The 64,469-nt window shown below is 45.1% G+C and overlaps 2 protein-coding genes across 2 annotated transcripts; both read left to right on the forward strand.

The window, feature by feature from the left end:
- Positions 1-7,538: 7,538 nt before the first annotated feature.
- Positions 7,539-58,131, forward strand: baz1a (bromodomain adjacent to zinc finger domain, 1A). Its single transcript, XM_079693863.1, has 31 exons — positions 7,539-7,748; positions 8,044-8,158; positions 8,960-9,238; positions 13,201-13,323; positions 13,975-14,133; positions 15,908-16,006; positions 16,108-16,195; positions 16,530-16,643; positions 18,597-18,809; positions 20,665-20,760; positions 21,135-21,273; positions 21,672-21,803; positions 23,066-23,386; positions 23,481-23,646; positions 27,718-27,810; positions 27,894-27,964; positions 28,213-28,304; positions 33,459-33,721; positions 37,297-37,517; positions 37,683-37,813; positions 38,567-38,691; positions 38,939-39,015; positions 39,121-39,192; positions 39,748-39,830; positions 40,143-40,307; positions 40,568-40,767; positions 40,856-41,002; positions 44,317-44,555; positions 49,785-49,969; positions 55,065-55,152; positions 56,423-58,131. Exons 2-31 carry the CDS (start codon positions 8,046-8,048, stop codon positions 56,644-56,646), a joined length of 4,518 nt encoding a protein of 1,505 aa, XP_079549989.1. The 5' UTR covers positions 7,539-7,748; positions 8,044-8,045; the 3' UTR covers positions 56,647-58,131.
- A 284-nt stretch (positions 58,132-58,415) lies between these two features.
- cfl2 (cofilin 2 (muscle)) lies at positions 58,416-60,712 on the forward strand. Its single transcript, XM_079641661.1, has 2 exons — positions 58,416-58,533; positions 60,375-60,712. Exons 1-2 carry the CDS (start codon positions 58,531-58,533, stop codon positions 60,684-60,686), a joined length of 315 nt encoding a protein of 104 aa, XP_079497787.1. The 5' UTR covers positions 58,416-58,530; the 3' UTR covers positions 60,687-60,712.
- Positions 60,713-64,469: the final 3,757 nt, after the last annotated feature.

The following is a 64,469-nucleotide window of genomic DNA, read 5'->3' on the forward strand; positions in this document are numbered from 1 at the left end:
GCATGTATCATATATCTATATATCTATATATCTATAGCATGTATCATATCTCTATATATCTATAGCATGTATCATATCTCTATATATCTATAGCATGTATCATATCTCTACATATCTATAGCATGTATCATATCTCTATATATCTATATATCTATAGCATGTATCATATCTATATCTATAGCATGTATCATATCTCTACATATCTATAGCATGTATCATATCTCTATATATCTATATATCTATAGCATGTATCATATCTATATCTATAGCATGTATCATATATCTATATATCTATATATCTATAGCATGTATCATATCTCTATATATCTATATATCTATAGCATGTATCATATATCTATATATCTATATATCTATAGCATGTATCATATATCTATATATCTATATATCTATAGCATGTATCATATCTCTATATATCTATAGCATGTATCATATCTCTATATATCTATAGCATGTATCATATCTCTATATATCTATAGCATGTATCATATCTCTATATATCTATAGCATGTATCATATCTCTATATATCTATAGCATGTATCATATCTCTATATATCTATAGCATGTATCATATCTCTACATATCTATAGCATGTATCATATCTCTATATCTATAGCATGTATCATATCTCTATATATCTATAGCATGTATCATATATCTATATATCTATATATCTATAGCATGTATCATATCTCTATATATCTATAGCATGTATCATATCTCTATATATCTATAGCATGTATCATATCTCTATATATCTATAGCATGTATCATATCTCTATATATCTATAGCATGTATCATATCTCTATATATCTATAGCATGTATCATATCTCTATATATCTATAGCATGTATCATATCTCTATATATCTATAGCATGTATCATATCTCTATATATCTATAGCATGTATCATATCTCTATATATCTATAGCATGTATCATATCTCTACATATCTATAGCATGTATCATATATCTATATATCTATATATCTATAGCATGTATCATATCTCTATATATCTATATATCTATAGCATGTATCATATCTCTATATATCTATATATCTATAGCATGTATCATATCTCTATATATCTATAGCATGTATCATATCTCTATATATCTATAGCATGTATCATATCTCTATATATCTATATATCTATAGCATGTATCATATCTCTATATATCTATATATCTATAGCATGTATCATATCTCTATATATCTATATATCTATAGCATGTATCATATCTCTATATATCTATATATCTATAGCATGTATCATATCTCTATATATCTATAGCATGTATCATATCTCTATATATCTATATATCTATAGCATGTATCATATCTCTATATATCTATATATCTATAGCATGTATCATATCTCTATATATCTATAGCATGTATCATATCTCTATATATCTATAGCATGTATCATATCTCTATATATCTATAGCATGTATCATATCTCTATATATCTATAGCATGTATCATATCTCTATATATCTATAGCATGTATCATATCTCTATATATCTATAGCATGTAACATATATCTATATATCTATAGCATGTATCATATATCTATATATATATAGCATGTATCATATATCTATATATCTATAGCATGTATCATATCTCTATATATCTATAGCATGTATCATATCTCCATATATCTATAGCATGTATTATATCTCTATATATCTATAGCATGTATCATATATCTATATATCTATAGCATGTATCATATCTCTATATATCTATAGCATGTATCATATCTCCATATATCTATAGCATGTATTATATCTCTATATATCTATAGCATGTATCATATCTCTATATATCTATAGCATGTATCATATCTCTATATATCTATAGCATGTATCATATCTATATATATCTATAGCATGTATATCTCTATATATCTATAGCATGTATCATATCTCTATATATCTATAGCATGTATATCTCTATATATCTATAGCATGTATCATATCTCTATATATCTATAGCATGTATCATATCTCTATATATCTATAGCATGTATCATATCTCTATATATCTATAGCATGTATCATATCTCTATATATCTATATATCTATAGTATGTATCATATCTCTATATATCTATAGCATGTATCATATCTCTATATATCTATAGCATGTATCATATCTCTATATATCTATAGCATGTATCATATCTCTACATATCTATAGCATGTATCATATCTCTACATATCTATAGCATGTATCATATCTCTACATATCTATAGCATGTATCATATCTCTATATATCTATAGCATGTATCATATATCTACATATCTATAGCATGTATCATATCTCTATATATCTATAGCATGTATCATATCTCTATATATCTATAGCATGTATCATATCTCTACATATCTATAGCATGTATCATATCTCTATATATCTATAGCATGTATCATATCTCTACATATCTATAGCATGTATCATATCTCTATATATCTATAGCATGTATCATATCTCTATATATCTATAGCATGTATCATATCTCTATATATCTATAGCATGTATCATATCTCTATATATCTATAGCATGTATCATATCTCTATATATCTATAGCATGTATCATATCTCTACATATCTATAGCATGTATCATATCTCTACATATCTATAGCATGTATCATATCTCTACATATCTATAGCATGTATCATATCTCTATATATCTATAGCATGTATCATATATCTACATATCTATAGCATGTATCATATCTCTATATATCTATAGCATGTATCATATCTCTATATATCTATAGCATGTATCATATCTCTACATATCTATAGCATGTATCATATCTCTATATATCTATAGCATGTATCATATCTCTACATATCTATAGCATGTATCATATCTCTATATATCTATAGCATGTATCATATCTCTATATATCTATAGCATGTATCATATCTCTATATATCTATAGCATGTATCATATCTCTATATATCTATAGCATGTATCATATCTCTACATATCTATAGCATGTATCATATCTCTATATATCTATAGCATGTATCATATCTCTATATATCTATAGCATGTATCATATATCTATATATCTATAGCATGTATCATATCTCTACATATCTATAGCATGTATCATATCTCTATATATCTATCGCATGTATCATATCTCTATATATCTATAGCATGTATCATATATATATCTATAGCATGTATCATATCTCTATATATCTATAGCATGTATCATATCTCTATATATCTATAGCATGTATCATATCTATATCTATAGCATGTATCATATCTCTATATATCTATAGCATGTATCATATCTCTATATATCTATAGCATGTATCATATCTCTATATATCTATAGCATGTATCATATCTCTATATATCTATAGCATGTATCATATCTCTATATATCTATAGCATGTATCATATCTCTATATATCTATAGCATGCTCTCACGGAGACCTGGATCACTCCATCCAACACATCCACCCCAGCAGCTCTCTCCACAGCATATTCCTTCTCCCATACACCCAGACCCTCTGGCAGAGGAGGGGGCACTGGTCTCCTGCTCTCTCCCAACTGGAGCTTTTCCCTCTTCAAGCTACCTAACTTCACTCCTTCCACCTTTGAACTCCATGCCGTCACAGTAACCCATCCTATACAATTAACCATTGTTGTTCTCTTCCGTCCACCAGGCGCCTTGGAGGACTTCTTGGAGGAGTTAGATCATCTCCTCTCACACATCCCTGAAACTGGCCCTCCCGCTGTACTTCTCGGAGATTTCAACCTCCAGACAGGGAAGATATCTGAACATCTCTGTTAACCACCTTTGCTTTCTCACTGTCTCCATCCCCACCAACTCATAACACTGTCTCCATCCCTACCAACTCATAACGCTGGCAATGTCCTTGATCTCATATTCTCAAGGAACTGCTCTACTTCTAACCTCTCTGTAAACCAGCTCCACACATCCGATCACTTCTTCATTTCATTCTCTCTACCCCTTTCCAAACATATCAACCTAATCTCTTCTAACTCTGCTCCTGTCCGCCGTAACCTCCGTTCCCTCTCCCCCTCTACCTTTGCCTCATCGGTGCTCTCAGCCCTCCCTTCCTCTGACTCGTTCCAACTCCTGCCTCCAAACTCTGCTGCAGAAACTCTCCTCTCGACTCTCTCATCCTCTCTGGACTTTCTCTGTCCTCTCACATCGCGGCCGGCTCGTCAGTCCCCTCCTGCTCCCTGGCTAAATGACGCACTGCGTGCTAATAGAATCATCCTTCGGGCAGCAGAGCGGAAATGGTGGAAATCCAAACACCATGACGACCTCCTAACCTATCAGGCTCTCCTCTCCTCTTTCTCTGCTTCCATCTCTCAGGCAAGAAGCACTTTCTTTCAAGATAAGATCCAATCTTCCTATTCCAATCCCAAAAAACTATTTTCTATCTTCTCCACCCTCTTGGACCCCCCCAAAGCACCTCCCCCCTCCTCCCTTCTGTCAAGCGACTTTGTTAACCACTTTGAAAAAAAGGTTGATGATATTCGCTCTTCTTTTTCTGACTCACCTTTACTCACCGCTGGGTCACCAGACCCTCCCTTCACCCACACACTGACCTCCTTCTCCCCTCTCTCTCCAAGTGAGGTTCTTACCCTCGTTACCTCTGCCCGTCCTACCACCTGTTCTCTGGACCCTATCCCCTCAAACCTCCTTCAGACTATCGCTCCTGATATTCTACCGTTTCTCACCCATTTCATCAACACTTCTCTAACTTCTGGTCACTTTCCAAACAGTCTCAAGGAGGCAAGAGTAAACCCTCTCCTTAAGAAACCCACTCTCAACCCGTCTGATGTTATTAACTACAGACCCGTCTCTCTCCTCCCGTTCCTGTCTAAAACACTTGAACGCGCTGTCTTTAAACAACTCTCCTGTTACCTCCATCAGAACAACCTTCTGGATCCGCACCAGTCTGGTTTCAAGGCAGGTCACTCAACAGAAACTGCTCTCCTTGCTGTCTCTGAGGAACTGCACACTGCTAAAGCAGCCTCCCTCTCCTCTGTCATCATCCTTTTGGACCTGTCTGCTGCATTCGACACGGTGAACCATCGGATCCTCCTTCGCACTCTCCAAGAACTTGGAGTTTCAGGCACTGCACTTTCCCTCCTCACCTCATACCTCAAAGACCACAGCTACAGGGTAACTTGGAGAGGGTCCGAGTCCGACCCTTGTCAATTAACTACAGGGGTCCCTCAGGGCTCGGTTCTTGGTCCCCTCCTCTTCTCCCTGTACACAAACTCGCTCGGGTCTGTCATTAGCCCGCATGGTTTTTCATACCACTGCTACGCTGACGACACCCAACTAATTCTGTCCTCTCCCCGCTCAGAGACCCAGGTCGTCGCACGCATCTCTGCTTGCCTAGCAGACATCTCTCAGTGGATGTCTGCTCATCACCTCAAGCTCAACCTTGACAAGACTGAACTGCTTTTCCTTCCGGAAAAAGATTGTCCCACTCTTGACCTAACAATCAACATCGGCACCTCTGTTGTTTCCCCGACTCAGACTGCAAGGAATCTGGGTGTGACCCTAGATAACAAACTGTCCTTCACTGCAAACATCTCTGCTACAACCCGCTGCTGCAGATACACTCTTTACAACATCAGGAGGATACGTCCCCAGCTGACCCAGAAAGAGACGCAGGTTTTGGTCCAGGCTCTCGTCATCTCACGCCTAGACTACTGCAACTCCCTCCTGGCTGGTCTACCTGCATGTGCCATCCGACCTCTGCAGCTCACCCAGAATGCAGCGGCTCGTCTGGTCTTCAACCTTCCTAAATGTTCCCACACCACGCCGCTCCTCCGCTCCCTTCACTGGCTTCCAGTAACTGCTAGAATCCACTTCAAGACACTGGTACTTGCGTACCATGCTGTGAATGGATCTGGCCCTTCCTACATCCAGGACATGGTTAAACCGTACACCCCAGCACGTGCACTCCGCTCTGCATCAGCCAAACAGCTCTCTGCACCCGCACTGCGAGGGGGACCCAAGTTCCCGTCAGCAAAAACACGTGGGTTTGCTATCCTGGATCCAAAATGGTGGAATGAGCTCCCCATTGAAATCAGGACAGCAGATAGCTTACACATCTTCCGACGCAAACTGAAAACTCATCTCTTTAGACTCCACTTCCAGAGATAGAATTACTAACAAAGCACTTATATACTAATAAAGGGCTGGCTTTCTAAATGCCAGTTGAGTAGCACTTGAAATGTTTGGCTCTATGAAACCTGATGTACTTATATGATTCTGTTTTCTTAAAGGTTGTATCTTCCTGGTCGAATGCACTTATTGTAAGTCGCTTTGGATAAAAGCGTCAGCTAAATGCAATGTAATGTAATGTAATGTAATGTATCATATCTCTATATATATATCTATATATCTATAGCATGTATCATATCTCTATATATCTATAGCATGTATCATATCTATATCTATAGCATGTATCATATATCTATAGCATGTATCATATATCTATAGCATGTATCATATATCTATAGCATGTATCATATATATATCTATAGCATGTATCATATCTATATCTATAGCATGTATCTGTGCAAAAGGAGCCCGGAGCAAGTATTGAGTACATAAATGAACAAACATTGGTCAGGGCCGGCCCTGGGATAGATTGATAGATACTTTATTGATCCTGATTTGGGAAATTCATTCGTCACAGAAGAAGAAGTGTGTTCAGACTTTATAATACAATACTTAAAATACTTCAAAAAGTGGAAAAGAGAATGATCAATTAAAAATAAAATGGAAAAATATGACATCAAATATCAACAATATACAATCTTCTGGATAATTAAAACACTACAGCAGTGAGTGTAGCGTTTACAAGGTGAGTTACAGGCCGTTTCCTCGCGAAGTGAAATAACGTGATGACGCATGGCCTCGTGCTGTCACTCTGCGTCATCACGTTCCCGCTTCCTGCCGTTACTCCTCTTACGTCCCCGCTCCGTTTCGTCACTCACCGCGGGCCTCCTCACAGTTTCCAGGGCAACCATTGGCTGGTGAAGGAGCGGCGGGACGGCAGACCAACCGGCGCTGAGGAGGAACATCGAAGCCCCGCCCACCCACTCACTCCGCGCGGTGCGTTCAGGGACATGGCCAAGATCCGGAACAAACAAAGTAACTTGTTTTCTGTCAATCACAAATTAAACTATCACCTTTATAAGTATTAATATCTTACTTATTGTGAGTCGCTTTGGATGAAAGCGCTGGCCTAATGTAATGTAAGGTCTATTTATACTTTCTATTGTTTGTACTCATGTATGTGTTTGTGTTGCTACGACAACTGAACTTCTACGGTTCCATAAGTACAACATAAATAAATGAATATACAAATGTAAAGTATAATACAAATTAGTTAGTGATTTGCCGAATGTAAAAGTATTTTATTTAAAACTATTTACCCACATACAAATGTTTAATATAATACACAAAGTAACACCCGTTGTTCTTCACTGATGTGTGTATAACAGTCTATGATAACAGTCGGTAGAGTGGAGCACTGCAGTTTCCCAGCTCCAGCAGGGTCCCTGAAGCATCTGAAAGTTAGTCAACAGAGCAGCTCCGGCTCAGCGCAGATCCACCGGGACTTTCCTCCGGTTTCTATCGATTTGTTCCGCGGATCTTCCGTCCACAGCCTCATAACTCGGTAAAGTCCTCCAGGCCCAGATTCCCCGGAGGAGTACCGAGAGCCAGCGGCGGTAGAGAGGCTGAAAGTGGTCGAGGGGAGCCGGTCAAAGTGCTGCCTCTCTGGGCTCCATGTGCAGATTATCACTAACAAAAGACCCGCCAGAAGGCTCTCTTCTCCCGCCGCTTCTCTCCGTGTTTCTCCGGTCTCTCGGTCCAGAGACCCGGTTCACCTGGTTCTGGACTTTTAGGGTTGTTTATCCGCACTTTGTGTCCCGGTTCGGACTCTCTGACCCGGTTCCCTCTCTTCTCCACAGAGATGCCGCTGCTCCACAGGAAAGCTTTCATCAGACAGAAACCTCCCGAGGACCTGAGGCCCGAGGAGGAGGTGTTCCTCTGCAAGATCACTCACGAGATCTTCAGGGGATACGAGTGAGTACCTGGGTCCCCTCACCTGTCTGTCTCACCTGTCCTCTCTCACCTGTCCTCCCCTCTCACCTGTCCCCCTCTCACATGTCCCTTTTAAACAGCTCTGTTAAGCTTGCAGTAACGTCTTCTTTCAGACTGACAGGGACACGTTGTGTCCTCAGGTGCTGTACAGGTGAAAAGTGGACAGGTGTAGTGTTAGCCTGAAGTTAGCCTAGCTCAAGCTGTTAGCTGTGTTGGCTAACGTTATCATATTAGCTCAGGCCTGCTGTCACTGACACTGATGTCAATAAAGTTGACCTCACCTGCTCAGGGTCAGCAGGTGAGGTCAGCAGGTGAGGTCAGAGGTCAGCAGGTTCGAACACACTTCAACCCATTAAGTATATCTGACCCTCTTTGAGCTGAAACACACGTATTTATAAACCTGAAGGATAACAGGATTTATTATAACATATAACAACATGTCTGCTCTGATTGGTTAGCTGGCTCTGTTGTGATTGGTCAAAAGCTTAGAGATGTCCCGCCCCTTAGCCTATCACCTACAATGGGTTAAATGACGTCTCACTCCTTGGTGATTATAAACAATGTCTCACTCCTCTCTCTCACTCCTCAGTGATGTTAGACAGATATCTCACTCTCTCCTCTCACTCCTCTCACTCCTGCATGTCTCACTCTCCTCAGTGATTTCTTTGAGCCACCTTCCTGTGTAACAGCCTGATGTGGAGCTGTGTTTAAATGATGTCTCTCTCCTCAGTGATATTAAACAGTGTCTCACTCTCTCTCACTCCTCTCACTCTCTCTCCTCAGTGATTTCTTTGAGCGTACCATCCTGTGTAACAGCCTGGTGTGGAGCTGCTCTCTGACGGGGCGCTCCAGCCTCACCTACCTGGAGGCTCTGGAGAGTGAGCGCAGAGCCAGGCTGTCTCTGCAGAGCTTCTCTCAGGTGCTCCTGGTGCCTCTGCTGCACCTGGCGGCTCTGAGCCGTCGCGCCAGGCTGAGTGAGCTCTGTGAGGACGTGCACTCCTTCGTGAAGGACCGCTACTTCCCCGGGGAGACGCTGGACGTCACGGTGCGCAACGGGACCAGGTAGATACAGAGATATTTCAAAGGTGTTCTCATCATATGCTCAGCAGCTGCAGGGTAGAACGTCTTCTGACCTGAGCTCCTCCCACAATGCAACATGTATCACAACACATAGTGAGTAGAGCTGGTTCGCACGGTGCGGAACAAGGTGAAGCACAAGGCGAAAAGTAAACTAACACTGAACTAAAATGAAAAAAAGGCAGATTAATTTATGAATCCCAAATGAGTTCCCCGGGAGACCAGGTGTACCATATCATCTTTAACATGTAACTGCTCCACCTGTTAGCAGACAGTTGCTCACGCTGTCACACCTCATTCACACCAACGCAACTCCGGTTCAAGCTCCGTGCTAGAGCTTTTCAGGTTCAGAACCGGTTCTTCGGTGTAGCTCCGGCTCTTTTCACACCGCCCAGAGTCCGACTGGTGCTGCGTCATTGCGTCATCGTTTGCGTCATGACGTAACCGTTTGCGTGCCTGCTTCATAAAGCCAAACCGCGCGGAAACCCCTCACAGCTGACACCGACAACAACAACACCGACAACAACAACAAGGGCTGATTGTGTTGAAGCGCTACTCGTTTCGCTCCGTCGAAACGAAATGGGACGACTTTACTACCAACTTTACAGTCGTTACATGCTACATCCAAAACTGCTTTACAATCGTAATCATCAACTTCAACGACGGTTCCGATTCCCCCGCCTCGACGTAAGCGTGACGTATGCGGTGCTTTTGCTGTAGCCGGAAAAAATGTTGGTGCTTGAAATGAACCGGATTCCGGAGCTAAGAGGCTGCTCCGCTGCGGTGTGAACAGGAAAACCCGGTGCTTTTCAAGCTCCAGCTCCGAACCGGCCCTGAAACACCGTTGGTGTGAATGAGGTATCAGAGACTTCCTGACTCACATCACATAATAACCTGAGAGGCTCCAGCAGCATCCTCTGTGCTCCAGTCAGTCCTCTCAGTGAACACAGAGCTACAGACCAGAGGCCTGTGCTACAAAGCTGGTTCAACTTAACCTGGATATGTTTGAGTTAGCCGGTTGGCCTAATCCAAAACATACGCGCTCTCTCTAAACGGTCCTACGACGCTGGATATCAAGTGGATCGCTCAAGCCAGCCGTGCCCTATCTAGTTAGGTGCGCGTTCACATGAAAGGGGTGGTATCTGGAGCATTCGACCAATCACAAACATGGAGAAGCGTACTGACAGCGCAGCGTCATACTTCCTTGCAAGATGGCGACGCGGGCGAATGCCGGAACGCAGCGAACGCTGATCTCCTAGAAATTAAGGACGCTTTATCCAGCATTACCAAGGATATAAGTGACTTCAATAAGACCCGAAAGGATGACGGCATAACAATTAAAAAAACTGCTGGAAACGATCGGAAGCATGGAGAGGATTATGAAGGAACAAGACGAGAAGATTGTCACGCTGGAGAGAAGGATCGAGGAGCTTGAACAGCAAACCCGGAAAGAGGATGTTATCGTGACCGGATTAAAAATCATAAAATCATATTCCCAGGTAGTGAAAGGAGATTCTGCGCCTTCCGACAGAGACGGACATGATTCGGTCGAAACACAGGTAGGGATGTCCCGATCCGATTCCGATCATTTGATTTTGACAATTTGCCGATACCGATTTTTCCCGATCCGATCTTTATGCAATGCATTAAGAGAAAAAAAAGCATTCAAGTTGTCCCTTAAGGTTATTTTTTTATTTAAATTGGATATTCTATCCAACATGGATATAGCTTCTTTCTTTCACAGCAGCATTGGATCAGTTCAGTTGTGCAGCATTGGATCAAAACTAAATAAAGCTTTCAGTACTCGTTAGCTTACTGCTACAACTAGACACTGCGCCCACTCTGTTGCCAGATTTGAGAGAAATAAGCAGGTCTATGAGAACAAGCCCCAAAGAAGCAACACATACATGATGTTCTGTCATTTGAAACCAAAACTAAGGCCTCAGGATGACTTTAAGACTTGAACATGGGCATTTTTGTTTTGTAACATTGAATACAAAATATAAAAAAAAGTATTTAAAAAAATCCCGATCCCCGATTTTTTTCTCTCCCGATTCCGATCTTTTGAAAATCACGTGATCGGTTCCGATCCCCGATCGCGTGATCGGATCGGGACATCTCTAAACACAGGTGCTCGAGGCACTTAACCCTTTATAACATGTAAAATAACATTACAACGTACCCCAGTCCATCTGCCTACCCTTTAGCAAGTAGGATAGCTTCCAGAAGTTATCGTTTGGCTCAGGGGAGGGGACGCGGATCAGTGAAACTTCCTGCAGACTCGTGGGGACTCAGAGCCGCGGGAGCCGGGAGCCGCGGGTCAACAGCAGACTCAGAGATTCGCAAATCCTGACTCACTGTGCAAAACATAGCAGACTCGTGCGGACTCAGAGCCGTAACCGTATAGCAGCAGATCCAGAGATCCAGCAGACTCGTCCTCATGCACGAGTCAACAGCAGACTCAGATTCGCCAAAATCGCCAAATAACCCTTTTTTTTGTGTGATCAACATTTTTTATTAAAGCAAAAGGCACTGTGTAGCGGAGGTTAATATAACATCAGTTTAATATGCTCCTGAAATGCAACAACTTTTCGGTTTCACCGGTAGGATTTCTACTGTCTTGGTGACTCATATGACTCAAATGACTCGTATGATCCGGATCTCTTCAATGACTGACTCATAAGACTCCGAGAGATGTTGCCATCTCTAATGGCGCGCCGTGCTTGTCCCCGCGTTTTGATTACGTCATCACAACAACACGTTAGGTTACCAAACTTATAGGTGCATGTGTTGTTGTTGAAGGCCTGGCTGTTACAGTCTTTATTTACACTAGTTAGTTGTAGGCCTCCTGGCCTCGATGTTTGTTTGAAAGCACCTTGGCTTTGCTCTGAGTGCACTTTGTTCTAGTTATCCTACAGACAAAAGAAAATGCACTTGATTGGAATTAATGTACTGTATGCATTCAGAAGGGCTGAATAAATGTTTTATGGACCCATAATAGTGATTATTATTTAAGTTTTATATATATATATATATATATATATATATATATATATATTTCTATTAATCACTTTCGGCATTCGGTTTCGGCCAACTGTTTCCCATTCGGTGCACCCCTAATTTGAAGCAACACATGAAGTTGAGGAAACACTCGAGTCAAATGTAATGAAAGTCAGATGGTGTCTTAGACGGGGCAGTGATATCATAAACCTGTTCATGTACGCATTCAAACACTTGTTCTGTTACCAGCTGTATTCACCTTGCAGGTGCAGCTATGTGGCTTTGATCCTGGATCAAGTGTTTAAGTCATGGATGTTTAAAGTTTAACTTCTTCATATGTCTAATATTATAGTTGACTTTTCATTCAGGAAGTATGACGCTGCGCTGTCAGTACGCTTCTCCATGTTTGTGATTGGTCGAATGCTCCAGATACCACCCCTTTCATGTGAACGCTCCTAACTAGATAGGACACGGCTGGCTTGAGCGATCCACTTGATAACCAGCGTCGTAGGACCGTTTAGCGAGAGCGCGTATGTTTTGGATTAGACCAACCGGCTCACTCAAACATATCCAGGTTAGGTTGAACCAGCTTCGTAGTACAGGCCTCTGGAGTGATGTTCCATGTTGTTGTTTGTTTCTCTTGTGTGTTGATGTTCCATGTTGTTGTTTGTTTCTCTTGTGTGTTGATGTTCCATGTTGTTGTTTTTTTCTCTTGTGTGTTGATGTGTGTCTGTTGATGTTCCACATGGAGCTGCTGTGATGGTCCATGTTGTTGTTTGTTTCTCATGTGTTGATGTTTGTCTGTTGATGTTCCACATGGAGCATCTCAGACTTCCTCTGATCACTAAAGTGTTATCCTATTGTCTATCGTATCATAAAAATACTGGCAGTGTGTACGAGTGTGCTGCACCTTCTAATGACTCTATGAATGTGTGTGTGTGTGTCAGACATGTGTGTGAGGTGCTGCAGGTTAGCTCTCCTCACTCGAGCGCTAGCGGAGCTCCAGCAGCTAACGGTCAATCTAAAGCAGCCGGCGACGACGACTCCATCGTGATCAGCGACAGCGACGAGTATTTATATATAAAATATAACAACGTGTCTGCTCTGATTGGTTAGCTGGCTCTGTTGTGATTGGTCAACAGCTTAGAGATGTCCCTCCCCTTAGCATATCACCTAAAATGGGTTAATTTATGTCTCACTCCTTGGTGATTATAAACAATGTCTCACTCCTTGGTGATTATAAACAATGTCTCACTCCTTGGTGATTATAAACAATGTCTCACTCCTTGGTGATTATAAACAATGTCTCACTCCTTGGTGATTATAAACAATGTCTCACTCCTCTCATTCCTCAGTGATGTAAAACAGATATCTCACTCTCTCCTCTCACTCCTCTCTCCTGTATGTCTCACTCTCTCTGTACCGATTTATTTGAGCGCACCTTCCTGGTGTGGAGCTGCTCTCTGACGGGACGCTCCTCTCTTCTCAGTGATATTAAACAGGATGTCTCACTCCTCATGTCTCACTCCTCTCACTGTAGTGATTTCTTTGAGCGCAATACAAGTGTTATCATATTGTAAAAATACTGGCAGTGTCTACGAGTGTGCTGCAACTTCTAATGACTATGAATGTGTGTGCGTGTGTGTGTGCGTGTGTGTGTGTGTGCGTGTGTTCGTGTGTGTGCGTGTGTTCGTGTGTGTGCGTGTGTGTGTGTGTGTCAGACATGTGTGTGAGGTGCTGCAGGTTAGCTCTCCTCACTCGAGCGCTAACGGAGCTGCAGCAGCTAACGGTCACGCTAAAGCAGCCGGCGGCGACGACTCCATCGTGATCAGTGACAGCGACGAGGAGAGCAGCGCCTTCCAGAGTCCCAAGAGCAACGGGTCAGTGGGGTCAGGGGTCAGTGTGGTTAGGGGGTCAGTGTGGTTAGGGGGTCAGTGTGGTTAGGGGGTCAGTGTGGTTAGGGGGTCAGGGGGTCAGTGTGGTTAGGGGGTCAGTGTGGTTAGGGGGTCAGTGTGGTTAGAGGGTCAGGGGGTCAGTGTGGTTAGGGGGTCAGGGGGTCAGTGTGGTTAGGGGGTCAGAGGGTCAGTGTGGTTAGGGGTCAGTGTGGTCAGGGGGTCAGTGTGGTTAGGGGGTCAGAGGGCCAGGGGGTCAGAGGGGTTAGGGGTCAGTGTGGTTAGGGGGTCAGGGGGTCAGTGTGGTTAGAGGGTCAGGGGGTCAGTGTGGTTAGGGGGTCAGAGGGCCAGGGGGTCAGTGTGGTTAGGGGGTCAGAGGGTCAGGGGGTCAGTGTGGTTAGGGGTCAGTGTGGTTAGGGGGTCAGTGTGGTTAGGGGGTCAGTGTGGTTAGAGGGTCAGTGTGGTTAGGGGGTCAGTGTGGTTAGAGGGTCAGGGGGTCAGTGTGGTTAGGGGGTCAGTGTGGTTAGGGGTCAGTGTGGTCAGGGGGTCAGTGTGGTTAGGGGGTCAGTATGGTTAGGGGTCAGTGTGGTCAGGGGGTCAGTGTGGTCAGAGGGTCAGGGGTCAGTGTGGTTAGAGGGTCAGGGGTCAGTGTGGTTAGAGGGTCAGGGGTCAGTGTGGTTAGAGGGTCAGGGGGTCAGTGTGGTTAGGGGGCCAGTGTGGTTAGGGGTCAGTGTGGTTAGGGGGTCAGAGGGCCAGGGGTCAGTGTGGTCAGGGGGTCAGTGTGGTTAGGGGGTCAGTGTGGTTAGGGGGTCAGAGGGCCAGGGGTCAGTGTGGTCAGGGGGTCAGTGTGGTTAGGGGGTCAGTGTGGTTAGGGGGTCAGAGGGCCAGGGGTCAGTGTGGTCAGGGGGTCAGTGTGGTTAGGGGGTCAGAGGGCCAGGGGTCAGTGTGGTCAGGGGGTCAGTGTGGTTAGGGGGTCAGAGGGCCAGGGGTCAGTGTGGTTAGGGGGTCAGTGTGGTCAGTGTGGTCAGAGGGTCAGGTGGTCAGTGTGGTTAGTGTGGTCAGTTTGGTCAGTGTGGTCAGGTGGTCAGTGTGGTCAGTTTGGTCAGGGGGTCAGAGGGTCAGGGGGTCAGTGTGGTTAGGGGGCCAGTGTGGTTAGGGGGTCAGAGGGCCAGGGGTCAGTGTGGTTAGGGGGTCAGTGTGGTCAGTGTGGTCAGAGGGTCAGGTGGTCAGTTTGGTCAGTGTGGTCAGGTGGTCAGTGTGGTCAGTTTGGTCAGTCTGGTCAGGGGGTCAGAGGGTCAGGGGGTCAAAGATAGACAGGTCTACAGAAAGATTGAAAAGTTGAAATATTACAGAAAAAATATCTTGCTTTTTTTTCTGAATATTTTTAAAATAAATATGGATTATTTATTTTAAATGAATAATGAACATTTGATGCGAGGAGGAAAAGTATTTGATTTCCAAAACATTGATACAATTTAAGAAGCAGACACAAGTCCTTTTTTTAATATATGAATATGTATGAAACCCTTTCCAGTGGTGTAGTAGCCTTTAGTGTCTCCAGAGGGAGCTGCTGTGTTCCTATTAATAACACAGAAAACACCACCATCTACCTCACAGAGGGAGAGGTGCACTCTGGGTAATGTAGCCAGGGAAAGTGTGCAGTAAAGAAAGATATCTCTGTTTCTGCATCGCTCTGCTTCCTCTGTTTTTGGAAACTGTCAATGAGTGATACAGTGGTGTGTGTGTGTGTGTGTGTGTGTAGCAAGAAGAAGCCTCTGAACCCGTCAGTGTTTAAGTACATGGTGAGGATGCTGAAGGACCAACACAGCCAGTCCTTCACTGTGAAAGCCAATCAGATGAGGTGAGGAGCCGCACAGCTGTTCAGTAACGCTAACACATGCTAACGGTACCCAAAACATGAAGATCATAACGCTGTGTGTGTTTCTGTGTGCGTGTGTTCAGTCGCAGGAAGAGCAGTGTGTCCAAAGAGAAGCTGAAGCTGCTGTTTAAACAACACTGTGAGCCAAACAACGGCACCATCTCACTCAAGGTGAGACACACACACACACACACACACACACACACACACACACACACACACACACACACACACACACACACACACACACACACCACACACCACACACCACACACCACACACACACACACACACACACACTGCTACACAACAACCAACCAACCTGATGACTTCCTGTGTGTTGATGAGGACTTCCTGTGTGTTGATGAGGACTTCCTGTGTGTTGATGAGGACTTCCTGTGTGTTGATGAGGACTTCCTGTGTGTTGATGATTACTTCCTGCATGTTGATGATGACTTCCTGTGTGTTGATGATGATTTCCTGTGTGTTGATGCTTCCTCTCTAGCCCTCCTCAGTGCTGAAGTACCGGCTCGCTGAACAGAGTTTCTCTCAGTTCTTCCCTGACGACCCCCCCATGTTCCCCTTCAGCCCTAAAGCTGCACGGAGCTCACCTGCACAGGTAACACTCTGATAGATCAGAGGTAACGCTCTGACAGACTGTTCATGTATATATCACATGTTGTGTTAATGTCTATATCACATGTTGTGTTAATGTCTATATCACATGTTGTGTTCATGTCTATATCACATGTTGTGTTCATGTCTATATCACATGTTGTGTTCATGTATATATCACATGTTGTGTTCATGTCTATATCACATGTTGTGTTCATGTCTATATCACATGTTGTGTTCATGTCTATATCACATGTTGTGTTCATGTCTATCACATGTTGTGTTCATGTCTATATCACATGTTGTGTTCATGTATATATCACATGTTGTGTTCATGTCTATATCACATGTTGTATTAATGTATATATCACATGTTGTATTAATGTCTATATCACATGTTGTGTTAATGTCTATATCACATGTTGTATTAATTTCTATATCACATGTTGTGTTAATGTCTATATCAAATGTTGTGTTCATTTCTATATCACATGTTGTGTTCATGTCTATATCACATGTTGTATTCATGTCTATATCAAATGTTGTGTTCATGTCTATATCACATGTTGTATTAATGTCTATATCACATGTTGTATTAATGTCTATATCACATGTTGTGTTCATGTCTATCACATGTTGTGTTCATGTCTATATCACATGTTGTGTTCATTTCTATATCACATGTTGTGTTCATGTCTATATCACATGTTGTGTTCATGTCTATATCACATGTTGTGTTCATGTCTATATCACATGTTGTGTTCATGTCTATATCACATGTTGTGTTCATGTCTATATCACATGTTGTATTAATGTCTATATCACATGTTGTATTAATGTCTATATCACATGTTGTGTTCATGTCTATATCACATGTTGTGTTCATGTCTATATCACATGTTGTGTTCATGTCTATATCACATGTTGTGTTCATGTCTATATCACATGTTGTATTCATGTCTATATCACATGTTGTGTTCATGTATATATCACATGTTGTGTTCATGTCTATATCACATGTTGTGTTCATGTCTATATCACATGTTGTGTTCATGTATATATCACATGTTGTGTTCATGTCTATCACATGTTGTGTTCATGTCTATATCACATGTTGTGTTCATGTCTATATCACATGTTGTGTTCATGTCTATATCACATGTTGTGTTCATGTCTATATCACATGTTGTGTTCATGTCTATATCACATGTTGTGTTCATGTCTATATCACATGTTGTGTTCATGTATATATCACATGTTGTGTTCATGTCTATATCACATGTTGTGTTCATGTCTATATCACATGTTGTATTCATGTCTATATCACATGTTGTGTTCATGTCTATATCACATGTTGTGTTCATTTCTATATCACATGTTGTGTTCATGTCTATATCACATGTTGTGTTCATGTCTATATCACATGTTGTATTCATGTCTATATCACATGTTGTGTTCATGTCTATATCACATGTTGTGTTCATGTCTATATCACATGTTGTATTCATGTCTATATCACATGTTGTGTTCATGTCTATCACATGTTGTGTTCATGTCTATATCACATGTTGTGTTCATGTCTATATCACATGTTGTGTTCATGTCTATATCACATGTTGTGTTCATGTCTATATCAAATGTTGTGTTCATTTCTATATCACATGTTGTGTTCATGTCTATATCACATGTTGTGTTCATGTCTATCACATGTTGTGTTCATGTCTATATCACATGTTGTGTTCATGTCTATATCACATGTTGTGTTCATGTCTATATCAAATGTTGTGTTCATTTCTATATCACATGTTGTGTTCATGTCTATATCACATGTTGTGTTCATGTCTATATCACATGTTGTATTCATGTCTATATCACATGTTGTGTTCATGTCTATATCACATGTTGTGTTCATGTCTATATCACATGTGGTATTAATGTAAGTTTATTGTGTTTACAGACGGGCTCTGCGCTGCTGAAGGAGAAGCTGCAGCTGCTGCATCACAGGGAGGAGATGGCGTCTGCAGCTCAGGACAGAAACAGACTGCAGGAGGCCAAGAGGAGAGAGAGGGAGGATAAAGAGAGGATGAAGGAGGAGCAGAGGAGGAGGTTTGAGGAGGAGAAAGTGAAGAGGAGGGAGGAGAAGGAGCAGAGGAAGCTGGAGAAGGACCGGGTCCGTCTTTATATCATAAATATTTATTATACTGCCTATAACGGGGATCTATCATTCACCATCATCTCGTTCTGTATCTCTAACATCACTCTGACATCACTCTAATATCACTCTGGTATCACTCTTAATATCGCTCTGACATCACTCTGATATCACTCTGGTATCACTCTGGTATCACTCTAATATCACTCTGGTATCACTCTAATATCACTCTGACATCACTCTGATATCACTCTGATATCACTCTAATATCACTCTAATATCACTCTGGTATCACTCTAATATCACTCTGACATCACTCTGATATCACTCTGACATCACTCTAATATCACTCTGACATCACTCTGATATCACTCTGACATCACTCTGATATCACTCTGACATCACTCTGACATCACTCTAATATCACTCTGACATCACTCTGACATCACTCTGACATCACTCTAATATCACTCTGGTATCACTCTGATATCACTCTGACATCACTCTGACATCACTCTAATATCACTCTGACATCACTCTGGTATCACTCTAATATCACTCTGACATCACTCTGATATCACTCTGACATCACTCTAATATCACTCTGACATCACTCTAATATCACTCTGACATCACTCTGATATCACTCTGACATCACTCTGACATCACTCTAATATCACTCTGACATCACTCTGACATCACTCTGACATCACTCTGACATCACTCTAATATCACTCTGGTATCACTCTGATATCACTCTGACATCACTCTGACATCACTCTAATATCACTCTGGTATCACTCTAATATCACTCTGGTATCACTCTAATATCACTCTGACATCACTCTGACATCACTCTAATATCACTCTGGTATCACTCTAATATCACTCTGGTATCACTCTAATATCACTCTGACATCACTCTGATATCACTCTGATATCACTCTGACATCACTCTGACATCACTCTAATATCACTCTGATATCACTCTAATATCACTCTGACATCACTCTGATATCACTCTGACATCACTCTGACATCACTCTGACATCACTCTAATATCACTCTGGTATCACTCTGATATCACTCTGGTATCACTCTAATATCACTCTGACATCACTCTGACATCACTCTGGTATCACTCTAATATCACTCTGACATCACTCTGACATCACTCTGGTATCACTCTAATATCACTCTGACATCACTCTGACATCACTCTGGTATCACTCTAATATCACTCTGACATCACTCTGACATCACTCTAATATCACTCTGGTATCACTCTGACATCACTCTAATATCACTCTGATATCACTCTAATATCACTCTGGTATCACTCTAATATCACTCTGACATCACTCTGACATCACTCTAATATCACTCTGGTATCACTCTAATATCACTCTGGTATCACTCTAATATCACTCTGACATCACTCTGATATCACTCTGATATCACTCTGACATCACTCTGACATCACTCTAATATCACTCTGATATCACTCTAATATCACTCTGGTATCACTCTAATATCACTCTAATATCACTCTGGTATCACTCTAATATCACTCTGACATCACTCTAATATCACTCTGACATCACTCTGACATCACTCTGGTATCACTCTGACATCACTCTGACATCACTCTGACATCACTCTGGTATCACTCTGACATCACTCTGACATCACTCTGACATCACTCTGGTATCACTCTGATATCCCTCTGGTATCACTCTGACATCACTCTGACATCACTCTGGTATCACTCTAATATCCCTCTGACATCCCTCTGACATCACTCTGACATCACTCTAATATCACTCTGACATCACTCTGACATCACTCTGACATCACTCTGATGATCTGACAGGAGAGAGAGAAGCTGAAAGAGGAGAAGAAGAAGTATGCGGAGCGTCTGAAGCTGTGGAGCAAACCCCGAGAGGACATGGAGTGTGAGGACCTGAAGGTCAGTGAACGCACCACGGAGACCTCAGTCCAGATCTTGTTTGATATTTAAATTCATGATGTGTGTTCATGTCTGTCTGCTCTGTACTAATAAAGTTAATATTGAATGAGGGCTTGGCGATAGAACGATGTAATCGATAAACAGAGTTTTAAACAGAACATTTGGAGTGACAGGAACTGTTATAATAGTCAGAACTTTAATGATTTCAGTGTAAAGCGGTGATGGTTCTGGTGAATGTTTGTCGTGCATTAGAACCACCACTTGTGAGGTCAAGAGGAGAACCTATAAACTGTGATTATGGATGGTTCTGATTATACACAGTGATACCTACGGAACCCACACATTAGTCACGGCTCTCCCCCTGTGTTCTGCAGGATCTCCCCCTCCCGGTTCCGGTGAGAACCCGTCTGCCAGCCGGTTTGTTCGGAGACGCTCTGCTGGTTCTGGAGTTCCTGCGGGCCTTCGGAGAAATCTACGGCCTGAAGGACGAGTTCCCCGACGGAGTCTCTCTGGGTGAGGAACCTTAGTTACACCTGACAGAACCCTGAGGTTCCTCTGATCTGTTACCACAGCAGAACCCTGAGGTTCCTCTGATCTCTTACCACAGCAGAACCCTGAGGTTCCTCTGATCTGTTACCACAGCAGAACCCTGAGGTTCCTCTGATCTCTTACCACAGCAGAACCCTGAGGTTCCTCTGATCTGTTACCACAGCAGAACCCTGAGGTTCCTCTGATCTGTTACCACAGCAGAACCCTGAGGTTCCTCTGATCTGTTACCACAGCAGAGTCCTCTGAGCATGTCGTTGAATCCACAGAGTGCACGTGAGCCTCTCTGGATGGAGCGTCTAACCCTTTCTCCCTCTCTCTCTCTCCCTCCCCCCCCCCCCCTCTCTCTCGCTCTCCCCCCTCAGAGGTTCTGGAGGAGGCTCTGGTGGGCTCTGATCCAGAAGGCCCTCTGTGTGAGATGCTCTTCTTCTTCCTGTCGGCCATCTTTCAGGCTCTGGACGAGGAGCAGGAGGACCTGGCTAAAGACCAGGCAGAAGGTGTGTGTGTGTGTGTGTGTGTGTGTGTGTGTGTGTGTGTGTGTGTGTGTGTGTGTGTGTGTGTGTGTGTGTGTGTGTGTGTGTGTGTGTGTGTGTGTGTGTGTGTGTGTGTGTGTGTGTGTGTGTGTGTGTGTGTGTGTGTGTGTGTGTGTGTGTGTGTGTGTGTGTGTGTGTGTGTGTGTGTGTGTGTGTGTGTGTGTGTGTGTGTGTGTGTGTGTGTGTGTGTGTGTGTGTGTGGACCTCACAGAGACTCTCTGTGTGTATAACAGTGTGTGTGGACCTCACAGAGACTCTCTGTGTGTATAACAGTGTGTGTGGACCTCACAGAGGCTCTGTGTGTATAACTGTGTGTGTGGACCTCACAGAGGCTCTGTGTGTATAACAGTGTGTGTGTGTGTGTGGACCTCACAGAGGCTCTGTGTGTATAACAGTGTGTGTGGACCTCACAGAGGCTCTGTGTGTATAACAGTGTGTGTGGACCTCACAGAGACTCTGTGTGTATAACAGTGTGTGTGGACCTCACAGAGGCTCTGTGTGTATAACAGTGTGTGTGGACCTCACAGAGGCTCTGTGTGTATAACTGTGTGTGTGTGTGTGTGGACCTCACAGAGACTCTGTGTGTATAACAGTGTGTGTGGACCTCACAGAGACTCTGTGTGTATAACAGTGTGTGTGGACCTCACAGAGGCTCTGTGTGTATAACAGTGTGTGTGGACCTCACAGAGACTCTGTGTGTATAACAGTGTGTGTGGACCTCACAGAGACTCTGTGTGTATAACTGTGTGTGTGTGTGGACCTCACAGAGACTCTGTGTGTATAACAGTGTGTGTGGACCTCACAGAGGCTCTGTGTGTATAACAGTGTGTGTGTGTGTGTGTGTGGACCTCACAGAGACTCTGTGTATAACAGTGTGTGTGTGTGTGTGTGGACCTCACAGAGACTCTGTGTATAACAGTGTGTGTGTGTGTGTGGACCTCACAGAGACTCTGTGTATAACAGTGTGTGTGTGTGTGTGGACCTCACAGAGACTCTGTGTATAACAGTGTGTGTGGACCTCACAGAGACTCTGTGTGTATAACAGTGTGTGTGGACCTCACAGAGACTCTGTGTATAACAGTGTGTGTGTGGACCTCACAGAGGCTCTGTGTGTATAACAGTGTGTGTGTGTGGACCTCACAGAGACTCTGTGTGTATAACAGTGTGTGTGTGTGTGTGTGTGGACCTCACAGAGACAAGGGGTATAACAGTGTGTGTGTGTTTAGGCCTCACAGAGGCCCTGGACGATGACTCTGATTCGCCGCAGTCGGCTCTGAGCGCTGCCTCCTCATTGGCCGGCTGCTGGCCCCAGCTGACGCAGGGCTCCAGTCTGAAGCAGCTGGACCTGGACAGCTGCACGCTCTCTGAGATCCTGAGGCTCCACATCGTGGCGTCCGGCGGCGACGGCTCGCACGGGAACGCTAAGTTCAGATACCAGAAGCAGGGCGGCTTCACGCTGATGGACGACCCGTGTGTCGAGCTGCGATTGGCCGAGCCGGCGCTGATGAAGAGGCTGAGCAGCTGCTCCGTGTACGACCTGACGCCAGGTGAGGCAGGAGATACTCAAGTTACTCTGGCATCGTCCTGCCGGTGTGTTATTGTTGTGTTATTAGTAATCGTTGTTGTTGTTGTTGTGTCCAGGGGAGAAGCTGCGGATCCTGCAGGCTCTGGTGGGGAAGCTGCTAACGTTAGCATCCTGCAGAGATGTGATCGAGGACTGTGTCGAGGATCAGAGGTCATCGAGACAGGAGCTGAGAGAGATCAGAGCGGAGCAGCACAAGAGAGAGAGAGAGGAGGCTGCCTACAAGTACATACTATATATTTATATATATATATACTGTCATACACAACATGTACAGGGAGGAGGCTGTCTACTAGGCATGGGCGGTATCATGTTTTTCATACCGTCATACCTTGCTGACATCATACCGTGGTATACGGTATATGACGGTATCAGTCCCAATTTAAGGGGTAATTTCTCCCCCCAAATTTTTTTTTACTCACTATATCAACAGCCAGCCCCACCAAAAATATTTTCCGCCAGCCGCCACTGACGGTATGACTTAGGTCGACTTGAGCGAGGTGGCGTTCGGCGGCAAATAGATGTTTAGAACGGTATATTATATGTTCGGTGTAAAATGCAGCCCGAGCCGGTAGACGCTCGCAAAGTGCCGCGACGTGCGCGCAAGTGCAAAACAAGGGCTGCATACATGACACATTGTGCAAATGGAACATTTTGAGATCGGATACAGGACGCGTTTGTAGATGTCCGACGTTGTTTCCATAGTGAGCTAAGTTAACAATATATCATCAAACATAAACATTTTCCGGGAGTAAATACTTGACTTATTGAATAAAGTTTGCTATATTCACTAACTAGTTTGGCAATATTATTCCGTGCATGTGTTAAAAACCTTATTTCCATTTGATCCATTGGATTACTCGCGTGAATGTTTAGCACGTAAATGCTTTCGTTTTTAAAACCGTCCGACCTCGACTACAAAACCATCAACCAGTTGCATAGGATTAAAAAATGTCAACACTCACTCACCCCGTCTTAAACATTCCCAAAGAAGTGCCTCCGTCTCTCGTTGTGCTGGATGAAGTCACTGGCGACGAGTAAACCCAAAATAGTCCCAAACAGGCGTAGAGGCATTTTTCTTTTTTACTAGTTGTCCGAGATCGGGGCCGGCAAATGCTGCCGCCATCTTGCTCAGCTCAGCTCTGTGCTGAGCTCTGAGAGCGGGAAAGACGGACTGCCCTCCCCTGCCCTCTGCTGGCGCGTGCTGTGCATTACAACCAATGTCGTCCGTGTCAAAACTCCGTGTCAGTGGAATAGAATGAAACGCATCTATGATTTGGCGCACAGTCTGTGACGTCACGGTATTGAAAATCATACCGACGGGATTTCGAAATACCCTGGTATACCGTCATACCGCCCAAGCCTACTGCCTACAAGTACACACTATATACCGTATTTTCCGGACTATAAGTCGCTCCTGAGTATAAGTCGCATCAGCCAATAAATGCGTCGTGAAGAGGAAAAAAACGTATATAGGTCGCACCGGACTATAAGTCGTATTTATTCAGATATTTATTTTCAAATCCAAGCCAATAACAGACATTTACGGTAAACTGGAAAGGGAAGTTATTAACTACACAGGTCCGGTATGTTAACGCAACACATACCTTCTACCTGGAGGCTGGCTCTGCGAGTCGGGCTAGGGTGGCATGCTTCTACCCCTTGACGCGCTCCGACGGAGGACTGCTGGGACAGACGGGGCATCTCGGACGCACCCACTGAGCATTCGGCCGCTGGGCTGGTAGGGGTGGACCCTGCGCCGCACCGGACACAAGACGGCGGGCTAACAACAGACGGCTAACAAGCTAACAAGACGGCTAACAACAGATGGCTAACAAGCAGCTAACCCGGAAGAACCGTCCGCTCTCTTCTTCGTTTTTTTCGGTGGTACAGGGGCAGCATATAGTTGTCACAAGCCTAGAGCGCCCTCTGGTGGCTGTAGACGGTTCATGTCAGTCAGCATGAATTGACATTTAAAACATATATACGTCGCTCCTGACTATAAGTCGCAGGACCAGCCAAACTAGGAAAAAAAGTGCGACTTATAGTCCGGAAAATACGGTATATATATATATATATACTGTCATACACAACATGTACAGGGAGGAGGCTGCCTACAAGTACACACTATATATACTATATACCACGCCCCCTAGCTGTGATATACTGACCATATACCACGCTCCCTAGCTGTGATATACTGACCATATACCACGCCCCCTAGCTGTGATATACTGAGCATATACCACGCCCCCTAGCTGTGATATAATGACCATATACCACGCCCCCTAGCTGTGATATACTGACCATATACCACGCCCCCTAGCTGTGATCTACTGACCATATACCACGCCCCCTAGCTGTGATATACTGACCATATACCACGCTCCCTAGCTGTGATATACTGAGCATATACCACGCCCCCTAGCTGTGATATACTGACCATATACCACGCCCCCTAGCTGTGATATACTGACCATACACCACGCCCCCTAGCTGTGATATACTGAGCATATACCACGCCCCCTAGCTGTGATATACTGACCATATACCACGCCCCCTAGCTGTGATATACTGACCATATACCACGCTCCCTAGCTGTGATATACTGACCATATACCACGCCCCCTAGCTGTGATATACTGAGCATATACCACGCCCCCTAGCTGTGATATACTGAGCATATACCACGCCCCCTAGCTGTGATCTACTGACCATATACCACGCCCCCTAGCTGTGATATACTGACCATATACCACGCTCCCTAGCTGTGATATACTGACCATATACCACGCCCCCTAGCTGTGATATACTGAGCATATACCACGCCCCCTAGCTGTGATATAATGACCATATACCACGCCCCCTAGCTGTGATATACTGACCATATACCACGCCCCCTAGCTGTGATATACTGACCATATACCACGCCCCCTAGCTGTGATATACTGACCATACACCACGCCCCCTAGCTGTGATATACTGAGCATATACCACGCCCCCTAGCTGTGATATACTGACCATATACCACGCCCCCTAGCTGTGATATACTGAGCATATACCACGCCCCCTAGCTGTGATATACTGACCATACACCACGCCCCCTAGCTGTGATATACTGAGCATATACCACGCCCCCTAGCTGTGATATACTGACCATATACCACGCCCCCTAGCTGTGATATACTGACCATATACCACGCCCCCTAGCTGTGATATACTGACCATATACCACGCCCCCTAGCTGTGATATACTGAGCATATACCACGCCCCCTAGCTGTGATATACTGACTATATACCACGCCCCCTAGCTGTGATATACTGACCATATACCACGCCCCCTAGCTGTGATCTACTGACCATATACCACGCCCCCTAGCTGTGATATACTGAGCATATACCACGCCCCCTAGCTGTGATATACTGAGCATATACCACGCCCCCTAGCTGTGATATACTGACCATACACCACGCCCCCTAGCTGTGATATACTGACCATATACCACGCCCCCTAGCTGTGATATACTGACCATATACCACGCCCCCTAGCTGTGATATACTGACCATACACCACGCCCCCTAGCTGTGATATACTGACCATATACCACGCCCCCTAGCTGTGATATACTGACCATACACCACGCCCCCTAGCTGTGATATACTGAGCATATACCACGCCCCCTAGCTGTGATATACTGACCATACACCACGCCCCCTAGCTGTGATATACTGAGCATATACCACGCCCCCTAGCTGTGATATACTGACCATACACCACGCCCCCTAGCTGTGATATACTGACCATACACCACGCCCCCTAGCTGTGATATACTGACCATACACCACGCCCCCTAGCTGTGATATACTGACCATACACCACGCCCCCTAGCTGTGATATACTGACCATATACCACGCCCCCTAGCTGTGATATAATGACCATATACCACGCCCCCTAGCTGTGATATACTGACCATATACCACGCCCCCTAGCTGTGATATACTGACCATATACCACGCCCCCTAGCTGTGATATACTGACCATACACCACGCCCCCTAGCTGTGATATACTGACCATACACCACGCCCCCTAGCTGTGATATACTGACCATATACCACGCCCCCTAGCTGTGATATAATGACCACATACCACGGCCTGTCATACATAACACATACAGATCATCCAGGCAGGAGCTGAGAGAGATCAGAGTAGCACAGGAGAAGGCTGCGTACAAGTACACACTATATATGTATATAATATAATCCACAGTATTGAGAGCTTCCTGTGCTCCTCAGGGTGCGTCAGCGTAAGGAGGAGAAGCTGAGGGAGCAGGAGCAGAGGATGAAGGAGAGGGAGGACCAGCTGAAGGAGAGGGAGGGAGCCAACAGGTAAACATCAGGTGTCATTTATAAATCACAACGTGGCATTCTGCATGCTGTTGTTTGTTAACGTGTTGTTGTTGTGTCTGCAGTGAGACTCCTGATGAGAAACACCCTGAGGAAGACGAGGAGCAGATCTCTTCATCCAACAAGACGACGAAAGGTAGAAATCATCTCAAACGGCTCTCTCCTTTCTGCTGAGACTAAAAACAATATATTAAAAACAGGAAAGACAAGTTTGTACACCACATGTAATGAGAAACCTAAATGTTTCTCAGAACTTTGACTTTTTAAAATTATTTTGCTTTTTAAAAAAAAACTTTTTAAAGAATTCTCAGATTTTGTTCAGAATTTCAAGTTTTTGAATTTTTCTCAGATTTTGACTTTCATGATTCTCTCCTCTCTCTAAAGTGAACCAACAAACGACCTCTGACCTCAAGCCGGCGTCCTGCCCCCCCCCCAGCAGCCTGACAGCGGAGGAGCAGGAGGAGGAGCAGGAGAAGGTATCTTCGTTAAAGCATTCATTACATGTATTACTGAGTTTCTCTGTGTCTCCTGAGTCTCTCTGTGTCTCCTGAGTCTCTCTGTGTCTCCTGAGTCTCTCTGTGTCTCCTGAGTCTCTCTGTGTCTCCTGAGTCTCTCTGTGTCTCCTGAGTCTCTCTGTGTCTCCTGAGTCTCTCTGTGTCTCCTGAGTCTGGTGATGAGTCTCTCTGTGTCTCCTGAGTCTCTCTGTGTCTCCTGAGTCTCTCTGTGTCTCCTGAGTCTCTCTGTGTCTCCTGAGTCTCTCTGTGTCTCCTGAGTCTGGTGATGAGTCTCTCTGTGTCTCCTGAGTCTGGTGATGAGTCTCTCTGTGTCTCCTGAGTCTGGTGATGAGTCTCTCTGTGTCTCCTGAGTCTCTCTGTGTCTCCTGAGTCTGGTGAAGAGTCTCTCTGTGTCTCCTGAGTCTCTCTGTGTCTCCTGAGTCTCTCTGTGTCTCCTGAGTCTCTCTGTGTCTCCTGAGTCTGGTGAAGAGTCTCTCTGTGTCTCCTGAGTCTCTCTGTGTCTCCTTAATTTGGTGATGAGTCTCTCTGTGTCTCTCTGTGTCTTTCTGTGTCTCCTGAGTCTCTCTGTGTCTCCTGAGTCTCTCTGTGTCTCCTGAGTCTGGTGAAGAGTCTCTCTGTGTCTCCTGAGTCTCTCTGTGTCTCCTGAGTCTGGTGAAGAGTCTCTCTGTGTCTCCTGAGTCTCTCTGTGTCTCCTTAATTTGGTGATGAGTCTCTCTGTGTCTCTCTGTGTCTTTCTGTGTCTCCTGAGTCTCTCTGTGTCTCCTGAGTCTCTCTGTGTCTCCTGAGTCTGGTGAAGAGTCTCTCTGTGTCTCCTGAGTCTCTCTGTGTCTCCTGAGTCTGGTGAAGAGTCTCTCTGTGTCTCCTGAGTCTCTCTGTGTCTCCTTAATTTGGTGATGAGTCTCTCTGTGTCTCTCTGTGTCTTTCTGTGTCTCCTGAGTCTCTCTGTGTCTCCTGAGTCTCTCTGTGTCTCCTGAGTCTGGTGAAGAGTCTCTCTGTGTCTCCTGAGTCTCTCTGTGTCTCCTTAATTTGGTGATGAGTCTCTCTGTGTCTCCTGAGTCTGGTGATGAGTCTCTGAGTGATGAGTCTCTCTGTGTCTCCTGAGTCTCTCTGTGTCTCCTGAGTCTCTCTGTGTCTCCTGAGTCTGGTGATGAGTCTCTCTGTGTCTCCTGAGTCTCTCTGTGTCTCCTGAGTCTCTCTGTGTCTCCTGAGTCTGGTGAAGAGTCTCTCTGAGTCTCATGAGTCTGGTGATGAGTCTCTCTGTGTCTCATGAGTCTGGTGATGAGTCTCTCTGTGTCTCCTGAGTCTGGTGAAGAGTCTCTCTGTGTCTCCTGAGTCTCTCTGTGTCTCCTTAATTTGGTGATGAGTCTCTCTGTGTCTCTCTGTGTCTTTCTGTGTCTCCTGAGTCTCTCTGTGTCTCCTGAGTCTCTCTGTGTCTCCTGAGTCTGGTGAAGAGTCTCTCTGTGTCTCCTGAGTCTCTCTGTGTCTCCTGAGTCTGGTGAAGAGTCTCTCTGTGTCTCCTGAGTCTGGTGAAGAGTCTCTCTGTGTCTCCTGAGTCTCTCTGTGTCTCCTTAATTTGGTGATGAGTCTCTCTGTGTCTCCTGAGTCTCTCTGTGTCTCCTGAGTCTCTCTGTGTCTCCTGAGTCTGGTGAAGAGTCTCTCTGTGTCTCCTGAGTCTCTCTGTGTCTCCTTAATTTGGTGATGAGTCTCTCTGTGTCTCCTGAGTCTGGTGATGAGTTTCTGTGTGATGAGTCTCTCTGTGTCTCCTGAGTCTGGTGATGAGTCTCTGAGTCTCCTTAGTCTGGTGATGAGTCTCTCTGTGTCTCCTGCGTTTCTGTGTGATGAGTCTCTCTGTGTCTCCTGAGTGTCTCCTGAGTCTGGTGATGTCTCTCTGAGTGATGAGTCTCTGAGTGATGTCTCTCTGTGTGATGAGTCTCTGAGTGATGTCTCTCTGTGTGATGAGTCTCTGAGTGATGAGTCTCTCTGAGTGATGAGTCTCTGAGTGATGTCTCTCTGAGTGATGAGTCTGAGTTATGTCTCTCTGAGTGATGAGTCTCTCTGAGTGATGAGTCTCTGAGTGATGTCTCTCTGAGTGATGAGTCTGAGTGATGAGTCTGAGTGTGATGAGTCTCTGAGTGATGAGTCTCTGAGTGATGCCTCTCTGAGTGATGAGTCTCTGAGTGATGTCTCTCTGAGTGATGAGTCTCTGAGTGATGTCTCTCTGAGTGATGAGTCTCTGAGTGATGAGTCTCTGAGTGATGTCTCTCTGAGTGATGAGTCTCTGAGTGATGTCTCTCTGAGTGATGTCTCTCTGAGTGATGAGTCTCTGAGTGATGAGTCTCTGAGTGATGTCTCTCTGTGTGATGAGTCTCTGAGTGATAAGTCTCTGAGTGATGAGTCTCTGAGTGATGAGTCTCTGAGTGATGTCTCTCTGTGTGATGAGTCTCTGAGTGATAAGTCTCTGAGTGATGAGTCTCTCTGAGTGATGAGTCTCTGAGTGATGAGTCTCTCTGAGTGATGAGTCTCTGAGTGATGTCTCTCTGAGTGATGTCTCTCTGAGTGATGTCTCTCTGAGTGATGAGTCTCTCTGAGTGATGAGTCTCTGTGTGATGAGTTTCTGAGTGATGAGTCTCTGAGTGATGTCTCTCTGAGTGATGTCTCTCTGAGTGATGAGTCTCTGTGTGATGTCTCTCTGAGTGATGTCTCTCTGAGTGATGAGTCTCTGAGTGATGAGTCTCTGAGTGATGTCTCTCTGAGTGATGTGTCTCTCTGAGTGATGAGTCTCTGTGTGATGAGTTTCTGTGTGATGAGTCTCTGAGTGATGAGTCTCTGAGTGATGTCTCTCTGAGTGATGAGTCTCTGAGTGATGAGTCTCTGAGTGATGAGTCTCTGAGTGATGTCTCTCTGAGTGATGAGTCTCTGTGTGATGAGTCTCTGAGTGATGAGTCTCTCTGAGTGATGAGTTTCTGTGTGATGAGTCTCTGAGTGATGAGTCTCTGAGTGATGTCTCTCTGAGTGATGTCTCTCTGAGTGATGAGTCTCTGAGTGATGAGTCTCTGTGTGATGTCTCTCTGAGTGATGAGTCTCTCTGAGTGATGCCTCTCTGAGTGATGAGTCTCTCTGAGTGATGAGTCTCTCTGAGTGATGTCTCTCTGTGTGATGAGTCTCTGAGTGATGTCTCTCTGTGTGATGTCTCTCTGTGTGATGAGTCTCTGAGTGATGAGTCTCTGAGTGATGTCTCTCTGAGTGATGAGTCTCTGAGTGATGAGTCTCTCTGAGTGATGAGTCTCTCTGAGTGATGTCTCTCTGTGTGATGAGTCTCTGAGTGATGTCTCTCTGTGTGATGTCTCTCTGTGTGATGAGTCTCTGAGTGATGAGTCTCTGAGTGATGTCTCTCTGAGTGATGAGTCTCTGAGTGATGAGTCTCTGAGTGATGTCTCTCTGAGTGATGAGTCTCTGAGTGATGAGTCTCTGAGTGATGTCTCTCTCTGAGTGATGAGTCTCTCTGAGTGATGAGTCTCTGAGTGATGTCTCTCTGTGTGATGTCTCTCTGAGTGATGAGTCTCTGTGTGATGAGTCTCTGAGTGATGTCTCTCTCTGAGTGATGAGTCTCTGAGTGATGAGTCTCTCTGAGTGATGAGTCTCTGAGTGATGTCTCTCTGAGTGATGAGTCTCTGAGTGATGAGTCTCTGAGTGATGAGTCTCTGAGTGATGAGTCTCTGAGTGATGTCTCTCTGAGTGATGAGTCTCTGAGTGATGAGTCTCTCTGAGTGATGAGTCTCTGAGTGATGTCTCTCTGAGTGATGAGTCTCTGAGTGATGAGTCTCTGAGTGATGTCTCTCTGAGTGATGAGTCTCTGAGTGATGAGTCTCTGAGTGATGTCTCTCTGAGTGATGAGTCTCTGAGTGATGAGTCTCTCTGAGTGATGAGTCTCTGAGTGATGAGTCTCTGAGTGATGTCTCTCTGTGTGATGAGTCTCTGAGTGATGTCTCTCTGAGTGATGAGTCTCTGAGTGATGAGTCTCTCTGAGTGATGAGTCTCTGAGTGATGTCTCTCTGAGTGATGAGTCTCTGAGTGATGAGTCTCTGAGTGATGTCTCTCTGAGTGATGAGTCTCTGAGTGATGAGTCTCTGAGTGATGTCTCTCTGAGTGATGAGTCTCTGAGTGATGAGTCTCTCTGAGTGATGAGTCTCTGAGTGATGAGTCTCTGAGTGATGTCTCTCTGTGTGATGAGTCTCTGAGTGATGAATCTCTGAGTGATGAGTCTCTGAGTGATGAGTCTCTCTGAGTGATGAGTCTCTGAGTGATGAGTCTGAGTGATGTCTCTCTGTGTGATGAGTCTGAGTGATGTCTCTCTGAGTGATGAGTCTCTGAGTGATGTCTCTCTGAGTGATGAGTCTCTGAGTGATGAGTCTCTCTGAGTGATGAGTCTCTGAGTGATGTCTCTCTGAGTGATGAGTCTCTGAGTGATGAGTCTCTGAGTGATGTCTCTCTGAGTGATGAGTCTCTGAGTGATGAGTCTCTGAGTGATGTCTCTCTGAGTGATGAGTCTCTGAGTGATGAGTCTCTCTGAGTGATGAGTCTCTGAGTGATGAGTCTCTGAGTGATGTCTCTCTGTGTGATGAGTCTCTGAGTGATGAATCTCTGAGTGATGAGTCTCTGAGTGATGAGTCTCTCTGAGTGATGAGTCTCTGAGTGATGAGTCTGAGTGATGTCTCTCTGTGTGATGAGTCTGAGTGATGTCTCTCTGTGTGATGAGTCTGAGTGATGTCTCTCTGTGTGATGAGTCTGAGTGATGTCTCTCTGTGTGATGAGTCTGAGTGATGTCTCTCTGTGTGATGAGTCTCTGAGTGATATGAGTCTGAGTGATGAGTCTCTGAGTGATGAGTCTCTGAGTGATGAGTCTCTCTGAGTGATGAGTCTCCGAGTGATGAGTCTCCGAGTGATGAGTCTCTGAGTGATGAGTTTCTGTGTGTGATGAGTCTCTGAGTGATGAGTCTCTGAGTGATGTCTCTCTGAGTGATGAGTCTCTGTGTGATGAGTCTCTGTGTGATGAGTCTCTGAGTGATGTCTCTCTGAGTGATGTCTCTCTGAGTGATGAGTCTCTCTGTGCCTCAGGTCCAGCAGCTCCAGCAGAGGATCCAGAAGGCGGCCTCCTGCACCTCGCTGCAGCCTCTAGGCCGGGACCGTCTGTACCGCAGGTACTGGCTGCTGCCCTCCATCTGCTCGCTGCTGGTGGAGGAGGACGGCTTCGGGCTGACGGAGGACATGTTGAGGCCCAGACCCACACCTGAGGAGGAGGGGGAGGAGGAAGAAGAGGAGGAGGAAGAAGAAGAAGAGGAGGAAGAAGAAGAAGAAGAGGAGGAGCCGGCTGAAGGGAGGTGGGTTTCATGCTTTCAGATTAGATTCCTTTTATTGCCACTAACACAACACAGCACAGCAAGCATGACAGACAGTCAGTATCATTTTGACAATACTTTTAATATGTAATATATAAAGTGATCTTATGACACTTTGAACAGTACGCTCACAAAGCACAACGTTACCGTACAAATACCAGAACAATACGGTCAAGGCAGTAAGTAAGTTGTTCCACATGGACTTATCAGTTCAGCTGATCAGCACATTCCTGGTTTTCAAATATCACAAAAGAATCAGAATAGAGTTTATTTCCTATCTAGTTAGGTGCGTTCACATGAAAGGGGTGGTATCTGGAGCATTCAACCAATCACAAACATGGAGAAGCGTACTGACAGCACAGCGTCACACTTCCTGAATGAAAAGTCAACTATAATATTAGACATATGAAGAAGTTAAACTTTAAACATCCATGACTTAAACACTTGATCCAGGATCAAAGCCACATAGCTGCACCTGCAAGGTGAATACAGCTGGTAACAGAACAAGTGTTTGAATGCGTACATGAACAGGTTTATGATATCACTGCCCCGTCTAAGACACCATCTGACTTTCATTACATTTGACTCCAGTGTTTCCTCAACTTAATGTGTTGCTTCAAATAATCCTTCTGCATCCAGTATGTGACACTGTGAGTGTTGCACGGCCAGATACGGCTCAGCTGACTCAGATAAGGAGATGATACATTATGATGTGATATGCCGCGGACTGTACTTAATGTTACTCTGATCCGGTTACTTATGTTGTGGCAGATATTTAAGTAAGCTTTCTTAACGCTAATGTTCTAATAGTCAGATTGCTCTGAAGATGGGAGGTGATATTATATTCATGTTCACGTTCACACAGTCGCTGATTTCTGCCGGCCGTCTTTCCTGCAACGGCAGCTTTTCTGTATTTCCTTTCTCCTGTAATATGACTTGATCCCTTTAAACTCCGCACACTGAGCTCTGATTGGTCAGCAGGCAGTGCTTTCACTGAGTTGATCCTTTAAGCCCCTGACACACCAACCCGATTCTGGGAGTCAGAGGCCGTTAGAGGCAGTCGGGCATTCGCGGCGCCCTACTCAGGTTGGTGTGTCCCGCACCGTCGTCTCTTTACGGCACATTTTTACATCGGCCGCGGAAAGTCGGGACAAAGAAATCACTCTGATTGGCTGTTCAGCTAGCGAATCAGTGCATGAGAAGCGAAGCGGAAGTGAGGGACCAAAACAAACGATTAAGAAGGCACACACAGACGGCTACTCTTTTTCATTTTCATCAAACCCGGACGCAAGAGTTCCTTTTTTATGTTTCCATGTTTTCGATCGACGAGAACCCAGACGCTATTTGTTGTTTGTTTGTATCACGCAGCCTGTTCTTCTTCTCTTGGTGTACAGCCTGTCTTCTGGTTGTTGCCTCTTTTGAATGACGAATACACACTACCGCCGCCTGCTGGTAAGGACAGTTATTGCCACTCGTCGACTGAAGTCTTTGCGGTGTGTTCGTAGGCGGGCGACGTAGCGGACGTAAAAGTCGGGACGCCTTCGGCACGCGTTCTTTGGTCTCAGGTTGGTTTAGCCTGCAACCTGACCTGCTCAGCATCAGTTACCATGGAGATCTAGCCCGCTAAGAAGTGAACCAGCGTCGTAGAACCGGAGACCCAGAGTTTACCCTGAAGTTAGCACGCTAAGCCAAAATCCGGCTTCGTAGTACAGGCCTCAGGTTTGGTGAGTTGAGGTGCAGACACAACCAAGAGAGGGAGCGTGATGTAAGGGAAGGTCAAAAATAGAACGATTATAAAATGAATATATTTAAACAAATGAAGACAAGTATTTACTCCAAATGTAAATATATGAAAAACCAAAACGTTTCTTTTTTTTAGAATTAATTTTTTTATGTCAGCGTTTTACTTTATTTCAGAATTTGGAATTTTTCTAAAATTTGACTTTTCTAATAATTTTTTTTCCCTCAGATTTTGACCCTTTTTTTAAATTCAGTATTGTGAGCTGCAGGAATGAGTCAGCATCTCGTCACTTCCTTACTCTGGTCTGGAGGTCAATGGTTTCTGAATGTGTTTTTGGTTGTTAGCCCGAAGGTTATTTAACACAAGCTGAAGAGATGGTAAAGTTTAGTTCAGGGGTCTCCAACACGTCGAGCTTATAATCTGATAATAATCAGGCTGATAGTAACCTGATAGAAACTTTCTTATTCACTTAGTTGTGATCGGCTGAAGCTAACTGAATCTCACACATTCATGGGACTGATGTAACAGTAAGAGAATAAGTGAGAGGGGCTCCAGCAGACCCCCTCTCTGGTGGACTCCATGCAGGGCCAGTCCTCTCACTAACTGGGACCCCTCTCTGCTGGACTCCATGCAGGGCCAGTCCTCCCACTAACTGGGACCCCTCTATGGTGGACTCCATGCAGGGCCAGTCCTCTCACTGACTGGGACCCCTCTATGGTGGACTCCATGCAGGGCCAGTCCTCCCACTAACTGGGACCCCTCTATGGTGGACTCCATGCAGGGCCAGTCCTCTCACTAACTGGGACCCCTCTCTGGTGGACTCCATGCAGGGCCAGTCCTCTCACTGACTGGGACCCCTCTCTGGTGGACTCCATGCAGGGCCAGTCCTCTCACTGACTGGGACCCCTCTCTGGTGGACTCCATGCAGGGCCAGTCCTCCCACTAACTGGGACCCCTCTCTGGTGGACTCCACGCAGGGCCAGTCCTCTCACTGACTGGGACTCCTCTCTGGTGGACTCCATGCAGGGCCAGTCCTCCCACTAACTGGGACCCCTCTCTGGTGGACTCCACGCAGGGCCAGTCCTCTCACTGACTGGGACTCCTCTCTGGTGGACTCCACGCAGGGCCAGTCCTCTCACTGACTGGGACCCCTCTCTGGTGGACTCCATGCAGGGCCAGTCCTCCCACTAACTGGGACCCCTCTCTGGTGGACTCCACGCAGGGCCAGTCCTCTCACTAACTGGGACCCCTCTCTGGTGGACTCCACGCAGGGCCAGTCCTCTCACTAACTGGGACCCCTCTCTGGTGGACTCCATGCAGGGCCAGTCCTCTCACTAACTGGGACCCCTCTCTGGTGGACTCCATGCAGGGCCAGTCCTCTCACTAACTGGGACCCCTCTCTGGTGGACTCCACGCAGGGCCAGTCCTCTCACTAACTGGGACCCCTCTCTGGTGGACTCCATGCAGGGCCAGTCCTCTCACTAACTGGGACCCCTCTCTGGTGGACTCCACGCAGGGCCAGTCCTCTCACTGACAGTGAAAAAGATGTGCAGTGAGGTGCTTGTCAGGTGGTGATTAAGGTGATGTTCTGACTCTGTGGGCCGTGATAAGAAGTGAGACATGGTCGTTTTCTTGGACCTTGATGTGAAGTTAAGAGTTTTGATAAGCTTTGATTTCACACGTGTACAAAGTAGCTTAATTCAACTGATGAGGGCTGTGTGAATCAATGGAAGCGATGCAAGTAGCTCTCAGATGGAGAAAGGTTGGAGACCCCTGGTTTAGTTCTAATGTTTCTAAACGACCTTCCTCCTGGCAGTGCCGGCTCTAACCCCGCCCCCCTGCTCACCTGTGGCCCGCCCGTCAAACGGCCCAACCAATGGGCTTTCTACACCTGTGAGGAGGAGGTGGGTCAGCTGATCGAGGCTCTGAACCCCCGCGGACACAGAGAGAGCAGCTTAAAGGAGGCTCTAATGCACGAGAGAGAGAGAATCACTCACCTGCTGAAGAGCTGTGACCGCAAGATGTACTGCTACACAGGTACACACACACACACACACACACACACACACACACACACACACACACCAGCTGAAGAGCTGTGACCGTAAGATGTACACACACACACACTCTCAGGTACACACTCTCTCGGGTACACACTCTCTCGGGTACACACTCTCTCAGGTACACACTCTCCTGTTCCAGATGACCCCGAGTCGTCCCGCTCCGTCCCAGAATGCACTGCTGCAGCTGAGACCCTGATGGAGGGCCGGCTGAGGGACCTGCTGCTGGACATCGAGGACAGAATACACCAAGGAACTCTGGGAACTCTCAAGGTACACACACACACACACACACACACACACACACACACACACACACACACACACACACACACACACACACACACCTGCTGAACACACACCTTGACAAAGTCAGCTTTATTGTAAAACCTTCAGTTTGTGTGTACAGAGATCGAAGTACCCTTTCCCAGAATACAAAATACAAATATGTATAAAATATGTATATCTTATTTACAATCAGTCACATTTATACACATGCACGCATTAAGACCTAAATCAAAGCACAACAATCAATAAATACAGTCACTTCAATATCTCTGAGAAATGTACATTAGTGCAGGTAACCTCACACTCATCTCTCTCTCTCTCTCTCTCTCTCTCTCTCTGTCCCTCTCTCTCACACTCATCTCTCTCTCTCTCTCTCTCTGTCCCTCTCTCTGTCTCTCTCTCTCTCTCTCTCTCTCTCTCTCTGTCCCTCTCTCTGTCCCTCTCTCTCTCTCACACTCATCTCTCTCTCTCTCTCTCTCTCTCTCTCTCTCTGTCCCTCTCTCTGTCCCTCTCTCTCTCTCTCACACTCATCTCTCTCTCTCTCTCTCTCTCTGTCCCTCTCTCTGTCCCTCTCTCTCTCTCACACTCATCTCTCTCTCTCTCTCTCTCTCTCTCTCTCTCTCTCTCTCTCTCTCTCTCTCTCTCTCTCACACACTCATCTCTCTCTCTCTCTCTCTCTCTCTCTCTCTCTCTGTCCCTCTCTCTCTCTCTCTCTCTCTCTCTCTCTCTCCCTCTCAGGTGATGGACAGACAGGTGTGGCGCTCGGCTCTGGAGGCAGGAAAGTATGAGCTGTTGTCATCAGAGAGCGGGGGGGCGGAGCCTATGGAGGTGGACTCACCTGCACACCTGAGAGCCAAAGACAGGTACACACACACACACACACACACACACACCGTCATAAAGACAGACTTAACAGACACTGCTTTTAGTGTTTCAGTAAACATGTTTTAATATACCTGAAGTAGTTCACTGCAGAATGAGACTTGTACTGTGCTGTGATTGGCTGAGGGTGAATGAGATTCTGTGATTGGCTGAGGGTGAATGAGATGCTGTGATTGGCTGTCGGAGAGGAGTGCTGATGATGAGAAGGGTTTCTGTGTGTGTCCACAGCTCAGTGAGGCTCCTCTCTCAGGCTCTCTCTCACATCGAGCTCGGCATCGAGAGACGTTTCCTCAAAGCTCCGCTGGGTGAGTCTCTGCAGGACAGACCATAATACCCTCACTGTCAGGTGACTGTTCACAGGTAACCCTGCTAACACCTGACCCCCCCCCCCCCCCCCCCCCCCCCCACAGGTGAGGAAGACTCTAAGAAGGATCAGAAGACGAAAAAGAACAAGAAGAAAGATGAGGACCAGGCCAGTGAAGGTACGACTAAAGAATGACAATGTCTCTCACCTGTCTGTCTCTCACCTGTCTTTCTCTCACCTGTCTGTCTCTCACCTGTCTTTCTCTCACCTGTCTTTCTCTCACCTGTCTAACTCACCTGTCTGTCTCTCTCCTGTCTCTCTCCTGTCTGTCTCTCACCTGTCCGTCTCTCTCCTGTCTGTCTCTCACCTGTCTGTCTCTCACCTGTCTGTCTCTCACCTGTCTCTCTCCTGTCTGTCTCTCACCTGTCCGTCTCTCTCCTCTCTGTCTCTCACCTGTCTGTCTCTCACCTTTCTTTCTCTCACCTGTCTGTCTCTCACCTGTCTCTCTCCTGTCTGTCTCTCACCTGTCTGTATCTCACCCGTCTGTCTCTCACCTGTCTGTCTCTCACCTGTCTGTCTCTCACCTGTCTGTCTCTCACCCGTCTGTCTCTCACCTGTCTGTCTCTCACCTGTCTGTCTCTCACCTCTCTGTCTCTCACCTGTCTGTCTCTCACCTGTCTGTCTCTCACCTGTCTGTCTCTCACCCGTCTGTCTCTCACCTGTCTCTCATCAGATGGCAGTGACAGTGGTCGTGTCAGTAAGACGGTGTTGGAGCGATGGAGAGAGTCTCTGCAGTCCTGCTCCAGTCTGTCTCAGGTCAGAAAACACTCATTATTATATGATATTCACCCTCTGTCTGAAACCAGAGCCACGTCTGCTCTCGTTGTGATTGGTCTACAGCTTAGAGATGTCCCGCCCCTAACACTGCACACTATACTAGACTTATAATGGACTTTTACTAGATTTTAAATTGTCTTTTATCGGCCTTAAAAGTGGACTTTCTTTAGACTTAATGTGTTTGAACGCTATCCAATAGGAGATGATGTGATCAAGTATAATATGTTTGTGATTTCTCACCCAGGTGTTTGTGATAAAGTATAATAATGTCTCTCTCACCTCTGCGTCCAGGTGTTTGTGCACCTGTCCTCTCTGGAGCGCAGCGTCCTCTGGTCTCGATCCGTCCTCAACGCTCGCTGCAGAATCTGCAGACGCAAAGGAGACGGAGACAACATGCTGCTGTGTGACGGCTGTGATCGAGGACACCACACACACTGCCTGAGACCCAAGCTGAAGGTACACACACACACACACACACACACACACACACACACACACACACACACACACACACACACACACACACACACACACACACACACACACACACACACACACACACACACACACTGCCTGAGACCCAAGCTGAAGGTACACACACACACACACACACACACACACACACACACACACACACACATTAAACCCTATTGTTGTTGTTGTTGTTGTTGTTGTGTAGCTTTAGCATCGAGCTAACAGTTCACATGTTGTCTCAGTCTGTTCCTGGAGGAGACTGGTTCTGTCCGGACTGTCGACCCAAACAAAGATCGAGCCGCCTGCCGTCCCGTCAGAGATCCTCCATCGATGAGGAGGAGGAAGAGGGGGAGGGTGAAGAAAAGGAGGAGGAGGAGGAGGAGGAGTCAGAAGAGGAAGAGGAGGAGTCGGAAGAAGAGGAGGAGGAAGAACTCGTTGTGAGGTGAGTGAGAATACTTTACCCTCATCTCAAACCAAATATATATAAACTGTATCTCTATATTAATATGAACATCCCGTAATCTCTGCAGCAAGAAGAGCCAGCCCCCGCCCCCAAGAGGGAGGAGCCAACAGACCCTGCCCCCGAAAGGGAGGAGCCAACCGGCTACGCCCAAAAGCCAACAGGCCACGCCCAAAAACACCACCTCTTCATCAGGGAAAAACTCCTCTGCCTCAAAGTCAGTATCTACTGAAACTCGATCAAAATATAAAAGTTGTTCTTGTAGCCAGGTATATTTCCTAGACGTCTGTAGCTACAAACAGAACTCAGGTTGAGTTGTTCATATTTGATCTGAGCTGAGTTTATCCTTTAAGGCGAGACACGGCAGGCAAAAACATCGTTTTTCATGCCCATGTCAATTTTGAGATTTTGTGCTATTTTGATTCAATAAGATGTTTTCTTTCAGGCTTTTGGAAGGAAAACGTACAAAATACACATTTAGGTGTTTATTTTACTATAGTTTGTCTATTTCCGTCGGTAGATTTCTCCTAAATTCACCAAAAGTTAGCAATCTAACGTAACATAAAGTGCCGTGACCGCTGTTTGCTCCATGTCATGAGAGGTACCGTTGGAAAGCTCAGGTTCTCCTGCACAATCTCATCGGATCCAAATATGGTCATTTCCTTTGTATCAGCAACCAATCGTGAAAGTACAAAGGGGTCATCTGACCAAAGAACGGAATCTTATTGGCTGGTGTCAATTTCTGACAACGTGATTCGTTCAGATGCGTCACGTGGTGCGCCATGACACTTCCTTGTTTATATTTGCGCTGAAAATTTAAATCTCAAAATGCCGAAACATCCGCGAAAAAATCGTTCAAAGAGAAGAGGACAACAATTGTCACTTGCACGTAGCAAGGTAGAAGACAAAACAAATGACCCCGAACCTGAAAAACCTTCACTTAGTGCGTCAATGCGCAAGCTGTCACCCAAAGAGCAGGAGGGTTTAGATAGCGCCACACAGCAGTGGCTGATAATACATGTAGCGCGGCTGAATGAACTGCTCAGTGGGTTGATTTGCCCAAATTGCGCAGGGACAGGGCTCAAAGTTAACATCGATCCGCAAAACCATGGTTTCTGTAGCAGCTTAATTTTAGAGTGCAGTCTGTGTGATGGTGGGTACCGCAAAAGTGTGTACACATCTACACGTCTTCAAGACGAAACCAGGAAGGATGTTGCTTTTGATGTGAATGTGAGAATGGTGCTCTTAGCGCACGAGTTAGGCTTGGGCTATGCAGCTCTGAAGAAAATAAGCAAAGTGTTGGGGATTCCTGCACTTCATCTCAAAACCTATCAGAGACATGACAAGAGAGTGACAGGTATAGAAACAGGATTGAGACCAAGAAAACTTGAACTATTGAATTCAGAGTATAACTTATCAGGACATTCAGTTGACTTATTTTTTTCTCTTATTAGTGGCAGAAATAGAGAGAGGCCTGGAGTCACTTCACAGGACAAGGGAGCAGGTCAGGCAGGCTTATGCAGATGTGGACCCAGATGTTGCAGAGTTGCTGAGGGAGGATGCAGAGGCAGTTATAAACATCAGCGTGTCATTTGATGGCACATGGCAAAAGCGAGGCTTCACATCCCATTATGGGATCGGTGTGTGCATTGACATCCTTACTGGATTGGTGATAGACTATGAAATCCTATCATCCTATTGCCATGCTTGTGCTCTAAAGGGAAATGCCAAGCAAGAGCAAAAGATTACAGAAGAGGAGTATGACAGTTGGCGACAGACACATAGTGATTGTGCAAGAAACTTTGCAGGGTCAAGCAAGGCAATGGAGCAGGAGTCAGCCAAGAGGATGTGGGCCAGGTCTGTGAATCGCCACCAGGTGCGGTACACAGAGATGTTGTCAGATGGGGATAGCGCAGCATTGAGGGAGGTGGTTGCACTGAACCCATACCCTGGGCATGAAGTGGTGAAATTAGAGTGCATTAATCATGCCCACAAGCGAATGGGTACAGCACTCAGAAAAATGAGTTCACAGAAAAAGTTAGGAGGGAAGGGTGTAGGGAAGCTGACTGCAAAGAAATGCAAAACTTTGCAAAATTATTACAGGGGGGCAATTCTCAACAACCAGGGTTCAATCGATAAAATGAAGGGAGAAATATGGGCAGGTCTCCTCCACGGCATGTCTACTGATGACAGCCCCTTACACACCAGGTGCAATCCCTCCTGGTGTTGGTATAGGAAAGCAGAGGATAATGGGGAAACACCTGGTAGCCACAAAGAACATGCTGGAAACTTTTTAAAGCGAGAGGTGGGGGAGAAGCTTATCCCTGTGTACCACCGCATGTCAAGTGACAGCCTGCTCCAGAGAATGCAGCATGGAGGTACTCAAAATGCCAATGAGTGCCTCAACTCTGTGATATGGGCGCGGTGTCCAAAAACGGTCTTTGTGGGGAAAAACAGGGTTGAGGCAGCTGCAAGTATGGCCATCTCCACCTTTAATGAAGGTGCCTCTGCCATGCTGGCTGTTATGGAGAAGTTGTGGCTCCAGAGCACAGCTGTTACTGTCAGCGCAATGAGACAAAGTGATTTGCTGAGAATTTCAAAAGCTGAGGCCATTACATCTGCTAGTTTGAAATATAGGCGCAAGAGTCTAAGCACAGCAAAAAAGGTGAAAAGACATCAGCAGGAGATGCAGGAGGGGCCTACTTATGGAGCAGGCATGGACTAGGGTGGCAGTTCTGCAGTGCGTGTGTTACTGTGGTCGTAGTGTGTGTGTGTTACTGTGGTTTTGTTCATCAGGTACATACTGTGTTACTCAGTTTTCAGTTGTATTGTGTTTTATATGTTCTATATTGTTGTTGTTGTAAGTATTAGATTAGATATTGTGTCTGAAAATAGTGTCTTCCAATAAAAAAAATATGGAATTTGACAATACATATCTTTAAAGGTTGTTTTCTCAAAATGAGTTTTTTCTCCTACTCTGAGCACAAAATGTCCACTTCAGTAGCACGTAGACACACCAAACCTTCCGGTTATATTCCTATCCATATTCTGAAGGCTTTTACAGAAGGGTTTGTTCATTTATCATTCATAGCCTGAATTATATAACATTTTATACCTAAAAACATGGCGAAAATTGATATTTTAGGGCTGTTGACAGTATTTTCTGATTTATTTAGTGATAAAAAGAGATATAAAAAATCCCTTCTGTAAAAGCCTTCAATTCTAATATGGCAACAAAATGAAACAAGAATTTTGAACCTGGCTTTATCCAATAAAAAAAATTCGTTTCCTGAAATGTGTTAAAATATGCGCATATTTAATGAGATTATGGCTAATTTGCATATTTAAACATGCTATTTCTGAAAACTTGTAATACAAAAAACAATTGCCTTATTGTAAGTAATTAACTGGAGAAATTTCTAGCTGATATCTTTAAGTTAAAAAAATTACCCTATTCACCTGTAGTGTCTCGCCTTAAAGCCTGTTTTGGTTTCAGTTAACGATAATAACCCTGGCTCTATCCAATCACAGGTCCTCAGGAAAGAAGGCCACGCCCCCCAAGGGGAAGACCACACCACCCAAGGGGAAGACCAGGCCCCCCACGGGGAAGGCCACGCCCCACAAGGGGAAGGCCACGCCCCCTGCAGGTAAAGCTCCGCCCCGCTCAGGGAGTCGCGTCAGCGCCCGTCTGAGCCACGAGATCCTCGCTACGACCACGACCAAAAAAACCTCACCTGGTCAGAGCGAGGCCCGAAAGAGACCAGCCACAGGTAAACAATCAATCAGAGAACACCTGTAGACAGGTAAACAGCCAATCAGATAACACCTGCAGACAGGTAAACAGCCAATCAGAGAACACCTGTAGACAGGTAAACAGCCAATCAGATAACACCTGCAGACAGGTAAACAACCAATCAGAGAACACCTGCAGACAGGTAAACAGCCAATCAGATAACACCTGCAGACAGGTAAACAGCCAATCAGAGAACACCTGTAGACAGGTAAACAGCCAATCAGATAACACCTGTAGACAGGTAAACAGCCAATCAGATAACACCTGCAGACAGGTAAACAGCCAATCAGATAACACCTGCAGACAGGTAAACAGCCAATCGGAGAACACGTGTAGACAGGTAAACAGCCAATCAGATAACACCTGTAGACAGGTAAACAGCCAATCAGAGAACACCTGCAGACAGGTAAACAGCCAATCAGATAACACCTGCAGACAGGTAAACAACCAATCAGATAACACCTGCAGGCAGGTAAACAGCCAATCAGAGAACACCTGCAGACAGGTAAACAGCCAATCAGAGAACACCTGCAGACAGGTAAACAACCAATCAGATAACACCTGCAGACAGGTAAACAGCCAATCAGATAACACCTGCAGACAGGTAAACAACCAATCTGGGGTTACGTACTGTAACCCAGTTTCTATGAGTATAGGCGCAGCCCTCTAAGGCTATCGCTATTGGGTAAATCCCACTGCACGTGTGCAGCACTGACAGACTTAATCCACGCCCACCTTTGACGTGGGCCCCACCTCCGGACTCACTTCCGTAAATAGGAAGTAGTCCCTACAATCTGCTCCCACACAAACAGCTTTTCTTCAGCTATTCGCGGAGCCAGTGGGGCCCGAACCTTAGAGGGCTGCGCCAATACTCATAGAAGCTGGGTTACAGTACGTAACCCCAGTTCTATTTCGTATAAAGCTTCGCCCTCTAAGGCTATCGCTATTGGGTTAAGGGCGAAGCAGGATGTAGTCTACGCCCCACTGGTCCGTCCGTTACCAGAAGCACAAAAACACACCTACTCAGTTAATAACCCATGTCCATTTCGCCATGCGTAATGGAGCATCACATTCCCAGGGAATATAGCATTTAAAAAATGAATATTCTCTATAAGGGAAAGAAAGATAGGCTAAATAGACTACCTGTCGTTATAAAGAGTAGAGACCAAAGTCCCACTTGTTAAAACGATCAAAGAGGGGGAAAGGGCAGCTCTCTGAGTGCCGACAGGCAGGAGGGAGGGCACGCAGTTGAGTCCCCGACATTACTCACTCTGACAGGACACTCAGTACTGAGTGTGTCAGAGAGGAATAGAGACATCCCTCAAATACAATGAATAAAAGAACAGGGGGAAGACCAAGATGCAGCAGTGCAAATGTCTTCCACCGTCATTCCTCCGTGCAACGCCTCTGATGCGTGAGGAGGAGGAAAGAGCTTGTGATCACCTTTGGCATAAAAAACGGGTTAGGGCGCCAAACAGCTGAGCTGCCATCTCCTTGGATCCGGAGGCCTGACGGAGCCACAGAGAGAGCAGACACATCACTCACCCTTTAGCTGATGTCAGAGTCAAGAGCTACTTTGGCTGACAAGAACTTCAGAGGAACCTGATCCAAAGGTTCAAAAGGAGCTTCACTCAGTGCACTAACACTAAAGCCAAACCCATTGAGGCGCCAAAGCGCGTGACACCGGTCTGAGTCTCTGTGCTCCCCGTAGAGAACGTTTTGTCAGAGGGTGACTAAACGCCGTGCTGACACCAAACCTACGTGGCAAGATGACATGGCAGCAGCGTATGTTTTGAACGTGCTATAAGCCGATTCCTGTCCAGCTGGAGGAACGACAGCACGAGGCAGGGGGCCCGTAACGGGGTCCAGGCTTTTCCCCACACACCAAACGGAGCATTGTCCATTTGGCTGTGTAGGGTGTGTGTTCAGCAGCTGCACTGATCGAACACCTCCCTGGAGATTTATGTATGCCGCCGCTGCTTTGTTGTCTGTTCGAATCAACACATGTTGATTGTACAGCAACGGGACAAAGTGCTGGATCACTTTCCATACGGAGAGTAATTCCAGCACGTTTATACGGAGAGACATGTGACCTGGACACTGTCCCCCCACTGCCTGCGACATGCACGTTCCTCAGCCTGCGAGAGATGCGTCTGTGAACACTGCGTGGTGTGACGTCACTCTGCTCACGGGCCCCCCCACTGACGTGGAGATTTTTCCAGTGGGTTCAATCCAAACCCACGGAAGGAGGAATGTCCACCATGCGTCTCCTCTGACGCACGGGGTAACGATACGCAGGCGAATAAACCACCTCTGGAGTCTCCTCGCTGTGAAGGAGACCCAGGGGGATCCCCACGTGACCAGCTGACATCATGTCTAACAGCTGCATCACGGAGAGGGCTGTCACCGCCCCGCGGGGTGTGACGCACCGGGGGGGAGCTGTCACTTTCTCCCCTCTCCGCTGTGAGAGTCGTGCTCTCATGCGGGCTGAGTTCAACTCCACTCCCAGTTAAATGATAACCTGGGAGGGAAGAGGACCGCTCTTCTTCCAGTTGATAATGAAACCCAGGTTGGACAGATGAGATATGAGCTGTATCGTCTGTAAGCCGCTTCCTCCCTTCCTGGAGCGAGCCAGCCACAGCCGGTGGTCCAGGTAAAATAACTCTCATCCCCATTCTGAGTAGCTGCTCCATCCGTCTCCATCCGGCTCCATCCACGAGAAACGCAGGAATTTGCTGTGTTTCTGGATGATGGTTACGTGGAGGTAAGCATCCTTCAGGACTGTGGATGTGAACCTCCCTGGTGAACACACCCCAGCACCTGTTTGATCGTCAGCATGGGAAAAGGCCATTCCCTTGTTGGACACTGACAGATCGAGGATGGGTCTCATTCCCCCCCGTCTCCTTCGGGACCAGAAAATAGCGGTTCCCCTTGAGGAACCCTGAAAAAAAGCTTTCTTTTAACAAGAGTTCCTGCCGCTCTGCACGGAGCGCGAGACACTGTTCCTGGATGACAGGGTTCCCTGTATCCCGTAGAACTGAGGGGGGGAGAGGCAAACTGCAGAGACTACCCTCTGCTCATCCGCCTGCTCATCCATCTGTCCATCAGACACACGCGCCGCCACCCTGAGTACCATACAGTACTCTGATAGCGCCGGGTGTACTTTCTCTGGATGTGCTGTGGTTGGTGACAAACCCCGCCAGAGCCCTCCACACGCTGCATTTCACACAGGCTCTCGTTATGTCGTCGTTTAGGAGAAGACTCGTAAACCGCGCGTTCACGCTCAACACCACTAAGGGATGAGCGGAGGTGTGTGCAGTGCTGTCCACACGATGCGTAACAATGGCCCTCCGTGGGCTTATTACGACCTTGGGTAGGACGTCTGAGACGGAGGAAAAATCCGTGCTGCCTAAACCCAAAAAGTTTAAGGTAGACGGATTGAATAGTGAGCCCAGCTGTTTTATTAACCGATAAGTCAAAAAACCAGCCGGCTTAGGCAGAGAGCCATGCTGCCAAGTAACCAATAGGCTATTGGCAGCCGGCTTAACCGGGGAGCCTTGCTGCATATTAACTTCCCTCTGTCCGTCTAACACACGCGCCGCCACTCGCGCAAACCTGCTCTGGATGTGCTGTGGTTGTCATGGTGACGAGCCACGCCAGAGCCCTTCAGACGCTGCATTTCACACAGGCTCTCATTATGTCCACTGTAACACATTTTCCTGTCAAATAACAGTAAAGTGTTGGCAGTCTCTTCACAGACGCCTGCACTTCACTGTAATACCACAGTACTCATGCTGTGAAATGACTTTACAGCCTCTTACTGTCAAAATAAAATACAGTATACTGCTGTATTTTTTCAATTAACAGTAAAATACTGGCAGCAGAGACGCCAGCAATACACTGAAATTATACAGTATTCATACTGTTGAACAATTTGAGTTTATTACTGTAAAAAATGTATAATTCACAATAACATTCTGGTTAGGGGTGTAAGGGAAACTTGTGCAGCAATGGAGAGTCAGGACTCAGAGAGACACGAGGAGAGTTGGAGCTTCGATGTCAAACAATGATGTTTATTACAAGTCAACGGCCGGAGAATTCATATCACAAGTCACAGCAGCAAAAGGTTCTGACTGCATGGGTGGGTTGTCATGTCAATTCTGCCCAGCCTATCTCTCAAGCAGACCTTTTAACTAGTTCACAGAGAGTTAATGAGCATATTGGGGATGCGCGTAAACATCTGCAGACACAGGAGACATCTCTCACATCTGTGGAGCTTAGAGAGCCAGCGTTCTCACAGTCGTAAACCCCCCCCTGTGCCCACCAGGTCAGGCCATAAAGCCTCATATCAACATACGACTGCATTAACACATCCCTTACGGGAGATTAGAAGCAGGGATGGTCGTAAATGTCAACACACAGAATAAGGTTAAATATCTTAGGAGTAAGAAATATTCCCTTACGAGGGGGCTGCCAGTAGATTAGTGTTGAAAATTGGCTGTAAATTAACAGCAATTGCTTACAGTGTTAAAGTGGACACTGAGGTGCGTTCACGCTTAACACCCCTGAGGGATGAGCGGAGGTGTGTGCAATGCTGTCCACACTGTAATAATGGCACTCGTGGGCTCATACGACCGTGTGTAGGTTTGGGACAGAGGAGAAAAACCGAGCTGCCTAAAAACCAATAGGTTTTAAAGACAGCCGATTAATGCAGCGAGCCATGCTGCCTATAACCGATAGACCGCCCTGTCTCCCCCGTCCGGAGGAGAGGGAGGATGGGGCCAGGGGAACCACTAGGAATGTTTGCTTTCTAGTAAACAGCTCTGAAAAGAGCTTGTGCCTGACGGTGCTTCTGCAAAGGAGTGCTGAAGAAAAGTGGGAGCAGATTGTAGGGACTACTTCCTATTTATACGGAAGTGAGTCCGGAGGGCGTGGATTAAGTCTGTCAGTGCTGTACACGTGCAGTGGGATTACCCAATAGCGATAGCCTTAGAGGGCGAAGCCTTATACGAAATAGAACAGGTAACACCTGAACAGAGGTAAACAGCCAATCAGAGAACAGATAATACTTATTGTATTTTCTCCTCATAGCACCTTGACATGACGTTGTTTTTAAAGTGTGCTATATGAGGACATGTATGATAACACCTCTATAAAGAAGGAAGTGATCCTCCTTACCTGACATTCTCTCTCTCCCCCCACCCAGATGTGGCTCTTCCCCTCCCCCCCCGCCCCGTCCTCCCCCCCTCCTCTTCCTCTTCCTCTTCCTCACGTCGTTCCTCTGGCAGGAACCATGGCGTCCACGAGCTGTCAGCCTGTGAGCAGCTGGTGGTGGAGCTGGTGAGACATGATGACAGCTGGCCCTTCATCAAGCTGGTGTCCAGGACACAGGTACACACACACACACACACACACACTCACTCACTCACTCACTCACTCACTCACTCACTCACTCACTCACTCACTCACTCACTCACTCACTCACTCACTCACTCACTGTCTGTCTGTAACTCACCTGTCTCTCTGTAACTCACCTGTCTCTCTGTAACTCACCTGTCTCTCTGTAATTCACCTGTCTGTCTGTAACTCACCTGTCTCTCTGTAACTCACCTGTCTGTCTGTAACTCACCTGTCTCTCTGTAACTCACCTGTCTGTCTGTCTGTCTGTAACTCACCTGTCTCTCTGTAACTCACCTGTCTGTCTGTAACTCACCTGTCTCTCTCTAACTCACCTGTCTCTCTGTAACTCACCTGTCTGTCTGTAACTCACCTGTCTCTCTGTAACTCACCTGTCTCTCTGTAACTCACCTGTCTCTCTGTAATTCACCTGTCTGTCTGTAACTCACCTGTCTCTCTGTAACTCACCTGTCTGTCTGTAACTCACCTGTCTGTCTGTAACTCACCTGTCTGTCTGTAACTCACCTGTCTGTCTGTAACTCACCTGTCTGTCTGTAACTCACCTGTCTGTCTGTAACTCACCTGTCTGTCTGTAACTCACCTGTCTGTCTGTAACTCACCTGTCTCTCTCTAACTCACCTGTCTCTCTCTAACTCACCTGTCTGTCTGTAACTCACCTGTCTCTCTGTAACTCACCTGTCTCTCTCTAACTCACCTGTCTCTCTCTAACTCACCTGTCTCTCTGTAACTCACCTGTCTCTCTGTAACTCACCTGTCTCTCTGTAACTCACCTGTCTCTCTCTAACTCACCTGTCTGTCTGTAACTCACCTGTCTCTCTCTAACTCACCTGTCTCTCTGTAACTCACCTGTCTGTCTGTAACTCACCTGTCTGTCTGTAACTCACCTGTCTGTCTGTCTGTCTGTAACTCACCTGTCTCTCTGTAACTCACCTGTCTGTCTGTAACTCACCTGTCTCTCTGTAACTCACCTGTCTGTCTGTCTGTCTGTAACTCACCTGTCTCTCTGTAACTCACCTGTCTGTCTGTAACTCACCTGTCTCTCTCTAACTCACCTGTCTCTCTGTAACTCACCTGTCTGTCTGTAACTCCCCTGTCTCTCTGTAACTCACCTGTCTCTCTGTAACTCACCTGTCTCTCTGTAACTCACCTGTCTGTCTGTAACTCACCTGTCTCTCTCTAACTCACCTGTCTCTCTGTAACTCACCTGTCTGTCTGTAACTCACCTGTCTCTCTGTAACTCACCTGTCTCTCTGTAACTCACCTGTCTCTCTGTAACTCACCTGTCTCTCTGTAACTCACCTGTCTGTCTGTAACTCACCTGTCTGTGTCTGTAACTCACATGTCTCTCTGTAACTCACCTGTCTCTCTGTAACTCACCTGTCTCTCTGTAACTCACCTGTCTCTCTGTAACTCACCTGTCTCTCTGTAACTCAACTGTCTCTCTGTAACTCACCTGTCTGTCTGTAACTCACCTGTCTCTCTGTAACTCACCTGTCTCTCTGTAACTCACCTGTCTCTCTGTAACTCACCTGTCTCTCTGTAACTCACCTGTCTCTCTGTAACTCAACTGTCTCTCTGTAACTCACCTGTCTGTCTGTAACTCACCTGTCTCTCTGTAACTCACCTGTCTCTCTGTAACTCACCTGTCTCTCTGTAACTCAACTGTCTCTCTGTAACTCACCTGTCTCTCTGTAACTCACCTGTTTCTCTCTAACTCACCTGTCTCTCTGTAACTCACCTGTCTCTCTGTAACTCACCTGTCTCTCTGTAACTCACCTGTCTCTCTGTAACTCACCTGTCTCTCTGTAACTCACCTGTCTCTCTGTAACTCACCTGTCTCTCTGTAACTCACCTGTCTCTCTCTAACTCACCTGTCTGTCTGTCTGTCTGTCTGTAACTCACCTGTCTCTCTGTAACTCAACTGTCTCTCTGTAACTCACCTGTCTCTCTGTAACTCACCTGTCTCTCTCTAACTCACCTGTCTGTCTGTCTGTCTGTCTGTCTGTAACTCACCTGTCTCTCTGTAACTCACCTGTCTCTCTGTAACTCACCTGTCTCTCTCTAACTCACCTGTCTGTCTGTCTGTCGGTAACTCAGCTGTCTCTCTGTAACTCAACTGTCTCTCTGTAACTCACCTGTCTCTCTGTAACTCACCTGTCTGTGTCTGTAACTCAACTGTCTCCCTGTAACTCAACTGTCTGTCTGTAACTCACCTGTCTCTCTGTAACTCAACTGTCTCCCTGTAACTCACCTGTCTCTCTGTAACTCACCTGTCTGTCTGTCTGTCTGTCTGTAACTCACCTGTCTCTCTGTAACTCACCTGTCTCTCTGTAATTCACCTGTCTGTCTGTAACTCACCTGTCTGTCTGTAACTCACCTGTCTGTCTGTAACTCAACTGTCTCCCTGTAACTCAACTGTCTCCCTGTAACTCACCTGTCTCTCTGTAACTCACCTGTCTCTCTCTAACTCACCTGTCTGTCTGTCTGTCTGTCTGTAACTCACCTGTCTCTCTGTAACTCACCTGTCTCTCTGTAATTCACCTGTCTGTCTGTAACTCACCTGTCTGTCTGTAACTCACCTGTCTGTCTGTAACTCACCTGTCTGTGTCTGTAACTAACCTGTCTGTCTGTAACTCACCTGTCTGTGTCTGTAACTCACCTGTCTCTCTCTAACTCACCTGTCTCTTTAACTCACCTGTCTCTCTCTAACTCACCTGTCTGTCTGTCTGTCTGTCTGTCTGTCTGTCTGTCTGTCTGTCTGTCTGTAACTCACCTGTCTGTGTCTGTAACTCACCTGTCTGTGTCTGTAACTCACCTGTCTGTCTCTGTAACTCACCTGTCTGTCTGTAACTCACATGTCTCTCTCTAACTCACCTGTCTCTCTTTAACTCACCTGTCTCTCTCTAACTCACCTGTCTGTCTGTCTGTCTGTAACTCACCTGTCTCTCTCTAACTCACCTGTCTGTGTCTTTAACTCACCTGTCTCCCTGTAACTCACCTGTCTCTCTGTAACTCACCTGTCTGTGTCTGTAACTCACCTGTCTCTCTGTAACTCACCTGTCTCTCTGTAACTCACCTGTCTGTGTCTGTAACTCACCTGTCTCTCTGTAACTCACCTGTCTGTCTGTAACTCACCTGTCTCTCTGTAACTCACCTGTCTCTCTGTAACTCACCTGTCTCTCTGTAACTCACCTGTCTCTCTTTAACTCACCTGTCTCTCTGTAACTCACCTGTCTCTCTGTAACTCACCTGTCTCTCTGTAACTCACCTGTCTCTCTGTAACTCACCTGTCTCTCTTTAACTCACCTGTCTCTCTGTAACTCACCTGTCTCTCTGTAACTCACCTGTCTCTCTCTAACTCACCTGTCTGTCTGTCTGTGTCTGTAACTCACCTGTCTGTCTGTAACTCAACTGTCTCTCTGTAACTCACCTGTCTCTCTGTAACTCAACTGTCTCCCTGTAACTCACCTGTCTCTCTGTAACTCACCTGTCTCTCTCTAACTCACCTGTCTGTCTGTCTGTCTGTAACTCACCTGTCTGTGTCTGTAACTCACCTGTCTGTGTCTGTAACTCACCTGTCTGTCTGTAACTCACCTGTCTCTCTGTAACTCACCTGTCTCTCTCTAACTCACCTGTCTGTCTGTCTGTCTGTAACTCACCTGTCTGTGTCTGTAACTCACCTGTCTGTCTGTAACTCAACTGTCTCCCTGTAACTCACCTGTCTCTCTGTAACTCACCTGTCTGTCTGTCTGTGTCTGTAACTCACCTGTCTGTCTGTAACTCAACTGTCTCTCTGTAACTCACCTGTCTCTCTGTAACTCAACTGTCTCCCTGTAACTCACCTGTCTCTCTGTAACTCACCTGTCTCTCTCTAACTCACCTGTCTGTCTGTCTGTCTGTAACTCACCTGTCTGTGTCTGTAACTCACCTGTCTGTCTGTAACTCACCTGTCTGTGTCTGTAACTCACCTGTCTGTCTGTAACTCACCTGTCTCTCTGTAACTCACCTGTCTCTCTCTAACTCACCTGTCTGTCTGTCTGTCTGTAACTCACCTGTCTGTGTCTGTAACTCACCTGTCTGTCTGTAACTCACATGTCTCTCTGTAACTCACCTGTCTCTCTGTAACTCACCTGTCTCTCTGTAACTCACCTGTCTGTCTGTAACTCACCTGTCTGTCTGTAACTCACCTGTCTCTCTGTAACTCACCTGTCTCTCTCTAACTCACCTGTCTGTCTGTCTGTCTGTAACTCACCTGTCTGTGTCTGTAACTCACCTGTCTGTCTGTAACTCACATGTCTCTCTGTAACTCACCTGTCTCTCTGTAACTCACCTGTCTCTCTGTAACTCACCTGTCTGTCTGTAACTCACCTGTCTGTCTGTAACTCACCTGTCTCTCTGTAACTCACCTGTCTCTCTCTAACTCACCTGTCTGTCTGTCTGTCTGTAACTCACCTGTCTGTGTCTGTAACTCACCTGTCTGTCTGTAACTCACATGTCTCTCTTTAACTCACCTGTCTCTCTCTAACTCACCTGTCTGTCTGTCTGTCTGTCTGTCTGTAACTCACCTGTCTGTCTGTAACTCACCTGTCAGTGTCTGTAACTCACATGTCTCTCTCTAACTCACCTGTCTCTCTTTAACTCACCTGTCTCTCTCTAACTCACCTGTCTGTCTGTCTGTCTGTCTGTCTGTCTGTCTGTCTGTCTGTCTGTAACTCACCTGTCTGTCTGTAACTCACCTGTCAGTGTCTGTAACTCACATGTCTCTCTCTAACTCACCTGTCTCTCTTTAACTCACCTGTCTCTCTCTAACTCACCTGTCTGTCTGTCTGTAACTCACCTGTCTGTGTCTGTAACTCACCTGTCTCCCTGTAACTCACCTGTCTCTCTGTAACTCACCTGTCTGTGTCTGTAACTCACCTGTCTCTCTGTAACTCACCTGTCTGTCTGTAACTCACCTGTCTGTCTGTAACTCACCTGTCTCTCTGTAACTCACCTGTCTCTCTGTAACTCACCTGTCTCTCTCTAACTCAACTGTCTCTCTGTAACCCACCTGTCTGTCTCTCTGCAGGTCCCTGACTACTATGACATTGTGAAATCACCGATTGCTCTCGGCACCATCAGAGAGAAAGTCAACACCTGTGAATACCAGACTGCAGGTGAGGACACACACACACTTTCCTTCCTACCCAGAGTCACCTGGAAGATGTTTAACACACCTGTGATCAGAGCCACATGTTCTGTCCTGATGTAGTTCAGAGGACACATGTTGAGCTGTTTGATGAAGTGTCTTCAGGTACCTGGACGCATCAGGAAAGGTTAATGCTGACACTACAGGTGTGTTCAGGTGTGGCCAGGTGTGTATGGTGTGTGTCCAGGTGTGTATGGTGTGTGTCCAGGTGTGTGTCCAGGTGTGTATGGTGTGTTCAGGTGTGTATGGTGTGTTCAGGTGTGTATGGTGTGTTCAGGTGTGTATGGTGTGTTCAGGTGTGTATGGTGTGTGTCCAGGTGTGTATGGTGTGTGTGTATGGTGTGTGTCCAGGTGTGTATGGCGTGTTCAGGTGTGTATGGTGTGTGTCCAGGTGTGTGTCCAGGTGTGTATGGTGTGTGCATGGTGTGTGTCCAGGTGTGTGTCCTGGTGTGTGTCCAGGTGTGTGTCCAGGTGTGTGTCCAGGTGTGTATGGTGTGTGTCCAGGTGTGTATGGTGTGTGTCCAGGTGTGTATGGTGTGTGTCCAGGTGTGTGTCCAGGTGTGTATGGTGTGTGTCCAGGTGTGTATGGTGTGTGTCCAGGTGTGTATGGTGTGTGTCCAGGTGTGTATGGTGTGTTCAGGTGTGTATGGTGTGTGTCCAGGTGTGTATGGTGTGTGCATGGTGTGTGTCCAGGTGTGTGTCCAGGTGTGTGTCCAGGTGTGTGTCCTGGTGTGTGTCCAGGTGTGTGTCCAGGTGTGTGTCCAGGTGTGTATGGTGTGTGTCCAGGTGTGTATGGTGTGTTCAGGTGTGTATGGTGTGGGTCCAGGTGTGTATGGTGTGGGTCCAGGTGTGTGTCCAGGTGTGTATGGTGTGTATGGTGTGTGTCCAGGTGTGTATGGTGTGTTCAGGTGTGTATGGTGTGGGTCCAGGTGTGTATGGTGTGGGTCCAGGTGTGTGTCCAGGTGTGTATGGTGTGTGTCCAGGTGTGTATGGTGTGGGTCCAGGTGTGTGTGGTGTGTGTCCAGGTGTGTATGGTGTGTGCATGGTGTGTCCAGGTGACCCAGAACATCTGTTGCTTTTGTCTGCAGCTGGATGGTCGTCTCCAGTTTTTATAATTGACTTTTTAGAGCTTGTGAAGTTATCGTCAAACATTGAAAACCAAATCAATTTTGTTTCATTTCTGCATTTAAAAGTGAAACTACACGTTATTTACCTGTAACTTCCCCTCCTCCCTCCAGGGGAGTTTGTGACGGACATGGAGCTGATGTTCTCGAACTGCCTGCAGTACAACCCTCGCCACACTAACGAGGCGAAGGCAGGAACTCGTCTGCAGCTCTTCTTCCACGCCGAGCTCAGCAGGCTCGGCCTAACCGAGCGCAGCAGGCTCAACCAATCAGAGCGCAGCAGGCTCGACCAATCGGAGCGCAGCCCCGCCCCCCCCGCCAAGCGCTCCCGACAGTGACCTGTGACCTCACCGCCGTCCTCTCTGCTGATTGGTCCTCCTGACCCCGTCTGAACCAGCTGACAATCAAAGGGATGATGAGTGGGCGGGGCTTCTCCACAGTCAGTGTTTTACCTGCTATTTAATAACCTTTATATTAACACGTTTAAACCTTAGTTCAAAGTGAATGATTAAATTCCTTTAAGGGGAAAATACACTTCTAAAATCTGGATACGCTTTCTGAGAAAAGTAATTTTTAGAAGAGACTTAAAGACTTAAAATAAGTTACCTGTTCTGTAAGGGACACCTGACTCCATTCATAAAACACACCTGACTCCATTCATAAAACACACCTGTCATACCTCCATCTGTCAGTGTGAGACCTCTGGGAACCCAAGCTGTCTGTTTAAAACACCAAGTCTCTCAATAACTCAAGACTAAACTCACCTGTAGAGGAAGAACACCTGTAGAAGATGAGCACCTGTGCACCGAGTCATAATGAATGGACCCAGGTGTCTTTAGACCTGCTGCAGGGGAAACACTGGCTGGGGAACCCTCTCATACTCCCTGAAATATCCCTTTCATGATGAGTCTGAGCTTGTTTGGTTTGAAGCTCACCTGAGACCCCTCTCACCTGATCACATGACCCTCACTGTTATAAACAACCCTTCCACTGTGAGTTTGTGAAACCCTAGAGAAGTTGAGTAGATTTCCTCGACCTGCTTACGTTCAGTGCATTTTTATATTTACTGGGTCAGAGTTTAGAGACATTCCTGTAGGACATTAGAGACAGACAGGTAGACACAGACAGGTAGAGTGGTTCATCTAAACTCTCATCAGGCCGTTAGTTTTCGCTCAGGGACAAAAACATGTATTTGATTTGAATGTAAATAGTTTTGACTGATTTTCCGGCTGAATTAAATGTGTGTTCAGTTAGAGAGCAGAAATACTGCCCAATTGAAAGTGTTGTTAATTAGCCTTAAAGGGACAGTCCCACATTTAGAAAGGGGGCAATACATAAGGAATCTAGAGATGGATTAACGATAATTCATCCTCTTGGATTCGGTGCCACAGAGTAGTCTTACCTTAGCTTAGCATAAAGGCAGATATACAATGAGTTGAAGTGACGGAGATCAGATAATAAAATGTGGCGCTGTCCCTTTAAGAGGCAGCCTGAGGCTTCTGGGATTTGTAGTTTTTGTAGTATGTGTTGGACTACTGCAACATTTACCTGCTTTAGAGTGTTTCTTTGTTTTGATGCGTTCTTCTTCTGTGGTGTGTGTGTGTGTGTGTGTGTGTGTGTGTGTGTGTGTGTGTGTGTGTGTGTGTGTGTGTGTGTGTGTGTGTGTGTGTGTGTGTGTGTGTGTGTGTGTGTGTGTGTGTGGTACACTACACTGGAGCCGCTGCATATTTATTTAGTTCTGCCTTCATTGTCTTTATTTATCACTGGTAGGATCTTCCTGATGCTGTTTGTTTTGAAATAATAAATAAAGTGTTATAACCAGCTGTCTCTGTGTGCTCGAAGAGTTATAAAGTGTCACCATGCAGTATTTAAAGTTAGTGACACAGAATTTGATTCAGATGTTGACCTTGTACACTTTTTTATTTTTTAAATGTGAATTGAATCCCAGAATGTTTGCACTAGATTTTAAAAACATTTCTGAAAATATTTTTAAAAAGCTGTATGAAGTGGATCAGGTTTACCAGGTGCTGGTTCGAGTCCCCGACCCCCCCCTTTTCTCTCTCCCCCCCCCCCCCCCCCCCCCCCTTTCTCTCTATCCCCCCCCCCCTCTCTCTCCTCCCCCTCTCTCTCTCTCGGACACATTCCCCTCTCCTCTCTCCCCTCAGAAGCGCCTCTTCCTCCCCCTTTCTGACGGTCATCAGCAGGTCTATCCCCGGGACAACATGGTAAGGATCTCCCGGATTCTCCCCCCGGTCCCTCTCTCTGTTAGAGGCCGGCACAGGGAGCCTCTTTCCGGGGCTAAAGTCTCCGGAGGACCGTTATGTGGCTCCGCTCCGTTAGCATTGGGTTAGCATGACGTTAGCTACACCATGCTACATGGCGCTAAGCTATATCATGATGTAGCATTCTACCGTTAGCTGCTGATAAACCGGCTGTTTAACCGGGTTTATTAAACTATGATTATTATAAAGTAACGGCTCCTGGTGACCCGTTGTTATGCTGGGGGTGCTAACGGGATATATCCCGGTGTTATTAAAGTAACGGTCCGTGGAGCCTCTGTGCCCGCAGGCCGCGGCCCGGAGACACCTCTCATCCCCGGTGTCTGCTGCGGGCTCAGAGGCCTCACAGCCCGTGGACAGAACACCGACAGCACCCGCTAAAAATAACCCGGGCCAAATATCTGACCCGGTTCAGAAACCTGGATTTAATCCGAGTCTAACAGACAGAAAGACTGCGGAGTCATGCTGTCTGTCTCTCAACTGTCTGTAACCTGTCTGTCTGTAACCTGCCTGTCTCTCAACTGTCTGTCTGTAACCTGTCTGTAACCTGCCTGTCTGAAGGCCTGCAGCCTGAGAAACCGGGACTCAAACTAACTAATTTACTAACAGATTAACTAACCAACAGTAACACTATATAACTGCCATGAACAGTGTCAAACTAACAGTTACTCTAACTAAAAAGTTAAACTAACTTACTAAGAGACACTTTAATTACCGAACAGTTACACTTACTAACAGATTAACAAACAAACGAACAGTTACACTATGAACCTACTAGTAACCCTTACTATTTAACTGGAACCCTATCTAAATAAAGGTCTGACTAACAAACACACCAACTGTCTAAGCTCCAGTTACACTAACCAACTCACAAGTGAAAGAAAGTACCACATTGTACTCGAGTACAGAATTAAAGTATTAAAATGTATGTTACATCATCTCTTTCTCATAACATCTCATTTTATTCAGACTTTAAATTCCTGGTTTGTAAAGAAATGGACCAGTCCTTAAACTCAGAGCAAAACATTACCATAGAGATCAGCAATAAAAAAGACTTCAACCGAGAACAGATAATACAATATTTAATAGGGATGCTCCGATCGAGATCGGCCGATACTCACTCTCCACCGATCGATCGGTTCCTTCTAAAAATGCCAATCGCGAGAGCCGATCGCATGACGTAAAATACATGACTCTTTTCTCTGTGCGGCAAAACAAGCTCGCCAAAATGGCCTCACCGCTCTGGCAGTATTTTAAGGTGTCCGAAAAAGACAGTAAAATAGCGGAAAGAGAGAGAGAGCCTCCGCTCATCTCTCCCATGTTATTCTCCAAAGTGAATGTAAACTTGAATAATTTTCATCAGTTGAATGTAATAATTAAGTTGATAGTTGTTTGAGGAAGCTCCAGTGAATGAGCCCATTAACTGAGTTTTAAACATCACTTTAAATGGAAGATTTAAAGTGATGTTTAAATCTTCCATTTAGGCCCCGCCCACTCGATCGGATCGGCGATCGGTATCGGCCGATACTGATTCCGGCAATCGGCCCCAAAATTGGTGATCGGAGCATCCCTAATATTTAATATATTAAGATTTTTATTTGAGCAATAACAAGACTGAAAGGAATGAATTGCCGATGTAATATTGAGTATAAATGCGCACATTCCAGCAATAATAAGGACTTAAAACGATCAATAGATCATAAAATATTTTATATATATCAAGATGTTTCCTGGATGAATTGCTGATGTCATATTTGCTGATGTCTGAATATTGATCTTGTGTGCAGGCGTCAGGCGTGACCGTGAACGACGAGGTGATCCGGGTGTTCAACGACATGAAGGTGAGGAAGTCTTCGTCAACTGAAGACGTGAAGAAGAGGAAGAAGGCGGTGCTGTTCTGCCTGAGCGAAGACAAGAAGAAGATCATTGTGGAGGAGGGGAAGCAGATCCTGGTGGGCGACATCGGGGAGAGCGTGGACGACCCGTACGGATGCTTCGTCAAACTGCTGCCGCCCAACGACTGCCGGTACGGGCTGTACGACGCCACGTACGAGACGAAGGAGAGCAAGAAGGAGGACCTGGTCTTCATCTTCTGGTGACTGCTCTATTCATACATATAACATACATACTACATACATATAACATACATACTACATACATATAACATACATACTACATACATAAAATATACATACTACATACATACAACATACATACAATATACATATAACATACATACTACATACATATAACATACATACTACATACATATAACATACATACTCCATACATACAATATACATATAACATACATACTACATACATACTCCATACATACAATATACATATAACATACATACTACATACATACAACATACATACAATATACATATAACATACATACAACATACATACAACATACATACTATATACATACAATATACATATAACATACATACTCCATACATATAACATACATACTACATACATACAATATACATATAACATACATACTACATACATACAACATACATACAATATACATATAACATACATACTACATACATACAATATACATATAACATACATACATACATACTATATACATACAATATACATATAACATACATATAACATACATACTACATACATACAACATACATACAATATACATATAACATACATACTACATACATACAATATACATACTATATACATACAATATACATATAACATACATACTACATACATACAATATACATATAATATACATACTACATACATATAACATACATACAATAGACATATAACATACAACATACATACATACAATATACATATAACATACATACTACATACATACAACATACATACAATATACATATAACATACATACTACATACATACAATATACATATAACATACATATAAAATACATACTACATACATACAATATACATACTATATACATACTACATACATATAACATACATACTACATACATACAATATACATACTATATACATACTACATACATATAACATACATACTACATACATACAATATACATATAACATACATATAACATACATACTACATACATACAACATACATATAACATACATACTACATACATACAACATACATACAATATACATATAACATACATACTACATACATACAATATACATATAACATACATACTACATACATACAATAGACATATAACATACAACATACATACATACAATATACATATAACATACATACTACATACATACAACATACATACTACATGCATATAACATACATACAATATACATATAATATACATACTACATACATATAACATACATACAACATACATACATATAACATACATACAATAGACATATAACATACAACATACATACATATAACATACATACTACATACATATAACATACATACAATAGACATATAACATACAACATACATACATACATACAATATAACTATAACATACATACTACATACATACAACATACATACTACATGCATATAACATACATACTAAATGCATATAACATGCATACAACATACATATAACATGCATACAACATACATATAACATGCATACAACATATAACATACACAGGGCTCGACATTAAGGGCTGCCGGGGCCATCTAGTATTTAGCTCGGGCAATGAAGCCTCACCTGCGGGTTGACCAATCGGGCAATCTATTATAACAGCAGCTCGTGGATCCAGTAATGAGTGACCCGACAGTAACACTAAACATATCTATAACTAGTTACGGTAGTTTGAGAGGTGATTAAAATAGCTACGTGTGATATTCTAACCTGAAGTGTGTGTTTTGTTCCGCTCACCGCTGCATGTGATCATGCAGAGCTGCGTGTGGACTCGTCAGCAGCAGCTGATCTCTCTCTCCCGTCAGATTAGACTTCACTCTCGTTTATGTCCATATCGATCAGATCCAGCTAGTTCTAGCTAATGATATGACTACCTGCTTATTAAAAGACACCTAAACAATAAGTGTTGCTATGCAACTGGGTGAGGCCACAAAGTATAGCGCAGCATTATGCATTTGTTTACATGCCCACCGGAACCCCGAGGCATTACCAACAGATCAACGCACAATCAACCCAGACAGGACATCTCTTTCTCCACATTAAGTGTTAGACATTAGAATGGACTACTCTTGTCTGTCACATACTACTCTTGTCTGTCACATACTCTTCTTGTCTGTCACATACTCTTCTTGTCTGTCACATACTCTTCTTGTCTGTCACATACTCTTCTTGTCTGTCACATACTCTTCTTGTCTGTCACATACTACTCTTGTCTGTCACATACTCTTCTTGTCTGTCACATACTACTCTTGTCTGTCACATACTCTTCTTGTCTGTCACATACTCTTCTTGTCTGTCACATAAGTGGCGCAACTGAAGCGATATTGCGCTAAAAGGGAAATTATTTGACCGAAGAGATTTAGATTTGCCGGCTAACCGGAACTCCGACGTCGCCATTGTGTGTGCTTCGCGGATGCGCTCGGGTCTGCTCGGTCAGCTTCCGGATGAGGAGGCATTCGTTCGACCAACTTACAGTAGATAACATTACAAACATTTTGAACAGGGGCCATAATAGTGTACATAATGTTTATTTTGGCGGTTACAACTGAATGTAATGTTTTCTACTTTTTTTTGGTCTTCACCAACAACTTAAGTATTTCTTATAGCTATGCAGGGCATGCAAGAGAGCAAACACAAACAAGTGAAATGAAGAATAAAATTGAAAGTGTACAATATAATATTGTGGTGGTTCATCTTATAATTCAGTCTAGAGAATGCACCAGACAGCATCTAAGACCTGCTAACATCTAAGTGTTCTAGGGGGAGGCCCCCCAAACCCTTCGTGGCATTTCGTCCGCGCGCATTTTTCAGGGCAATCTCTATTGGGCTCAGGGCCATCTGTAAATTAGCTACATAAATCCTTAATGTCATGCAGTGATACATACTACATACATATAACATACATACTGCATACATATAACATACATACTACATACATATAACATACATACTGCATACATATAACATACATACTACATACATATAACATACATACTGCATACATATAACATACATACTACATACATATAACATACATACTGCATACATATAACATACATACTACATACATATAACATACATACTGCATACATATAACATACATACTACATACATATAACATACATACTGCATACATATAACATACATACTACATACATATAACATACATACATACTACATACATACTACATACATATAACATACATACTACATACATATAACATACATACTGCATACATATAACATACATACTACATACATATAACATACATACATACTACATACATACTACATACATATAACATACATACATACTACATACATACTGCATACATATAACATACATACTGCATACATATAACATACATACTACATACATATAACATACATACTGCATACATATAACATACATACTGCATACATATAACATACATACTGCATACATATAACATACATACTACATACATATAACATACATACTCCATACATACATATAACATACATACTACATACATACTACATACATATAACATACATATAACATACATACTGCATACATATAACATACATACTACATACATATAACATACATACTACATACATATAACATACATACTACATACATACTACATACATATAACATACATACATACTACATACATACTGCATACATATAACATACATACTGCATACATATAACATACATACTACATACATATAACATACATACTGCATACATATAACATACATA

The sequence above is a fragment of the Notothenia rossii genome (assembly GCF_949606895.1).
Source record: "Notothenia rossii genome assembly, chromosome: 7".
Classification (NCBI taxonomy): Eukaryota; Metazoa; Chordata; class Actinopteri; order Perciformes; family Nototheniidae; genus Notothenia; species Notothenia rossii.

Excerpts from the sequence above, each read along its gene's own strand:
- baz1a (XM_079693863.1), top strand. The coding sequence starts at position 8,046 with ATGCCGCTGCTCCACAGGAAAGCTTTCATCAGACAGAAACCTCCCGAG. Across the intron at positions 39,193-39,747 it reads TGAGGACCAGGCCAGTGAAG|ATGGCAGTGACAGTGGTCGT; the intron begins GTACGACTAAAG and ends GTCTCTCATCAG. Across the intron at positions 41,003-44,316 it reads AAAAACTCCTCTGCCTCAAA|GTCCTCAGGAAAGAAGGCCA; the intron begins GTCAGTATCTAC and ends ATCCAATCACAG.